Source organism: Patagioenas fasciata, unplaced genomic scaffold, assembly GCF_037038585.1.
Source record: "Patagioenas fasciata isolate bPatFas1 unplaced genomic scaffold, bPatFas1.hap1 Unplaced_260, whole genome shotgun sequence".
Classification (NCBI taxonomy): domain Eukaryota; kingdom Metazoa; phylum Chordata; class Aves; order Columbiformes; family Columbidae; genus Patagioenas; species Patagioenas fasciata.
In genome coordinates this window covers 2,929-71,820 of record NW_027288689.1, presented here as the reverse complement: position 1 = coordinate 71,820, position 68,892 = coordinate 2,929, and the positions used below count along the sequence as shown (strand labels likewise).

The 68,892-nt window shown below is 63.0% G+C and overlaps 5 protein-coding genes across 5 annotated transcripts in view; all 5 read left to right on the top strand.

Annotated features, from left to right (window-relative positions):
- Positions 1-9,509, top strand: part of LOC139826822 (B-cell lymphoma 3 protein-like) — a 12,687-nt gene extending 3,178 nt beyond the window's left edge. The window contains exons 2-10 of the mRNA XM_071803232.1: positions 323-593; positions 1,246-1,402; positions 3,953-4,061; positions 5,066-5,264; positions 6,006-6,094; positions 6,201-6,278; positions 7,211-7,378; positions 8,284-8,349; positions 9,117-9,509. Of these exons, the coding sequence (XP_071659333.1) occupies positions 323-593; positions 1,246-1,402; positions 3,953-4,061; positions 5,066-5,264; positions 6,006-6,094; positions 6,201-6,278; positions 7,211-7,378; positions 8,284-8,349; positions 9,117-9,197 (1,218 nt within the window). The 3' untranslated portion in view covers positions 9,198-9,509. The remainder of the gene's footprint in view (positions 1-322; positions 594-1,245; positions 1,403-3,952; positions 4,062-5,065; positions 5,265-6,005; positions 6,095-6,200; positions 6,279-7,210; positions 7,379-8,283; positions 8,350-9,116) is intronic.
- A 326-nt stretch (positions 9,510-9,835) lies between these two features.
- On the top strand, positions 9,836-12,326 carry LOC139826820 (large ribosomal subunit protein mL52-like). The gene is made up of 5 exons (XM_071803230.1): positions 9,836-9,876; positions 10,095-10,164; positions 10,838-10,905; positions 10,984-11,048; positions 11,771-12,326. Exons 1-5 carry the CDS (start codon positions 9,849-9,851, stop codon positions 11,900-11,902), a joined length of 363 nt encoding a protein of 120 aa, XP_071659331.1. The 5' UTR covers positions 9,836-9,848; the 3' UTR covers positions 11,903-12,326.
- A 9,716-nt stretch (positions 12,327-22,042) lies between these two features.
- Positions 22,043-49,027, top strand: LOC139826821 (POU domain, class 2, transcription factor 2-like). Its single transcript, XM_071803231.1, has 13 exons — positions 22,043-22,096; positions 30,046-30,099; positions 31,193-31,227; positions 35,554-35,650; positions 36,824-36,915; positions 38,387-38,536; positions 40,313-40,454; positions 41,732-41,946; positions 43,027-43,209; positions 46,893-46,938; positions 47,112-47,259; positions 47,838-47,896; positions 48,762-49,027. Exons 2-13 carry the CDS (start codon positions 30,054-30,056, stop codon positions 49,025-49,027), a joined length of 1,479 nt encoding a protein of 492 aa, XP_071659332.1. The 5' UTR covers positions 22,043-22,096; positions 30,046-30,053.
- Positions 49,028-56,528: 7,501 nt separating this feature from the next.
- Positions 56,529-61,926, top strand: LOC139826823 (uncharacterized). Its single transcript, XM_071803233.1, has 2 exons — positions 56,529-56,541; positions 58,336-61,926. Exon 2 carries the CDS (start codon positions 58,340-58,342, stop codon positions 61,526-61,528), a length of 3,189 nt encoding a protein of 1,062 aa, XP_071659334.1. The 5' UTR covers positions 56,529-56,541; positions 58,336-58,339; the 3' UTR covers positions 61,529-61,926.
- Positions 61,927-61,976: 50 nt separating this feature from the next.
- LOC139826819 (glutamate receptor ionotropic, kainate 5-like) overlaps positions 61,977-68,892 on the top strand; it is a gene marked incomplete at its 3' end in the record, with an annotated part of 9,530 nt that continues 2,614 nt past the window's right edge. Inside the window, exons 1-7 of the mRNA XM_071803229.1 lie at positions 61,977-61,984; positions 62,689-62,850; positions 66,095-66,219; positions 66,679-66,738; positions 66,805-67,010; positions 67,486-67,537; positions 67,980-68,077. Coding sequence (XP_071659330.1) covers positions 61,977-61,984; positions 62,689-62,850; positions 66,095-66,219; positions 66,679-66,738; positions 66,805-67,010; positions 67,486-67,537; positions 67,980-68,077 — 711 coding nt within the window. The remainder of the gene's footprint in view (positions 61,985-62,688; positions 62,851-66,094; positions 66,220-66,678; positions 66,739-66,804; positions 67,011-67,485; positions 67,538-67,979; positions 68,078-68,892) is intronic.

The window sequence follows — 68,892 nt, the reverse complement described above, 5'->3', positions numbered from 1 at the left end:
CGGGAGGGGACCCAGGAGTCCGGGAGGGACCCAGGAGTTCGGGGAGGGACCCAGGAGTTCAGGAGGGACCCAGGAGTTCGGGGAGGGGACCCAGGAGTTCGGGAGGGACCCAGGAGTCCGGGAGGGGACCCAGGAGTTCGGGAGGACCCAGGAATCCGGGAGGGACCCAGGAGTCCGGGAGGGGACCCAGGAGTCCCGGAGGGACCCAGGAGTTCGGGGAGGGACCCAGGAGTTCGGGGGGGGACCCAGGAGTTCGGGGGGGGGACCCAGGCGTCCGGGCCCCCCCAATGGCTGAGGAGCTGCCCGTTGATTTGCGGACCCGACGCGGGGCCCCTCCGGGACCCCTCCCCCCCACCACAGGACCCCTCCCCCCCCAGGGTCCCCTCCCCCCCCCCGAGGCGTCGCTGCCGCTCCGGAAGCGCCGCTCGGTGACCCGGGGGGGGGGGGGGATGGGGGGGACCCCCACCCCTCCCCCCACCCCTCCCCCCCCCCCGGGCAAAGCGCCGCGAGCCGCCCCTCCCCCTCCCCCCCCCCCCCGCACCCCCCCGGCCTCGGATTCGCAGCCCAACCCCCACCCGGCGCCTTCTTCACAGGTGAGGACCCCCCCCCAATTATTTGGGACCCCCCCATTATCTGACCCCCCCCACCCCCTTATCTGGGACCCCCCCCATTATATGGGACCCCCCCCCAATGATCTGGGACCCCCCCCACCCCATTATCTGGGACCCCCCCCCAATTATCTGGGACCCCCCCTCAATTATTTGGGACCCCCCCCATTATCTGACCCCCCCCCCACCCCATTATCTGGGACCCCCCCTAATTATATGGGACCCCCCCTAATTATATGGGACCCCCCCAATGATCTGGGACCCCACCCAAAGATCTGGGACCCCCCCCATTATCTCTGGGACCCCCCCCCCATTATATGGGACCCCCCCCAATGATCTCTGACCCCCCCTCATTATGTGGGACCCCCTCCCCCATTATCTGGGACCCCTCCCCCATTATCTTTGGGACCCCCCCCATTATCTGACCCCCCCTCCCCCCATTATATGGGACCCCCCCCAATGATCTGGGACCCCCCCCCGTTATCTCTGGGACCCCCCCATGATCTGAGACCCCCCCCCATTATCTGACACCCCCCCCCATTACCTGGGTCCCCCCGGGTCCCACCCTGGGGGGTTTGATGGGGGGGGTCTGGTTTTGGGGTCCCCCCCCCCCCATTGACCCCCCTGCCCCCCCCAGCCCTGCAGGGGGCGCTGCCGCTGCTGGGGGGGGGAGGGGCGCTGGGGGCCCCCCCGGGGGTCCTGGCGCTGCCGGCCCCGCCCCCCCTGGGCCCCCCAGCCCCCCCATTGGCTGCGGCCATCGCGGCCGCGACCCGGGCGGACGAGGACGGGGACACGTGAGTGGGGACCCCCCCCCCCCCCCAAAATGGGACCCCCCCCCGGGACCCCCCCTGGGACCCCCCCGGGACCCCCAAGTATGGGAGCCCCCCATGGGAACCCCATTGGAACCCCCCAAGGGACCCCCAGGGAATCCCCAAGGGACCCCCAGGGAACCCCCATGGGAATCCCCAAGGGAACCCCCAGGGAATCCCCCATGGGACCCCCACAATGGGACCCCCCCCGGGACCCCCCCTGGGACCCCCAAGTATGGGATCCCCCCATAGGACCCCCACAATGAGACCCCTATGGGACCCCCCTGCACCCCCACAATGGGACCCCCCCACCATGGGACCCCCCCTGGGACCCCCCCATGGGACCCCCCCATGGGACCCCCCCCGGGACCCCAAAGTATGGGATCCCCCCATGGGACCCCCACAATGGGACCCCCCAGGACCCCCAAATATGGGACCCCCCATGGGACCCCCCAGGATCCCCCACAATGGGAACCCCCCCATGGGACCCCCCCGGGACCCCCAAAATGGGACCCCAAGGGAACCCCCCAAGGGAACCCCCCAAGGGAACCCCCAGAATCCCCCCCCATGAGACCCCCAAGTATGGGACCCCCCCATGGGACCCCCCCAAGGGACCCCCAGGGAATCCCCCATGGGACCCCTATGGGACCCCCCCTGGGACCCCCACAATGGGACCCCCAGGACCCCCCCCATGGGACCCCCATAATGGGACCCCCCCCCGGGACCCCCAAGTATGGGAACCCCCCCATGGGACCCCCCCAGGGAACCCCCCAAGGGAACCCCCAGGGAATCCCCCATAGGACCCCCACAATGGAACCCCTATGGGACCCCCCAAGACCCCCAAATATGGGACCCCCCAGGATCCCCCACAATGGGACCCCCAGGACCCCCCCCATGGGACCCCCATAATGGGACCCCCCCCATGGGAACCCCCAGGGACCCCCACAATGGGACCCCCACAATGGGACCCCCCAGGACCCCTAAATATGGGACCCCCCAAGGGACCCCCCAGGATACCCCTCATGGGAACCCCCCAGGTTCCCCCCATGGGACCCCCAAGTATGGGACCCATATGGGACCCCCCGATGGGACCCCCAAGTATGGGAACCCCCCCATGGGACCCCTATGGGACCCCCCCATGGGGCCCCCAAACATAGGACCCCCCAGGGAAACCCCCATAGGACCCCCAAATATGGGACCCCCCATGGGACCCCCAAAATGGGACCCCCAAGGACCCCCCCCAATGGGACCCCCCCCGGGACCCCCCGGGGAATCCCCCCAGCCCCCCCAATGAGCGCAACCCCCCCCGAACCCCCCTTTTGGGGTCCCCTCTCTTCCCCCCCCCCCCGCCCTCCCCGCGCGGGGAATCCCCGGCCCCGCCCCCTCGCTTGACGTCACCGCCAGGCCCCGCCCCTTTCCCGGAAGAGCTGGGGGGAGGGGCGATTCCTGCTCCCCGGGTCCCTCCCCCGAACCCCGGGTCCCCCCCGACCCCTGTGACCTCATGTGACCCCCCCCAAGCCCCCCATGTCCCCCCCTTGTCCCCCATGTCCCCCCATGTCCCCCCATTGTCCTCCTGTGTCCCCAAGCCCCCCATGTCCCCCCATGTCCCCCCACACCCCCCATGTCCCCCCATGTCCCCCCATGTCCCCCCACACCCCCCATGTCCCCCCATGTCCCCCATGTCCCCCCACACCCCCCATGTCCCCCCATGTCCCCCATGTCCCCCCACACCCCCCATGTCCCCATGTCCCCCCATATCCCCCCAAGTCCCCCCATGTCCCCAATGTCCCCCAAGCCCCCCATGTCCCCCCCACATCCCCCATATCCCCCATGTCCCCCCACACCCCCCATGTCCCCAATGTCCCCCAAGCCCCCCATGTCCCCCCCACATCCCCCATATCCCCCATGTCCCCCCACACCCCCCATGTCCCCAATGTCCCCCAAGTCCCCCCATGTCCCCCCACACCCCCCATGTCCCCCCATGTCCCCCCATGTCCCCCCACACCCCCCATGTCCCCCCATGTCCCCCATGTCCCCCCACACCCCCCATGTCCCCATGTCCCCCCATATCCCCCCAAGTCCCCCCATGTCCCCAATGTCCCCCAAGCCCCCCATGTCCCCCCCACACCCCCCATGTCCCCCCAAGTCCCCCCACACCCCCCATGTCCCCCATGTCCCCCCACACCCCCCATGTCCCCCATGTCCCCCCCACACCCCCCATGTCCCCCCAAGTCCCCCCACACCCCCCATGTCCCCCATGTCCCCCCCACACCCCCCATGTCCCCCCAAGTCCCCCATGTCCCCCAAACCCCCCAAGCCCCCATGTCCCCCCATATCCCCCCAAGTCCCCTCATGTCCCCCATGTCCCCCAAGCCCCCATGTCCCCAAGGCCCCCCACGCCCCCCATATCCTCCCACACCCCCCATGTCCCCCCATGTCCCCCCATGTCCCCCCATATCCCCAAGCCCCCCGTGACCCCGTGACCCCGTGTGACCCCGTGTGACCCCCGTGACCCCCGTGTCCCCGTGTCCCCAGGGCCCTGCACATCGCGGTGGCCCAGGGGGCCCTGGGGGTCGCCCGGCGCCTCGTGGGGCTTTTCCTGCAGGGGGGGAGGGACCTGGACGTCTACAACCGCATGCGGCAGGTGGGGACATGGGGACAACGGGGGGACATGGGGACATTGGGGACAATGGGGACATTGGGGACAATGGGGACAGTGGGGGACATGGGGGACATGGGGGGCTTGGGGACATGGGGACAATGGGGAGAGTGGGGGACATGGGGACCATGGGGACAATGGGGGACATGGGGACAATGGGGGACATGGGGGGACATTGGGGACAATGGGGGACATTGGGACAATGGGGACTTTGGGGACAATGGGGACAATGGGGGACAATGGGGACAATGGGGACATGGGGGACATGAGGGGCTTGGGGACATGGGGACAATGGGGGACATGGGGGGTGTGGGGGTTGTGGGGGGCTTGGGGACAATGGGGGACAATGGGGACACGGGGGCTGTGGGGGGAGATAGGGGGCTTGGGGACAATGGGGACAATGGGGACATGGGGAGTAAGGGGGGGACATGGGGGGTGTGGGGGGAATTGGGGGATGTGGGGGGCTTGGGGACATAGGGGACATTGGGGGGACATGGGGGGGGCTTGGGGACATGGGGGGACATAGGGGGACGTGGGGACATGGAGGGTGTGGGGGGGACATGGGGGACATTGGGGACTTGGGGGGATATGGGGGGCTTAGGGACACAGGGGGACATGGGGGGGCTTGGGGGACATGGGGGGTGTGGGGGGACATGGGGGGATGTGGAGGGACATTGGGGGCTTGGGGGACTGGGGACATGGGCGGCTTGGGGACGTGGGGGGTGTGGGGGGACATGGGGGGACATGGGGACACGAATTGGGCTCCCTGGGCGGGTCTTTAGGACCCTGGGGCTCCCTGGGGGGGTCTTTAGGACCCTGGGGCTCCCTGGGCGGGTCTTTAGGACCCTGAGCACCCCGTGTGCTCCGGCGGCGCGAACCACTTGGGGACCCGTGGGGGGGTATGGGGGGGGCGCTTCTATTTGGGTGACCACAGGGGCCACACGGGGGCCACCGCGTACCCATGGGGACCCCCATATATCCCCCCATAGACCCCTTTGCACTTGGCGGTGATCACGTCCCAACCGGCCTTGGTGCGCTTGTTGGTGTCGCACGGAGCCTCCCCCTCCGCCCCGGACCGCTTGGGCCGTTCCGCCGCTCACCTGGCGTGCGAGGCCGCGAGCCCGCGCTGCCTGCGCGAGCTCCTGCGGGGGGGGCGGGGCCTGGACCTGCAGGCGCGGAACTACGAGGGTGAGCCCCAAAAACGGGGGGGGAACACCCCCAAAATGAGGGGGGGCACCCCCAGGAAGGGAGGGGGTACGCCCCCAAGTGGGGCTGGGGGGGGCAGACCCCGAAATGGGGCTGAGGGGGGCGGGGGAACGGCCCAAAGTGGGGGGGGGGGGGCGGAGCCTGGAGGTGAAGGGGCGGGGCTACGAGGGTGAGACCAAAATAATGGGGGGGGGGAACCAATAATGGGGGGACAGCCCCAAAATAAGGGGGGGACACCCCTAATAATGGGGGGGGCAGCCCCAAAATAAGGGGGGGACACCCCTAATAATGAGGGGGGGGACACCCCAAATAATGGGGGGAGACCCCTAATAATGGGGGGGGCACCTTAAATAATGGGGGGACCCTAAATAATGGGGGGGACCCAAAATAATGGGGGGAGCAGCCCCAAAGTAATGGGGGGGACCCCTAAGAATGGGGGGATCCCAAATAATGGGGGGGACACCCCAATAATGGGGGGGATGCCCCAAATATTGGGGGGGGACACCCCATATGGCTCAGGGGGGCACCCCCAATAATGTGGGGACCCCCTCAATAATGGGGGGGACACCCCGAATAATGGGGACCCCCCCAAATAACAGGGGGGACACCCCAAATATTGGGGGGGGACACCCCAAATGGCTCAGGGGGGCACCCCCAATAACATGGGGACCCCCCCAATTACCGGGGACCCCCCCAAATAACGGGGCCCCCCCCGTACCCCAGGTCTCACCCCCCTGCACGTGGCCGTGGGTTCCGGGGCCCCCGAGAGCGTTCGGCTGCTGTTGGACCACGGGGCCGATGTGGACGCTGTGGTGGGTTTGGGGGGGTCCGGGGGGGTTTTGGGGGGTCCTGGGGGGTCTGGGGGGGGTCTTGGGGTGCCCTGAACCCCCCAAATTCATCCCCCCCCCCCCCCCCCAGGATATTAAGAGCGGTCGCTCCCCCCTGTTGCATGCGGTGGAGAGGAACAGCCTGGAGATGGCGGAGCTGCTCATCCAGGTGGGGGTTTGGGGGGGTTTGGGGGGGTTGGGGGGGTTTGGGGGGGTTGGGGGGGTTGGGGGGGGGGTGGGGGGTTATGGGGGGGGTGGGGGTGGGGGGGGGATTGGGGGTGGGGGGGGTTTTGGGGGGCTGTGGGGGGGTTTAGGGGGGGTATGGGGGGGGCTATGGGGGTGTATGGGGGGGCTATGGGGTCTATGGGGGGCTATGGGGGGGCTATGGGGGGGCTATGGGGGTCTATGGGGGACTATGGGGGGTCTATGGGAGGTCTATGGGAGTCTGTGGGGGGGCTATGGGGGGGGTATGGGGTCTATGGGGGGGCTATGGGGATGTATGGGGGGGCTATGGGCGTCTATGGGGGGTCTGTGGGGGGCTATGGGGGGTCCATGGGGGGCTATGGGGTCTATGGGGGGCTATGGGGGTCTATGGGGGGCTATGGGGGGGCTGTGGGGTCTGTTGGGGGGCTATGGGGGGGCTGTGGGGGGTTTGTGGTGGGCTATGGGGTCTATGGGGGGGTCTATGGGGGTCTATGGGGGGTCCGTGGGGGTCTATGGGGGGGCTATGGGGGGCTATGGGGGGTCTATGGGGGGTCTGTGGGGGTCCAGTGGGATCCATGGGGGTCTATGGGGGGTCCGTGGGGGTCTATGGGGGACCCATGGGGGTCTATGGGGGGTCCATGGGGGTCTGTGGGGGTCCATGGGGGTCCATTGGGATCTATGGGGGGTCCATGGGGCTCAGTTTTGCGCGGGCTTTAGGTCCCTGGGCGGGCTTTAGGACCCTGGGCGGGCTTTAGGACCCCGGGGGTCTTTAGGACCCGTGGGGGTGTCCGTGGCTTTGCCTGTTGGCGGGCGCCCGGGGCCCCGCGGGGTTCCACGGGTCTCCGTGGGTCTCCGTGGGTCTCCGTGGGCCTCCGTGGGCTCACCCCGCTCCCCCAGCGCGGCGCCCGTGTGAACGCGCAGTGCTACGCGGGCTGCACCGCGCTCCACGCCGCGGCGGGGCGGGCGCTGCCGGGGCTGCTGCGGCTGCTCCTGCGCAACGGGGCGGACACGGGGGTGCGGAACGGGCACAACGAGACCCCCCTGGCGCTGGCGGGGAGCGCGCAGGTGAACGGGGGGGGGGGGAACCCGAAATTGGGGGGGTCTGGAGGGTGGGGGGGGTCATGGGGGTGGGGGGGACCCCGAAATGGGGGGGACATGGGGGTAATGGGGGGTAAAGGGGGTCATGGGGGATGGGGGGGACCCCATAAATGGGGGGGAATGGGGGGTAAGGGAATGGGGGTAATGGGGGACATGGGGATGGGGGGGACCCCATAAATGGGGGGGAATGGGGGGTAAGGGAATGGAGGGTAATGGGGGGGGGGACATGGGGATGGGGGGGACATGGGGATGGGGGGGACCCCATAAATGGGGGAGACCCCAGGAATAGGGGGGACATGGGGGGTAATGGGGGTCTGTGGGGGTCTATGGGGGGGGTCTGTGGGGGTCTATGGGGGGTCAGGGGGATGGGGGGGATCTCGTAAATGGGGGGGACATGGGGAATGGGGGGGACATGGGGGGTCAGGGGGATGGGGGGGACCCTGTAAATGGGGGGGACATGGGGGTCGGGGGGGGAGTGGGGGTCTGTGGGGGTCTATGGGGGGGTCTGTGGGGGTCATGGGGGGTCAGGGGGATGGGGGGGGTGTGGGGGATGGGGGGACCCCGGGAATGGGGGGGACATGGGGGGTAAGGGAATGGGGGGGACCCCATAAATGGGGGGTAAGGGAATGGGGGGGATGGGGGGACATGGGGGATGGGGGGGGTCAAGGGGGTGGGGGGGACCCCAGAACTGGGGGGACATGGGGGGTGGGGTGGACCCCATGAATGGGGGGGACATGGGGGGTGGGGGAACGTGGGGGTTCGGGGGGTCCTGGGGGGTTCGGGGTGCACCGGAGGTTTTGGGGTGCGGGGGGGAGGGGTTTGGGGACGTTTGGGGACACACGGACCCCCCTGTTTCCCCTCCCCCCCCCCAGGTCATCGACATCTTGAGGGGAAAAGCAGCGCGACCCCCGCCCTCCCCCCCCGGGGACCCCAAAACGGTGAGGGGGGGCGGGGGGTCCCCTCCCGGACGCCTGGGTCCCTTGGGGCACTCCTGGGTCCCTTGGGGCACTCCTGGGTCCCTCCAGAACTCCTGGGTCCCTTGGGGCACTCCTGGGTCCCTCCAGAACTCCTGGGTCCCTTGGGGCACTCCTGGGTTCCTCCCGAACTCCTGGGTCCCTTGGGGCACTCCTGGGTCCCTTGGGGCACTCCTGGGTCCCCCCCGAACTCCTGGGTCCCTTGGGGCACTCCTGGGTTCCTCCCGAACTCCTGGGTCCCTTGGGGCACTCCTGGGTCCCTCCCCGGACTCCTGGGTCCCTCCAGAACTCCTGGGTCCCTTGGGGCACTCCTGGGTTCCTCCCGAACTCCTGGGTCCCTGGGGCACTCCTGGGTCCCTCCCCGAACTCCTGGGTCCCTTGGGGCACTCCTGGGTCCCTCCCCAGACTCCTGGGTCCCTTGGGGCACTCCTGGGTCCCTCCCGGACTTCTGGGTCCCTTGGGGCACTCCTGGGTCCCTCCCGAACTCCTGGGTCCCTTGGGGCACTCCTGGGTCCCTCCCGGACTTCTGGGTCCCTTGGGGCACTCCTGGGTCCCTCCCGGACTCCTGGGTCCCTTGGGGCACTCCTGGGTCCCTCCCCACACTCCTGGGTCCCTCCCGCACTCCTGGGTCCCTCCCGAACTCCTGGGTCCCTCCCCGGGGTCCCTGGGAGCTGATGACGTGGGGGGGTGGGGTTTGGGGTCCCCCCTGAACCCCCCATTGCCCCCCCCAGGCCGCGCCTCCCCCGGGCCCCCCCCGGCAACCAATCAGCGAGCGGCCTCCGCCCAGCCCCCCAATGGCGCTCGGGGTGTGAAGCACGAAGGCCCCGCCCCCGCCCCGCCATTGGCCGAGTCCCCCCCGCTCCACCCAATGGCGTCGCCCGGCCGGGAGGCCTCAGCCAATCAGGAGCCGCCGCGGGCTGCACGGACGGACCAATCCCCTCCCGAGCCCCCTCGGCTCCGCCCCCGGGAGGCGCGGGGCCAAGCGGGAGGGGCCAGGTGACCCCGGGCGGCCACGTGACCACGCGCCTTAAAGGGACCCAGGCGTCCGGGAGGGCCCCGCCCCCATCCACGAGCATTAACAAGTCCTGAAATGAGGCGAATTAAAGCGATTTTGGCTAAAAAAACCCTCGCCTGATGACGTAGAGTCGCGCGCGGCCGATTTTTGTCGCTTATTTCCCTTCTTTCACCAGATTCTCCCCCATTTTTGGCCCCGCGCGGCCGCCGTCAAAATGGCGGCGGCCGTGCCGTACGAGATGGCGGCGCCAGGGGGACAGCGAAAGCGTCGGTGCCGTACAAAATGGCGGCATCCGGTTGGGGGGCGGAAGCGGCCGTTCCGTACAAAATGGCTGCGCCCTGGGGCGGTGGGAACCGGCCCAATAGAGGAAGCGGTTGCGCCGTACAAAATGGCGCCGCCCGCCGCGTAAGTGGCGCCACCACATCTTTCGTCACTTCCGGCGGCGGCCATGGCGGCGCGGAGGGTGCTGCGGCTGGGTGCGCGGTTTTGGGGCTTTTTGGGGCATTTTTGGGGGTTTTGGGTGCGGGATTTTGGCGGAAAGCGCCAAAAAATGCGGTGGGAGGGGGGTAAAGGGGTTTCCGTTCATTAGGGGTGGGCGGGGTTAATAGTTCATTAATTGGGGGCGGGTGGAACGCTGCTTGGGGGGCGTGGTCTGCGTAACCACGCCCCCCGGGCTGATGCCCCGCCCCCCCAGGTGAACGTCACGTCCGGAACCTGCGGCCCCTCCCCCGCCCCCCCCAGCGCATCGGCCAATGGCGAGTGGAGTGAGTGGGGGGGGGCCCCGAACTCCTGGGTCCCTGGGGCACTCCTGGGTCCCTTAGGGCACTCCTGGGTCCCTCCCGAACCCCTGGGTCCTTGGGGCACTCCTGGGTCCCTCCCGCACTCCTGGGTCCCTCCCGCACTCCTGGGTCCTTGGGGCACTCCCGGGTTCCCTCCCGAACTCCTGGGTCCCTCCCGAACTCCTGGGTCCCTCCCGAACTCCTGGGTCCCTCCCTGAACTCCTGGGTCCCTTGGGGCACTCCTGGGTCCCTCCCGAACTCCTGGGTCCCTCCCGCACTCCTGGGTCCTTGGGGCACTCCTGGGTTCCCTCCCGCACTCCTGGGTCCCTCCCGCACTCCTGGGTCCCTCCCGCACTCCTGGGTCCCTTGGGGCACTCCTGGGTCCCTCCCGAACTCCTGGGTCCCCTGGGGCACTCCTGGGTCCCTTGGGGCACTCCTGGGTCCCTCCCCGAACTCCTGGGTCCCTTGGGGCACTCCTGGGTCCCTTGGGGCACTCCTGGGTCCCTCCCGGACTCCTGGGTCCCTTGGGGCACTCCTGGATCCCTCCCCGAACTCCTGGGTCCCTTGGGGTACTCCTGGGTCCCTTGGGGCACTCCTGGGTCCCTTGGGGCACTCCTGGGTCCCTCCGTGACCACGCCCCTTTCCCCTCCCCCCCCAGACACGGCCTCTCCCCGGGCTCCTCGGGTTTCGGGCCCCTCCGTGACCTCCCGGATTGGTCCTTTGTGGGTGAGTCCCCGCCCCCCCGGACGCCTGGGTCCCTTCCCCCGGACGCCTGGGTCCCCTAACCCCTCCCCCCTCCCCCAGACGGTCGCCCCGCCCCCCTCTGGAAGGGGCAGCAGCGGCGGCTGCGGGAGAACGAGGAGCTGGCGGTGAGTTGGGGCCCGGACGCCTGGGTCCCTCCCGAACGCCTGGGTCCCTGGGGCACTCCTGGGTCCCTCCCCGAACTCCTGGGTCCCTCCCGAACGCCTGGGTCCCTGGGGCACTCCTGGGTCCCTCCCGAACGCCTGGGTCCCTTGGGGCACTCCTGGGTCCCTTGGGGCACTCCTGGGTCCCTCCCCGAACTCCTGGGTCCCTTGGGGCACTCCTGGGTCCCTCCCGAACTCCTGGGTCCCTCCTGAACGCCTGGGTCTGTCCCGAACTCCTGGGTCCCTGGGGCACTCCTGGGTCCCTCCCCGAACTCCTGGGTCCCTGGGGCACTCCTGGGTCCCTCCCCGAACTCCTGGGTCCCTGGGGCACTCCTGGGTCCCTCCCCGAACTCCTGGGTCCCTGGGGCACTCCTGGGTCCCTCCCCGAACTCCTGGGTCCCTTGGGGCACTCCTGGGTCCTTCCCGGATGCCTGGGTCCCTGGGGCACTCCTGGGTCCCCCCTGAACTCCTGGGTCCCTCCCCAAATTCCTGGGTCCCTGGGGCACTCCTGGGTCCCTCCCAGACTCCTGGGGCACTCCTGGGTCCCTTGGGGCACTCCTGGGTCCCTCCCGAACGCCTGGGTCCCTCCTGAACTCCTGGATCCCCTTCCCCGAACTCCTGGGTCCCTGGGGCACTCCTGGGTCCCTGGGGCACTCCTGGGTCCCCCCGTGACCCCTTTCCCGCAGCGCCGCGCCGTGGGGCTGATCGGGGCTCTGGACGCCGCCGCCTCCAGGGGGCGCCCCACGGGGGTCCCGGCCCCACAACTGCGCCCCAAGGGCTCCCAGCGCCCCCCGGGACGGAGCGGGACCGACCAGTGAGCGATCTGTGGGGCCCGGACGCCTGGGTCCCTTCCGGGGAGGGATCTGTGGGGCACGGACGCCTGGGTCCCTTCCAGGGTGAAGGGATCTATGGGGCCCGGACGCCTGGGTCCCTTCCAGGGTGGGATGAGTGGGGCCCGGACGCCTGGGTCCCTTCCGGGGAGGGATCTGTGGGGCCCGGACGCCTGGGTCCCTTCCGGGGAGGGATCTGTGGGGCCCGGACGCCTGGGTCCCTTCCAGGGTGGGATGAGTGGGGCCCGGATGCCTGGGTCCCTTCTGGGGAGGAGGGATCTGTGGGGCCCGGACGCCTGGGTCCCCCGGACACCTGGGTCCCTTCCGGGGTGAAGGGATCTGTGGGGCCCGGACGCCTGGGTCCCTTCAGGCCCCGTTGTTTGTGATAAAAACCCGGATGTTTCCACCCAAATCGGTGTTGTTGATTTTGCTTGGGGGGCTGGGGGGGGGTGGGGGGGCACTTGTGGGGCAGAGCTGGGCTCCTCCCCATAGGGGGCGCTGTGCTGGGAGCCGGGGCCGCGGGTTCGAGTCCCGGGCGAGGAAACTGCGACTTTGCCCAAAATCGGGGCTTTTAAGCCCAAAAAAGCGACCGGATGTGTTGGGATTTAATTTGATGGGGTTAATGGAGCGGGGGTTGGGATTCCGGCTGTAAAAAGCGCGATTTGCGGCAATTTTGGGTTGAAATTGGGGGTTTTATTGGGGTTTTAATTGGGGTTTTAATTGGGGTTTTAATTGGGGTTTAATTGGGGTTTAATTGGGGTTTAATTGGGGTTTTATTGGGGTTTTATTGGGGTTTTATTGGGGTTTAATTGAGGTTTTTATTGGGTTCTAATTGAGGGTTTTATTGGGTTATAATTGAGGGTTTTATTGGATTTTGATTGGGGGTTTTGTTGGGTCTTATTGGGTTTTGATTGGGGATTTATTGGGGTTTTAATTGGGGTTTTATTGGGTTTTAATTGGGGTTTATTGGGTTTTAATGGGGGTTTTGATTGGGGATTTATTGGGTTTTAATTGGGGTTTTGATTGGGGATTTATTGGGTTCTAATTGGGGTTTTATTGGGTTTTTATTGAGGTTTTTATTGGGGGTTTTATTGGGGTTTTATTGGGTTTTAATCGGGGTTTATTGGGTTTTAATTGGGGTTTTGATTGGGGTTTTAATTGGGGTTTATTGGGTTTTAATTGGGGTTTTGATTGGGGTTTTAATTGGGGTTTATTGGGTTTTAATTGGGGTTTTGATTGGGGTTTTAATTGGGGTTTTGATTGGGGTTTTAATTGGGGATTTATTGGGTTTTAATTGGGGTTTTATTGGGGTTTAATTGAGGGTTTTATTGGGATTTAATGGGGGTTTTATTGGGGCTTAATTGGGTTTTATTGGGATTTAATTTGGGATTTATTGGGGTTTTAATTGGGATTTTGTTGGGGTTTTATTGGGGTATTATTGAGGTTTTTATTGGGGGTTTTATTGGGGTTTTAATTGGGGTTTTATTGGGGCTTTAATTGGGGTTTTCTTGGGTTTTAATGGGGGTTTTAATTTGGGTTTTATTGGGTTTTAATTGGGGTTTAATTGGGGTTTTATTGGGGGTTTTATTGGGGTTAAATTGAGGGTTTTATTGGGGTTTTTATTGGGGTTTTATTGGGTTTTAATTGGGGTTTTAGTTGGGGTTTTATTGAGGATTTTATTGGGGTTTTAATTGGGTTTGATTGGGGTTAAATTGGGTTTTAATGGGGGTTTTATTGGGGATTTAATTGGGATTTTAATTTGGGTTTTATATGGTTTTAATTGGGGTTTAATTGGATTTTAATTGGGGTTTAATTGAGGGTTTTAATTGGGGTTTTATTGGGGTTTGATTGGGTTTTATTGGGGAGAAATTGGGTTTTAATTGGGGTTTTTATTGGGTTTTAATTGGGGGTTTTATTGGGGTTTTATTGGGGTTTTAATTGGGGTTTAATTGGGGTTTTAATGGGGGTTTTATTGGGGTTTTAATGGGGTTTTTATTGGGGTTTTATTGGGTTTTAATTGAGGGTTTTATTGGGTTTTAATTGGGGTTTTAGTTGGGTTTTAATTGGGGTTTTAATTGGGGTTTTAATTGGGGTTTTATTGGGGTTTTAATGGGGGTTTTATTGGGGATTTAATTGGGATTTTAATTTGGGTTTTATATGGTTTTAATTGGGGTTTAATTGGATTTTAATTGGGTTTTAATTGAGGGTTTTATTGGGGTTTTATTAGGGTATAATTGGGGTTTAATTGGAGTTTAATTGGGGTTTAATTGGGGTTTTTTGGGGGGGTTTTATTGGGTTTTAATTGGGGTTTTGATTGGGGTTTTAATTGGGTTTTAATTGAGGGTTTTATTGGGTTTTGATTGGGGTTTTATTGGGGTTTTATTGGGTTTTATTGGGTTTTAATTGAGGGTTTAATTGGGGTTTGATTGGGGTTTAATTGAGGGTTTAATTGGGGGTTTTAATTGGGGGTTTTAATTGGGGTTTTATTGGGGTCTTATTGGGTTTTAATTGGGGGTTTTATTGGGATTTATTGTGTTTTAATTGGGGTTTAATTGGGGGGCTTTGGGGGTTATTATTGGGCTTAATTGAGGTTTTGATTGGGTTTTGATTGGGGATTTATTGGGCTTTTAATTGGGTTTTAATTGGGTTTTATTGGGGATTTTATTGGGGGCTTGATTGAATTTTTATTGGGGGTTTATTGGGGTTTATTTGCCCTTTTTTGGGGCCTTTTTTGGGCCTTTTTTGGGCCTTTTTGGGGCCTTTTAGGGCCTCTTTTTGGGCCTCTTTTTGGGCCTTTTTTTGGCCTTTTTTGGGGCCTTTTTCGGGGCCTTTTTTGGGCCCTTTTAGGGCCTTTTGGGGGCCTTTTTTGAGGCCTTTTTTGGGCCTTTTTGGGCCTTTTTTGGGGCCTTTTTTGAGGCCTTTTTTGGGGCCTTTTTTGGGCCTTTTTGGCCCTTTTTTGGGCCCTCTTTTTGGGGCCTTTTTGGGGCCTTTTTGGGGCCTTTTTGGGGCCCTTTTTTGGGGCCCTTTTTTGGGCCCTTTTTTGGGCCCTTTTTTGGGCCTTTTTTGGGGCCTTTTTTGGGGCCTTTTTTGGGGCCTTTTTTGGGGCCTTTTTTGGGGCCTTTTTTTGGGCCTTTTGGGCCCTCTTTTTGGGGCTTTTTTGGGGCCCTTTTTTGGCCCTTTTTTGGGCCTTATAGGGCCTTTTTTGGGGCGTTTTTGGGGCCTTTTTTGGGCCTTCTTGGCCCTTTTTTGGGCCCTTTTTTGGGGCCTTTTTTTGGGCCCTTTTTTTGGGCCCTTTTTGGGGGCCTTTTTGGGGCCTTTTAGGGCCTTTTTTGGACCCTTTTTTGGGGCCTTTTTTTGGCCTTTTTTGGGGCCTTTTAGGGCCTTTTTTGGGGGCCTGTTTTGAGGCCTTTTTGGGGCCTTTCTGGGCCTTTTGGGGGCCTTTTTTGGAGCCTTATTGGGGCCTTTTTGGGCTCTTTTTTGGGGCCTTTTGGGCCCTTTTTTGCGGCCTTTTTTGCGGCCTTTTTTGGGCCTTTTTTGGGCCTTTTTGGGGCCTTTTAGGGGCCTTTTTGGGACCTTTTTGGGCCCTTTTTGGGGGCCTTTTAGGGCCTTTTTTTGGGACCTTTTTTTGGGCCTTTTTGGGCCCTTTTTGGGCCCTTTTTTGGGCCCTTTTTTGGGCCCTTTTTGGGGCCTTGTTGGGGCCTTTTTTGAGGCCTTTTTTTGGGCCTTTTTTGGGCCTTTTTTGGGCCTTTTTTGGGCCTTTTTGGGGCCTTTTTGGGGCTTTTTGGGGCCTTGTTGGGCTTTACTGGGCCCATTGGGCCCCCAAATTACCCAGCCCCCCCCCAAAATCACCCTCTAAAAATCACCAAACCCTCTAAAATCACCAAAACCCCTCGAAATGGCCCAAACTGCCCAAAACCCCTGGTAGATCGGCCCCCAAATCACCCCCCAAATCACTCAAAACTCCAAAATAGCCCCAGAGTTACCCAAAATGACCCAAAATCGCCCTAAAAAAATCACCCCAAATAACCACAGAGCACCCAAAATCACCCAAAACCACCAAAACAGCCCCAAATTACCCAAAATAACCCCCAAAAATCACCCCAATCCCCCCCAAAATGTCCCAAAATGTCCCAAAATGTCCCAAAATGTCCCAAAATGTCCCAAAATGTCCCAAAATAACACAAAATACCCCAAAATCGCCCCCAAAATCGCCCCCAAAATGTCCCAATATCACCCAAAATCTCCCCAAACCCCCCCAAAATGTCCCAAAATAAAATACCCCAAAATCACCCCCAAACCCCCAAAATGTCCCAAAACCACCCCAAACCCCCCAAAACCACCCCAACCCCCCCCAAAAATCCCCAAATCCCCCCCAAACCCCCTCTCCCCCCTCCCCCCTCCCCCCCCCCCATCCCCCGTTTCCCAGCAACGCCGCGCGGGGGGCGTGGCCTTGGCCCTGTGGGAGTGGCCTTGAGGAACCTGTGGGCGTGGCCTCCTCCCCCTCCCCTCCCCCCCTCCCCTTTATTTTCTTTATTTCCCTTTTTCCCATTTTTTCCGCTTTTTTTTCCCAATATCGATTTTTTTCTTCCCCTCCCCCCCCCCCTCCCCCCCTCCCCCCCCTTCCCCTCCCCCCCCCACCCCACGACCCCCCCCCCACCCCCCCTCCCCCCCGCCCCTCCCCCCACCCGCAGTCTCCCTGCGCCCACCGATGGATCCGGAGGTGGGTGCAGCGGCCTCTCCGACCCCTCCCCCACCCCCCCTCCCCCCCCCGCCCCTCCCCCACCCCCCACCCCCCACCCCCTCCTCCCCCCCCCCCCCCCCCCCCAAAAAACCCCGCGCTTTTACAACTTTGCATAAATTTCCGCCTCGTTTTGCATCTTGATTGGCGGGGGGGGGGGGGGGAGGGGACGAGCAGCCCCCACCCCTCCCCCTCCCCCCCCCCCTTTTTTCTGGCCACACCCCATTTCCCACCCCTCCCCCCCTTTATTTCCCACCCCCCCCTTTGTTCACCCCCCGATTTAACGCCCCAAAATTACCCCCCCCCCCCCAATTAATCGCCCTCCCCCCATTGTATTAATGGGGGTGGGGGAGGGGCAGCCCCCCCCCCCCCCAATTAAGGGGGGAAAATGGGGGAGGGGGGACCCCGTTTTCCTCCCCCCCCCCCCCCGGCTCTTTGTGCCGCGAGAAAGACGCGGGGGGGGGAGGGGGGGAGGGGCGGATTTGGGGGGGGGGAGACCCCAGATATTGGGGGGGGGGGGGGGCACAAAGCGCTTTTGGGGTTCGCGGTGGTTTTGGGGCATTTTGGGGGGATTTTGGGGCATTTGGGGGGGGGGGTGAAATTGGGGGGGGGGGCGCCTCCCGTTTTACGCCCCCCCCCCCCTTTTTTTGACCAAATCCGGAGGTTCCGGCACCAAATGGTATTGGGGGGGGGGGAGGGGGGGTCCCCGTTGTATCTTGGGGTGAATTGGGGTGAATTTGGGGTCCTTTGGGGGGGGATTTTGGGGTGAATCCGCGTTATTTGGGGGCTGAACCCGCGTTGTATTTTTGGGGTGAATCCGCGCTATTTCGGGGCTGAACCCCCGTTGTATTTTTGGGGTGAATCCGCGCTATTTTGGCTCTGACCCCCCCATTATATTTTTGGGCTCAATCGCGGCGTTTCCAACCGCATTTGGGGGGGGGGTTCGCCCTATTTTGGGGTCCCCCCCCCCATTCTATTGCGCTCCCTGGGCCATATTTGGGATCCCCCCCCCCTTATTCCCCCCCCCCATAATTTGGGGTCCCCCCCAAACTCGGGGTCCCCCCCCCCGTTGTCCCCAGGGCGGGGATTCCCCCCCATCCCCCCCGCCCCCCCCGCCAATGGATCGATCCGCGGGGTGGAGGTCACGGGCGGGCCCATTAGCGCGGGAAGGGGGGGGAGGGGGGGAACCATCGATCGTTTTGGGGGATTCGCATTGATTTTTGGGGGGGGGGGGGGGAAGGGGGAGGGGGTGGGGAATTCTCATCGATTTTTGGGGGGGGATTCTCATCGATTTTTAGGGGGGATCCATCGATCCGTGCGGGGGGGTTCCCCGCGCCATCGATCCCGAGCTGCCGAGCGGCTCCCGGCGCTTGGGGGGGAGGGGGACACCCCCCGGCACCCCCAGGGCGACCAGGGACCCCCCCAAACCCCCCTGACCCCCCCATAGCGACCAGGGACCCCCCCAAACCCCCCTGACCCCCCCATAGCGACCAGGGACCCCCCCAAACCCCCCTGACCCCCCCATAGCAACCAGGACCCCCCCAAACCCCATTGACCCCCCCATATGAACCAGGGACCCCCCCAAACCCCATTGACCCCCCCATAGCGACCAGGGACCCCCCCAAACCCCCCTGACCCCCCCATAGCAACCAGGACCCCCCCCAAACCCCATTGATCCCCCATAGCAACCAGGACCCCCCATGTGAACCAGGGACCCCCCCCAAATCCCATTGACCCCCCCATAGCAACCAGGACCCCCCCAAATCCCATTGACCCCCCATAGCAACCAGGACCCCCATAGCAACCAGGGACCCCCCCATAGCAACCGGGACCCCCCCATAGTAACCAAAGACCCCCATATGAACCAGGGAACCCCCCCAAATCCCATTGATCCCCCATAGCAACCAGGACCCCCCATATGAACCAGGGACCCCCCCAAATCCCATTGACCCCCCCATAGCAACCAGGGACCCCCCCATAGCAACCAAAGACCCCCATATGAACCAGGGAACCCCCCCCAAATCCCATTGGCCCCCCCCATGGCAACCGGGGACCCCCAATCCCATTGACCCCCCCATATGAACCAGGGACCCCTGCCATGTCTCCCCACCCCCACCTCCCCCCACTTCCCACCCCTCCCCCCATATCCCCCCACCTCCCCCATCTCCCTCCCCTCCCCCATTTCCCCCCATCTTCCCCCATTTCCCACCCCCCCATCCCCCCCATATCCCCATCTCCCCCCCATCCCCCGCCCCTCCCCCATCCCCCGCCCCTCCCCCCTCCCCCATCCCCCTCCCCCCGCCCCTCCCCCGCTAATTGCGCCATCGACGGCCCCATTACCGCATCGATTTCCCCATTTCCCATCGATTTCCCCATCATTTCCCATCGATTTCCCCATCATTTCCCATCGATTTCCCCATTTCCCATCGATTTCCCCATTTCCCATCGATTTCCCCATCATTTCCCATCGATTTCCCCATTTCCCATCGATTTCCCCATCATTTCCCATCGATTTCCCCATTTCCCATCGATTTCCCCATTTCCCATCGATTTCCCCATCATTTCCCATCGATTTCCCCATTTCCCATCGATTTCCCCATCATTTCCCATCGATTTCCCCATTTCCCATCGATTTCCCCATCATTTCCCATCGATTTCCCCATTTCCCATCGATTTCCCCATCATTTCCCATCGGTTCCGCCCTAAATCTGGTGGTGCGGGGGAGGGGTGGGGGGGGACACCCAGCACGCGGGGACCCCCCACGTGGGGGGGGGGGTTTGACCTCATTTCCCCTCCCCCTCCCATTAAAATGTGGGGATCCCCCCCCCCCCCACCCGGACGCCTGGGTTCTTGTTTAGGGGGGGAGGGGCACTGGGAGATCACAGGGTTGACCCCTCCCCCCCCATTGTCCCCACAGGTTGTGGGGTGGACGGAGGTGACGGCCCCCGAGAGGTATTGGGGACAATGGGGGCAATGGGGGCAATGGGGACATTGGGGACAATGGGGGCAATGGGGACATTGGGGACATTGGGGACAATGGGGGCATTTGGGGACATTGGGGGCATTGGGGACACTGGGGACATTGGGGGCAATGGGGACATTGGGGGTGATGGGGACAATGGGGACATTGGGGACAATGGGGGCATTGGGGGCAATGGGGGCAATGGGGACATTGGGGGCATTGGGGACATTGGGGGCATTGGGGACAATGGGGACATTGGGGGCATTGGGGACAATGGGGACATTGGGGACATTGAGGGCAATGGGGACATTGGGGGCAATGGGGACATTGGGGACAATGGGGGCATTGGGGGCAATGGGGGCAATGGGGACATTGGGGGCAATGGGGGCAATGGGGACAATGGGGACATTGGGGGCATTGGGGGCAATGGGGACATTGGGGACATTGAGGGCAATGGGGACATTGGGGGCAATGGGGGCAATGGGGACATTGGGGACACATTGGGGACATTGGGGGCAATCGGGGCATTGGGGACTCATTGAGGACATTGGGGCAATGGGGACATTGGGGACATTGGGGCAATGGGGACATTGGGGGCAATGGGGGCAATGGGGACATTGGGGGCATTGGGGCAATGGGGGCCTTGGGGACTCATTGGGGATAACGGGGGCAATGGGGGCATTGGGGACAATGGGACATTGGGACAATGGGGCTCAGGGTGACATTGCAGGTGACAATGGTGGTGTCACCGTGTCCAGGTATTGGGGACAATGGTGGTGTCACCGTGTCCATGTGTTGGGCTCAATTGTGGTCACCTCGTGTCCATGTGTTGGGGACAATGGTGGTGTCACCATGTCCAGGTATTGGGGACAATGGTGGGGTCCCCAAGTCCACATATTGGGGACAATGGTGGTGTCACCGTATCCGTGTGTTGGGGACAATGGTGGTGTCACCGTGTCCAGGTATTGGGGACAATGGTGGTGTCACCATGTCCAGGTATTGGGGACAATGGTGGGGTCCCCAAGTCCACATATTGGGGACAATGGTGGTGTCACCGTATCCGTGTGTTGGGGACAATGGTGGGGTCCCCAAGTCCACATATTGGGGACAATGGTGGTGTCACCGTGTCCAGGTATTGGGGACAATGTTGGGGTCCCCAAGTCCGTGTATTGGGGACAATGGTGGTGTCACCGTGTCCATGTGTTGGGGACAATGGTGGTGTCACCGTGTCGAGGTATTGGGGACAATCGTGGTGTCACCGTATCCGTGTGTTGGGGACAATGGTGGTGTCACTTTGTCCCCACATTGGGGACAATCCTGGGGTCCCCGTGTCCCTGTGTTGGGGACAATCCTGGGGTCCCCATGTCCCCACATTGGGGACAATGGTGGGGTCCCCATGTCCCTGTGTTGGGGACAATGGTGGGGTCCCCGTGTCCCCACACTGGGGACAATGGCGGTGTCCCCACCCCAGTGACCACCGCTCCGTCCCCCCCTCCCCCCCCATTGCCGCAGTGTCCCCTCCCCCCCCATGTCCCCTCCCCCCCCCCCCGGCGACAATGACCCCCGGGCCCATTTATGGGGGGGGAGGGGCACTTTGGGGGGGGGGAGGGGCAGCTTGGGGAGGGGGGGAGGGGCACTTGGGGGGGGGGGGGAGGGGCACTTGGGGGGGGTCGCCCCTCCCCCTCCCCACCCAGCACTAACGGCTTTTGTCTGTTTGGCTGGGCTGGGCTGGGGGGGGAGGGGCCGGGGGGGTGGGGGAGGGGCCGGGGGGGTGGGGGAGGGGCCGGGGGGTGGGGGAGGGGAAATGGTGGGGGGGGGATGGGGGGAAATGATGGGGGTCTGGGGATGGTTTGGGGTGCGAAGGGGGGGGTGTAAAGTGGGGGAGGGGTCAACAGTGTGGGGGAGGGGTCAGCAATGGGGGGGGGGGTCCCAGTGTGGGGGAGGGGTCAGCAATGGGGGAGGGGGGGTCCCAGTGTGGGGGAGGGGTCAGCAATGGGGGGGTTGCAATGTGGGGGAGGGGTCTGTGCAATGGGGTGGGGGGGTGGGGGGGTCAGAATGTGGGGGAGGGGTCAGCAATGGGGGGAGGGGTCTGTGTAATGGGGGGGGGGGTCAGCAATGGGGGGAGGGGTCTGTGTAATGGGGGGGGGGGGGGTCAGCAATGGGGGGGGGGAGGGGGCGCTGTCTGCGCGTTGGGGGAGGGGTCAGTGCCTCCAACACTGTGAGAAGCGGGGGGGGGGGTGGGGGGACCCAGGCGTCCGAGCCGGGGGGGGGGTGATGTTGATGTGGGGGGAGGGGCGCGGCTCGGCCGCCTGGGTCCCGACCCCCCCCCCGCGCACGTGCGCGACCCCCGTGTCCGGCCCCCCCCCCCCGCCCCCCCTCGCCCCCCCCGCCCCCCCCCCCCCGCTCTGGTGCCCGCGGCGGAGCCGCAACCGGACCCGGAGCCGATGGAGGCGGCGGCGGCGCCCGCAGGTGGAGGCGCCCGGTAAGGGGGGGGCGCCCCGGCTTCCTCCGGGCCCCTGCATCCTCATCCTCATCACCCTCATCATCCTCATCATCCTCATCACCCTCATCATCCTCATCATCCTCATCACCCTCATCCTCAGCCCCTTCATCGGCTTCTTCCTCCTCCTCCTCCTCCTCCTCCTCCCCCCGCGGTTTCCTCCTCCTGCCCCCCCCGCCCCAAGGGGTCAGTTGGTGCCTCCCGGTGCTGCCGGCGTCTGCAGCTTCACCCCCATCATCTTCATCTTCACCCCCTTCATCTTCATCTTCATCCCCTTCATCTTCATCTTCACCCCCATCATCTTCATCTTCACCCCCTTCATCTTCATCTTCATCCCCTTCATCTTCATCTTCATCCCCATCATCTTCATCTTCATCCCCTTCATCTTCATCTTCATCACCATCATCTTCATCTTCACCCCCATCATCTTCATCTTCACCCTCTTCATCTTCACCCCCATCATCTTCATCTTCATCCCCTTCATCTTCATCTTCATCACCATCATCTTCATCTTCACCCCCTTCATCTTCATCTTCACCCCCATCATCTTCATCTTCACCCTCTTCATCTTCACCCCCATCATCTTCATCTTCATCCCCTTCATCTTCATCTTCATCACCATCATCTTCATCTTCACCCCCATCATCTTCATCTTCATCACCATCATCTTCATCTTCATCCCCATCATCTTCATCATCATCTTCATCCCCATCTGCATCTTCATCCCCATCCTCATCTTCATCACCATCCCCATCATCTTCATCATCATCTTCATCCTCATCTGCATCTTCATCCCCATCCTCATCCTCATCCCCATCTTAATCCCCATCCCCATCTTCATCCCCATCCCCATCCTCATCCCCATCTTCCTCTTCATCTCTGTCCCCATCCTCGTCTTCACCCCCATCCTTGTGTTCATCGCCCCATCCCCATCCCCATCCTCATCTTCACCCCCATCCCCATCCTCATCTTCATCCCCCCCTTGTGTTCATCCCCCATCTTCATCCTCATCCTCAGCCCCTTCATCGGCTTCTTCGGCTTCTTCCTCCTCCTCCTCCTCCTCCTCCTCCCCCCCGCGGTTTCCTCCTCCTGCCCCCCCCGCCCCAAGGGGTCAGTTGGTGCCTCCCGGTGCTGCCGGCGTCTGCAGCTTCACCCCCATCATCTTCATCTTCACCCCCATCATCTTCATCTTCATCCCCATCTGCATCTTCACCCCCATCATCTTCATCTTCATCCCCATCATCTTCATCTTCATCCCCATCATCTTCATCTTCATCCCCTTCATCTTCATCTTCATCCCCTTCATCTTCATCTTCACCCCCATCATCTTCATCTTCACCCCCATCATCTTCATCTTCATCCCCTTCATCTTCATCTTCACCCCCTTCATCTTCATCTTCATCCCCATCATCTTCATCTTCACCCCCATCATCTTCATCTTCACCCCCATCATCTTCATCCCCATCATCTTCATCACCATCCCCATCATCTTCATCATCATCTTCATCCCTATCCCCATCCTCATCTTCATCCCCATCCTCATCTGCATCTTCATCCCCATCCTCATCTTCATCTTCATCACCATCCCCATCATCTTCATCATCATCTTCATCCCTATCCCCATCCTCATCTTCATCCCCATCCCCATCTTCATCCCCATCCCCATCTTCATCCCTATCCCCATCCTCATCTTCATCCCTATCCCCATCCTCATCTTCATCCCCATCCCCATCTTCATCTTCATCACCATCCTCATCATCTTCATCCTCATCTTCATCTGCATCCTCATCTTCATCCCCATCCCCATCCTCATCTGCATCTCCATCCCCATCCCCATCCCCATCCTCATCTTCATCTGCATCCTCATCTTCATCTTCATCCTCATCCCCATCCCCATCCTCATCTTCATCCCCATCCCCATCTTCCTCTTCATCCCCATCCTCATCTTCATCTCTGTCCCCGTCCTCACCTTCATCCCCATCCTTGTGTTCATCGCCCCATCCTCATCTTCATCCTCATCCTCATCTTCGTCTTCATCCTCCTCCTCATCTTCATCCTCGGTGCTGGTTGGTCCCTCCTGCTGTTTCCATCCTCATCTTCATCCCCATCCTCATCATCATCTTCATCCTCTTCATCCTCATCTTCCTCCCCTTCCCATCCTCATCTTCCTCCCCTTCCCATCCTCATCCTCACCCTGGGCCCGATCCTGGGGGGTCTGTGCTGGTCCCATCCTCATCTTCATCCCCCTCGTCATCCTCATCCTCATCTTCATCCCCCTCCTCATCCTCATCTTCATCATCCTCCTCTTCATCCCCATCCTCGTCCCCATCTTCATCCTCATCTTCATCCCCATGTCCCTTCCCATCCTCATCCTCACCCCGGGCCCGATCCTGGGGGGTCCCCCCCTACCGCATCTTCATCTTCATCTTCATCTTCATCCCCCTCCCCATCCTCCCCATCCTCCTCATCTTCATCTTCATCCCCATCCTCATCTTCCTCCCCCTTCCCATCCTCATCCTCACCCTGGGCCCGATCCTGGGGGGTCCCCCCCTGCCCCATCTTCATCTCCATCTTCATCTCCATCTTCATCCCCCTCCCCATCCTCCCCATCCCCATCCTCCTCATCCTCCCCCCCCCCATTTTTACCCCATTTCCCCCCATTTTTACCCCGTTTTCCCCCCATTTCCCCCCCGGGATCTTCCCCTCCCTTCCCCCTCCCCTCCCCTCCCCTCCCCCTCCCCTCCCCCCGCCCCTCCCCCCCCGTCACAACAAAACCCAAACAGGAAACCCCAAAAATCGATCAATGCCCCCAATCGTTCGATCGATCGGAGGCGGCGGGGGGGGGGGGAGGGGGGAGGGGGGATGGGGGGGGTGACGCTGTCGCCATGGTGACGGGGGGGGAGGGGCCGGTGGCGGCTGTCCCCGTGTCCCTGTGTCTGTCCCCGTGTCCCCATGGCCGTCCCCATGTCTGTCCGTGTCCCTGTGTCTGTCCCCACGTCCCTGTGTCCGTCCGTCTGTCCCTGTGTCCCCATGTCCCTGTGTCTGTCCCCACGTCCCTGTGTCTGTCCCCACGTCCCTGTGTCCGTCCGTCTGTCCCTGTGTCCCAATGTCCCTGTGTCCGTCCCCATGTCCCCATGTCCATCCCTGTGTCCCCATGTCTGTCCCTGTGTCCCTGTGTCCGTCCGTCCGTCCCCATGTCCCCATGTCCATCCCCACGTCCCTGTGTCTGTCCCCATGTCCCCCTGTCTGTCCCTCTCTCCGTCCCCATGTCCCTGTGTCTGTCTGTCTGTCCCCTTGTCCCCGTGTCTGTCCCCGTGTCCCCATGTCCGTCCCCATGTCTGTCCCTGTGTCCCCACGTCTGTCCTCGTGTCCCCACATCCGTCCCCATGTCCCTCTGTCCATCTGTCTGTCCCCATGTCCGTCCCTGTGTCCCTGTGTCCTTCTGTCTGTCCCCATGTCTGTCCCTGTGTCCCCATGTCCCCACGTCCCTCTGTCCCCCTGTCTGTCCCCATGTCTGTCCCTGTGTCCCCACGTCCCCACGTCCCTCTGTCCCCCTGTCTGTCCCCGTGTCCATCCCCGTGTCCGTCCGTCTGTCCCCGTGTCCCTGTGTCCCTCTGTCTGTCCCCACGTCCGTCCCCATGTCCCCATGTCCGTCCCTCTGCCCATCCCCCCGTCCCTCTGTCCGTCCCTCTCTGTCCACAGGGTCTGCAGGGTGATGTGTGTGTCCCCCCCCCATGTCCCCGTGTCCCCCCCCATAGTGACACCATGGGGACGGTGACACTGGGATGGTGACACCGGGATGGTGACACCAGGAGGACGGTGGCACTGGGATGATGTCACCATGGGGATGGTGACACTGGGATGGTGACACTGGGACGGTGACACCAGAATAGTGACACCAGGGGGATGGTGACAGTGGGACGGTGACACTGGGATGGTGACACCATGGGGATGGTGACACTGGGATGGTGACACCGGGATGGTGACACCAGGGGGATGGTGACACTGGGATGGTGACACCAGGGGGACAGTGACACCAGGGGGACGGTGACACCATGGGGATGATGACACTGGGATGGTGACACCATGGGGACGGTGACACTGGGATGGTGACACCGGGATGGTGACACCGGGATGGTGACACCAGGGGGATGGTGACACTGAGATGGTGACACCAGAATAGTGACACCATGAGGATGGTGACACTGGGATAGTGACACCATGGGGACGGTGACACTGGGATGGTGACACCAGGGGGATGGTGACACCAGAATAGTGACACCAGGGGGACGGTGACACTGGGATGGTGACACCAGGGGAATGGTGACACCAGGATAGTGACACCATGGGGGTGGTGACACTGGGATGGTGACACCAGGGGGACGGTGACACTGGGACGGTGACACTGGGATGGTGACACCATGGGGATGGTGACACTGGGATGGTGACACCGGGATGGTGACACCAGGGGGATGGTGACACCAGGGGAACGGTGACACCAGGATAGTGACACCATGGGGGTGGTGACACTGGGATAGTGACACCATGGGGGTGGTGACACCAGGGGACGGTGACAGTGGGACGGTGACACTGGGATGGTGACACCATGGGGATGGTGACACTTGGATGGTGACACCAGGGGGATGGTGACACCGGGATGGTGACACCAGGGGGATGGTGACACTGGGACAGTGACACCACAGGGACGGTGACACCGGGATGGTGACACCATGAGGATGGTGACACTGGGATAGTGACACCACAGGGACGGTGACACTGGGATAGTGACACCATGGGGACGGTGACATCGGGATGGTGACACCATGGGGACAGTGACACCAGGGGGATGGTGACACCATGGGGGTGGTGACACCATGGGGGTGGTGACACTGGGACAGTGACACGGGGACAGGACCCTGGCCATGGCGCACATTTGTGTCACATTCGTGTCACATTCGTGTCACGCTCGTGTCCCCATTTCGCGCGCTCCGGTGGCACCGCAGGTGTCTCTGTGTGTCCGTCTGTCTGCTGGGGTTTCATGGCGTGTCCGTCCGTCCGTCCGGGCGCTGGTGCGAGGTCGTGGTGACACCAGGGGGTTGTGCAAGGGGACGGTGACACCGGGGGGTCGTGGGAGGTCATGGTGACACCAGGGGGTCGTGCAAAGGGGCGGTGACACCAGGGGGTCGTGCGAGGTCATAGTGACACCGGGGTGTTGTGCAAGGGGACGGTGACACCAGGGGGTCGTGCAAGGCTGGGGGGGTTGTGTAAGGCTTGTGCAAGGTCATGGTGACACCAGGGGGTTGTGCAAGGTCATGGTGACACCAGGGGGTTGTGCAAGGTCATGGTGACACCAGGGGGACGTGCAAGGCTGGGGGGGACGTGCAAGGCTTGTGCAAGGCTGTGGTGACACCAGGGGGTTGTGCAAGGCTGTGGTGACACCAGGGGGTTGTGCAAGGTCATGGTGACACCAGGGGGTTGTGCAAGGCTGTGGTGACACCAGGGGGTTGTGCAAGGCTGTGGTGACACCAGGGGGTTGTGCAAGGTCATGGTGACACCAGGGGGTTGTGCAAGGCTGTGGTGACACCAGGGGGTTGTGCAAGGCTGTGGTGACACCAGGGGGTTGTGCAAGGTCATGGTGACACCAGGGGGTCGTGCGAGGTCGTGGTGACACCAGGGGGTCGTGCAAGGGGACGGTGACACCAGGGGGTTGTGCAAGGTCATGGTGACACCAGGGGGTTGTGCAAGGCCGTGGTGACACCGGGGTGTTGTGCAAGGGGACGGTGACACCAGGGGGTCGTGCAAGGTCGTGGTGACACTGTGGGGTCATGAGAGGTCATGGTGACACTTTGGGGTCATGTGAGGCCACCCCTGTGTCCCCCTGTGTCACCCCCGTGTGCTACCCCCTATAGAGGGCCCTATAGGCCTGGGGGGGGAGGGGCTATAGGGCACTGTAGGGTGCTCTAAGACGCTATGGGGGGCTATAGGGTTCTATAGGGGGCCATAGGGTTCTATAGGGGCCATAGGGTTCTATAGGGGGCTGTAGGAGCTATAGGGGGTTCTAGGGTTCTATAGGGGCCATAGGGTTCTATAGGGGGCTGTAGGAGCTATAGGGGGTTCTAGGGTTCTATAGGGGCCATAGGGTTCTATAGGGGGCTGTAGGAGCTATAGGGGGTTCTAGGGTTCTATAGGGGCCATAGGGTTCTATAGGGAGCTATGGGGCACTGTAGGGTGCTCTGAAACACTATTGGGGGCTATTGAGTTCTATAGGGTTCTATAGGGGGCTGTAGGGGGCCATAGAATTCTATAGGGGCCATAGGGTTCTATAGGGAGCTATGGGGCACCATAGGGTGCTCTAAGATGCTATGGGGGGCTATAGAGTTCTATAGGGGGCTGTAGGGGCTCTAGGGTTCTATGGGGGCCATAGGGTTCTATAGGGGGCTGTAGAGGCTATAGGGGGTTCTAGGGTTCTATAGGGGCCATAGGGTTCTATAGGGAGCTATGGGGCACCGTAGGGTGCTCTAAGATGCTATGGGGGGCTATAGGGTTCTATAGGGGGCTGTAGGGGATATAGGGGGTTCTAGGGTTCTATAGGGGCCATAGGGTTCTATAGGGAGCTATGGGGCACCGTAGGGTGCTCTAAGATGCTATGGGGGGCTATAGGGTTCTATAGGGGGCTGTAGGGGATATAGGGGGTTCTAGGGTTCTATAGGGGCCATAGGGTTCTATAGGGGGCTATGGGGCACTGTAGGGTGCTCTAAGATGCTATGGGGAGACTATAGAGTTCTATAGGGTTCTATAGGGGCCATAGGGGTCCCTGGGGGGGGAGGGGGGAATTTGGGGGGGGTGTCCCCCGGTGGGGGGAGGGGCGGGTTCCGCCGTTTTGTCCCCAAATCGGGGCCGTTTGGGGGGGGGAGGGGGGAGGGGGTGAAAGGGAAACGGGAGGAGAAGTGAAAGTGCCGGGGGGGGCGGGGCCGGCGGGGGGGCGGAGCCAATGAGGGGCCACGCCCCTTCCCTCCCCCCCCACCCCCGCGTGTCGGCGCCTTCGTTAATGAGTCATTGGGCTTTATGCAAATGGGGGGGGGGGAACACACGCGGGGGGGGCCCGGGGGGGGCACCCCCAAAATCCAACCGCGCCGCTCCCAGCGATCGGCAGCACCGAGACCCCCCCGGAACCCCAAAACCCCCCCGAACCCCCCAAAAAAACCCCCCCGGACCCCCAGGAACAGGTAAAGGGGCGGGGGGGGAGGGGCAGCACCCCCATCGATTCATTTCGGGGGGGTCACGGTGGGTTTGGGGGGGTCTGCCCATCCCCCCCCCCCCCAAGAGCATCGTTTTGGGCATTGGGGGGGAGCCGGACGCCTGGGTCCCCCCCCGGACGCCTGGGTCCCTCCCGGACGCCTGGGTCCCCCCCGGACGCCTGGGTCCCCTCCCCCCCCAATGTATGGGTGTCCCCCCCTCTATTTGTGTCCCCCCCCCCCCCCCCAATTTGTGACCCCCCAATGTGTCCCCTCCCGAACGCCTGGGTCCCCCCCGGACGCCTGGGTCCCCTCCCCCCTAATTTGTGTCCCCCCCAATGTGTCCCCCCCCGGACGCCTGGGTCCCCCGGACGCCTGGGTCCCCCCCGGACGCCTGGGTCCCCTCCCCCGCTAATGTATGAGTGTGTCCCCCCCCTAATTTGTGTCCCCCCCCGGACACCTGGGTCCCCCCCGGACGCCTGGGTCCCCTCCCCCCTAATTTGTGTCCCCCCCAATGTGTCCCCCCCCCGGACGCCTGGGTCCCCCCAGACACCTGTGCCCCCTCCCGGATGCCTGGGTCCCCCGGACACCTGGGTCCCCCGGACGCCTGGGTCCCCTCCCCCCCTAATGTGTGGGTCCCCCCACCCTAATTTGGGTCCCCCCCCCCCCCAATTTGTGTCCCCCCTGTGTCCCCAGCACTAAGGATGTCTAAGCCCTTGGAGGTGGAGAAGGCGCCAACGGAGCACACGGGTACGGGGGGACATTGGGGACATCGGGGGGACATGGGGACATTGGGGGACGTGGGGACATTGGGGGACATGGGGACATTGGGGACATTGGGGGGACATGGGGACAGTGGGCGGTTGGGGGACAGTGGGGGGTTGGGGACATGGGGACAGTGGGGGGGATGTGGGGACACTGAGGGACATGGGGGGACATGGGGACATCGGGGGGTTGGGGACATGGGGGGACATGGGGACAGTGGGGGGTTGGGGACACTGGGGGGATGTTGGGGACATGGGGGGGGATTTGGGGGACATGGGGGCATTGGGGGGTTGGGGACATGGGGGGACATGGGGACATTGGGGGGGATGTGGGGGACATGGGGACATTGGGGGGTTGGGGACATGGGGGGACATGGGGACAGTGGGGGGTTGGGGACACTGGGGGGATGTTGGGGACATTGGGGGGGACGTGGGGACAGTGGGGGTTTGGGGACATTGGGGGGATGTGGGGGACATGGGGACATAGGGGGACATGGGGACATTGGGGGGGACGTGGGGGACATGGGGACATTGGGGGACATGGGGACATTGGGGGGATGTGGGGACATCGGGGGGTTGGGGACATTGGGGGACATGGGGACATGGGGGGTTTGGGGACACTGGGGATGTTGAGGGGTTGGGGACATAGGGGGACATGGGGACATTGGGGGACATGGGGACAGTGGGGGGACATCGGGGGGTTGGGGACATGGGGGGACATGGGGACAGTGGGGGGTTGGGGACACTGGGGGGATGTTGGGGACATTGGGGGGGACGTGGGGACAGTGGGGGGTTGGGGACATGGGGGGACATGGGGACATTGGAGGGGATGTGGGGGACATGGGGACATGGGGGGATCATGGGGACATTGGGGACATTGAGGGGGGGACATGGGGACATTGGGGGACATGGGGACATTGGGGGACTTGGGGACATTGAGGGGGGGACATGGAGGGACATGGGGACACGAGGGGACATCGGGGGTGACACGGTGACATCGTGGGGGACACTGGGGACATGGGGGGGGGGGGTGACACCCCCCAGGTGACACCCCCCCCCTCCCCCCTCCATTGTCACAGAGCCGGACACGAATGGACCCGACACGAACCTCCAGGTGCGGGGGGGAGGGGCCCCCAAAGACCCCGCCCCCAAAGACCCCGCCCCCAAAGACCCCGCCCCCAAACCCCCCGCCCCCCAAACCCCCCATGACCCCCTGGGCCGCCCCTCCCCCCCCCCCGGTTCCTGTTTTGCCGCTCGGTGCCTCGGGGGGGGGGAGGGGCGGGGGGGGGAGGGGAAATCCCGGGGCCTCAAAAACAGGAAACGCCTCCGGGTGGGGGGGGGACCCCAAAATCCCCCCGATTCCCCCCAAAATAACCCCTCCCCCCCCCAGGTGAAGGCCGAGGAGCCCCCGGAGCCGCCCCCCCCCCGCGCAGCCCCTCCCCCCCCCGCCCCCCCCCCTGCTGCTGGGGGGGGCGCAGCTGGCCGGGGTGAGTGGGGGAGGGGCCGGGGGGGGAGGGGGGGACATTGGGGACATCGTTGGGGACATTGGGGACATTGGGGACACGGGGGGTGCTTCGCTGCTGCGGGGGGGGCGCTTGGGGCTGCTGCTAACCTGCTGCTCCCCCCCCGTGTCCCCATGTGTCCCCATGTGTCCCCATGTGTCCCCAATGTGTCCCCAATGTGTCCCCAATGTGTCCCCATGTGTCCCCATGTGTCCCCATGTGTCCCCAATGTGTCCCCAATGTGTCCCCATGTGTCCCCAACGTGTCCCCATGTGTCCCCGTGTGTCCCCCATGTGTCCCCATGTGTCCCCGTGTGTCCCCATGTGTCCCCAATGTGTCCCCGTGTGTCCCCAACGTGTCCCCAACGTGTCCCCATGTGTCCCCGTGTGTCCCCCATGTGTCCCCATGTGTCCCCGTGTGTCCCCATGTGTCCCCAATGTGTCCCCGTGTGTCCCCAACGTGTCCCCCATGTGTCCCCAATGTGTCCCCGTGTGTCCCCAATGTGTCCCCAATGTGTCCCCAATGTGTCCCCAATGTGTCCCCATGTGTCCCCATGTGTCCCCAATGTGTCCCCAATGTGTCCCCATGTGTCCCCAACGTGTCCCCATGTGTCCCCGTGTGTCCCCCATGTGTCCCCATGTGTCCCCGTGTGTCCCCATGTGTCCCCAATGTGTCCCCGTGTGTCCCCAACGTGTCCCCCATGTGTCCCCAATGTGTCCCCGTGTGTCCCCAATGTGTCCCCATGTGTCCCCATGTGTCCCCGTGTGTCCCCGTGTGTCCCCATGATGTCCCCATGATGTCCCCATGTCCCCATGTCCCCCCATGTCCCCCTGTCCCCAATGTCCCGTGTCCCCATATCCCCCATGTCCCCCTGTCCCCCCCATGTCCCCCAATGTCCCCCCGTCCACCCTGTCCCCACATGTCCCCAATGTCCCCATTGCCCCCAATGTCCCCAATGTCCCCCATATCCCCCCATTGCCCCCAATGCCCCCAATGTCCCCATTGCCCCCAATGTCCCCAATGTCCCCCATATCCCCCCATTGCCCCCAATGCCCCCAATGTCCCCATTGCCCCCATTACCCCCATTGACCCCATTGCCCCCAATGTCCTGATGTCCCCCATTGCCACCAATGTCCCCCATCGCCCCCCATTGCCCCCATTGCCCCCATCGCCCCCATTGCCCCATTGCCCCCATTGCCCCCATCACCCCCATTGCCCCCATTGCCCCCCATTGCCCCCATTGCCCCCATTGTCCCCATCACCCCCATCGCCCCCATTGCCCCAATGTCCCCATCGCCCCCATCACCCCCATCGCCCCCATCGCCCCCATCGCCCCCATCGCCCCCATCGCCCCCAATGCCCCCAATGTCCCCATCACCCCCATCGCCCCCATCGCCCCCATCGCCCCCATTGCCCCCATCGCCCCCATCGCCCCCATTGCCCCCAATGCCCCCAATGTCCCCATCACCCCCATCACCCCCATCACCCCCATTGCCCCCCATTGCCCCCATCGCCCCCAATGTCCCCATCACCCCCATTGCCCCCATCACCCCCATCACCCCCATTGCCCCCATTGTCCCCATCGCCCCCATTGCCCCCATCGCCCCCATCGCCCCCATCACCCCCATTGCCCCAATGTCCCCATTGTCCCCATCGCCCCCATGGCCCCGCTGTCCCCGCTGTCCCCGTGTCCCCGTGTCCCCCAGCTGGCCGCGCTGCTCCCCCCGCAGCAGCTGCTGCTCCAGCAGGCGCTGGCGGCCGCGCTCCAGCAGCACCAGGTCAATGTCAACGTCACCGTCACCGCCGCCACCGCCCCCCCCGCCGGGACCCCCCCGGGCCCGCCCGCCCCCGCCCCTCCCCCCTCCTGTCCCAGCCCCTCCAGCTCAGCGCTCAGGTAACACCCCCCCCCCCCCCCACCCGGGGCACCCCAATGTCACCCGGGGCACCCCCAGTGTCACCCCAGTGTCACCCATGTCACCCTTGTGTTCCCCTGTGTCACCCCAATGTCACCCCAGTGTCACCCCAGTGTCACCCCAATGTCACCCATGTCACCCTTGTGTCACCCCAGTGTCACCCCCAGTGTCACCCCAATGTCACCCATGTCACCCTCGTGTTCCCCAGTGTCACCCCAATGTCACCCCAATGTCACCCCAATGTCACCCGGGTCACCCCCAGTGTCACCCCAATGTCACCCATGTCACCCCAATGTCACCCCAGTGTCACCCCAATGTCACCTGGGTCACCCCCAGTGTCACCCCAGTGTCACCCATGTCACCCTCGTGTTCCCCGTGTCACCCCAGTGTCACCCCAATGTCACCCATGTCACCCTCGTGTTCCCCAGTGTCACCCCAATGTCACCCCAGTGTCACCCCAATGTCACCCGGGTCACCTCCAGTGTCACCCCAATGTCACCCATGTCACCCTCTGTTCCCCGTGTCACCCCAATGTCACCCCAGTGTCACCCCAGTGTCACCCCAATGTCACCCATGTCACCCTCGTGTTCCCCGTGTCACCCCAATGTCACCCCAGTGTCACCCCAGTGTCACCCCAATGTCACCCCCAATGTCACCCCAGTGTCACCCCAATGTCACCCATGTCACCCTCGTGTTCCCCGTGTCACCCCAATGTCACCCCAATGTCACCCCAGTGTCACCCCAATGTCACCCATGTCACCCTCGTGTTCCCCGTGTCACCCCAATGTCACCCCCAGTGTCACCCCAGTGTCACCCCAGTGTCACCCCAATGTCACCCCAATGTCACCCATGTCACCCTCGTGTTCCCCAGTGTCACCCCAATGTCACCCCAATGTCACCCCAATGTCACCCGGGTCACCCCCAGTGTCACCCCAATGTCACCCATGTCACCCTCGTGTTCCCCGTGTCACCCCAATGTCACCCCAGTGTCACCCCAATGTCACCCCAATGTCACCCATGTCACCCTCGTGTTCCCCTGAGTCACCCCAATGTCACCCAGGTCACCTCCAGTGTCACCCCAATGTCACCCATGTCACCCTCATGTTCCCCAGTGTCACCCCAATGTCACCCCACTGTCACCCCAGTGTCACCCCAGTATCACCCCAATGTCTCCCAGGTCACCCCAATGGTGTCCCCACTGTGTCCCCTGTGTTACCCCAATGTCCCCACTGCCAACCCCAGTGTCCCCAATGTCACCCCAGTGTCCCCCTGTGTGACACCAGTGTCCCCATTGTCCCCCCCATTGTCCCCCCCATTGCTCCCATTGTCCCCCTTGTCCCCCATGCCCCCATTGCCCCCCATGTCCCCCATGTCCCCCATGTCCCCCATGTCCCCATTGCCCCCATTGTCCCCCATGTCCCCATTGTCCCCCATGCCCCCATTGCCCCCCATGTCCCCATGTCCCCATTGCCCCCATTGCCCCCATTGCCCCCATTGCCCCCATTGCCCCCCATGTCCCCATTGCCCCCCATGTCCCCATGTCCCCCATGTCCCCCATTGCCCCCATTGCCCCCATTGTCCCCATCACCCCCACTGTCCCCATGCCCCCCATTGTCCCCATTGTCCCCATGCCCCCATTGCCCCCATTGCCCCCATTGTCCCCATGTCCCTATTGCGCTCATTGCCCCCATTATCCCCAATGTCCCCATTGCCCGTATCGCCCCCATTGTCCCCATCGCCCCCATCGTCCCCATCGCCCCCATCGTCCCCATCGCCCCCGCTGTCCCCATCGCCCCCATCGTCCCCATCGCCCCCACTGTCCCCATGCCCCCCATTGTCCCCATTGTCCCCATGTCCCTATTGCGCTCATTGCCCCCATTGTCCCCAATGTCCCCATTGCCCGTATCGCCCCCACTGTCCCCATCGCCCCCATTGTCCCCATCGCCCCCACTGTCCCCATCGCCCCCATCGTCCCCATCGCCCCCGCTGTCCCCATGTCCCCCCATTGTCCCCGTGTCCCCCCAGGACATCCAGCAGCTGCTCCAGCTGCAGCAGTTGGTGCTGGTACCTGGACACCCCCTGCAGGGCCCCCAGTTCCTGCTGCCCCAGCACGGACAGGCAGGTGCGGCGGGACGGGGGGACAATGGGGGATATTGGGGACAATGGGGGGACATGGGGACGTGGGGGGATATGGGGACATATGGGGATATGGGGGTGCATGGGGGACAGGGGGACAATGGGGGGATATGGGGGGTATGGGGGATATGGGGACATGGGGGACATGGGGACATGGGGGGATATGGGGACGTGGGGGGATGTGGGGACATGGGGGGATATGGGGACGTGGGGGGATATGGGGACATATGGGGATATGGGGGTGCATGGGAGATAAGGGGACAATGGGGGGATATGGGGGACATGGGGGGACATGGGGACATGGGGGGACATGGGGGGATATGGGGACATATGGGGATATGGGGGTGCATGGGGGACAGGGGGACAATGGGGGGATATGGGGGACATGGGGGATATGGGGACATGGGGGACATGGGGACATGGGGGGATATGGGGACGTGGGGGGATGTGGGGACATGGGGATATGGGGACATATGGGGATATGGGGGTGCGTGGGAGATAAGGGGACAATGGGGGGATATGGGGGACATGGGGGGACATGGGGGGATATGGGGACATATGGGGATATGGGGGTGCATGGGGGACAGGGGGACAATGGGGGGACATGGGGACATGGGGGGATATGGGGACATGGGGGGACATGGGGACAATGGGGGGACATGGGCACAATGGGTGGACATGGGGACGTGGGGGGATATGGGGACATGGGGGGACATGGGGACAATGGGGGGACATGGGGACATGGGGGGATATGGGGACATATGGGGATACGGGGGTGCATGGGGGACAGGGGGACAATGGGGGGATATGGGGGACATGGGGTCAATGGGGGACATGGGGGATATGGGGACATGGGGACAATGGGGGGCATGGGGGACAATGGGGACAATGGGGACATGGGGACAATGAGGGTCATGGGGGACAGGGGGACATGGGAGAATATGGGGGGACATGGGGGGATATGGGGACAATGGGGGGACATGGGGTGCATGGGGACATGGAGGGACAGGGGGACAATGGGGGACATGGGGGCAATGGGGGGACAGGGGGACAATGGGGGACAATGGGGGACATGGGGGCAATGGGGGGACATGGGGGGATATGGGACCATGGGGCTGGGGACCTGTGTCACCTGACCCCCCCCCCATTGTCCCCCCAGGGCTCCTGTCCCCCCAGAACCTGTTCCAGCCACCCCAGCCCAACCCGGGGGGGCTGCTGCCCCCCAACCCCCGCGGGACGCTGCCCCCCCAGGTACTGACCCCCCAGAGCACCCCAAAACTGACCCCCAACCCCCCAAAGCACCCCAAAACCGACCCCCAACCCCCCAAATCACCCCAAAACTGACCCCCAACCCCCCCCAAATCACCCCAAAACTGACCCCCAACCCCCCCCAAATCACCCCAAAACTGACCCCCAACCCCCCAAATCACCCCAAAACTGACCCCCAACCCCCCAGAGCACCCCAAAACCGACCCCCAACCCCCCAAATCACCCCAAAACTGACCCCCAACCCCCCAGAGCACCCCAAAACTGACCCCCCAGGTACTGACCCCCAGAGCACCCCAAAACCGACCCCCAACCCCCCCAAATCACCCCAAATCACCCCAAAACTGACCCCCAACCCCCCCAAATCACCCCAAAACTGACCCCCAGGTACTGACCCCCCAGAGCACCCCAAAACTGACCCCCAACCCCCCAAATCACCCCAAAACTGACCCCCAACCCCCCAAATCACCCCAAAACTGACCCCCAACCCCCCCAATCACCCCAAAACTGACCCCCCAACCCCCCAGAGCACCCCAAAACTGACCCCCCAAATCACCCCAAATCACCCCAAAACTGACCCCCAACCCCCCAAATCACCCCAAAACTGACCCCCAACCCCCCAGAGCACCCCAAAACTGACCCCCAACCCCCCAGAGCACCCCAAAACCGACCCCCAACCCCCCAAATCACCCCAAAACTGACCCCCAGGTACTGACCCCCAAAGCACCCCCAGTCACCCCAAAACTGACCCCCAACCCCCCATCACCCCCAAACTGCCCCCCCAAACCCCCCAAATCACCCCAAATGACCCCAAATCCCCCCCACCCCCCAGGGATGGGGGGACCCCAAAAACCCCAGAAATCCGCCCAAAATCCTGCCCCCCCCCCCAACCCCCCCTGTGTCCCCAGCCCAGGCGGTGACACAATTGGGTCCCCCTGAGTGTCCCCAACCCCCCCCCGAGCCGCTGACCCCCTCATTGTGACCCCATTGTGTCCCATTGTCCCCATTGTCCCCATTGCCCCCATTGTCCCCATGTCCCCATTGACCCCCTTGCCCCCATTGTCCCCAATGTCCCCATTGCCCCCAATGTCCCCACTGTTCCCATTGCCCCACTGTCCCCACTGTCCCCATGTCTCATTGCCCCCATTGTTCCATTGCCCCCATTGTCCCCATGTCCCCAATGTCCCCATTGTCCCCAATGTCCCCATCACCCCCATGTGTCCCACTGCCCCCATCACCCCCATCGCCCCCATGTCCCCAATGTCCCCATTGCCCCCATTGCCTCCAATGTCCCCATTGTCCCCAATGTCCCCATCGCCCCCATGTCCCCAATGTCCCCATTACCCCCATTACCCCCATTGCCCCATCACCCCCACTGCCCCCATGTCCCCATCACCCCCACTGCCCCCACCGCCCCCATTGCCCCCATGTCCCCAATGTCCCCATTGCCCCGCAGGCCGTGCCGCGCTCGGGCCCCCCCGAGTGTCCCCTGCCCCCCGGGGACCCCCCCGTCGTGTCCCCCCCCGAGGAGCCGAGTGACCTGGAGGAGCTGGAGCAGTTCGCCCGCACCTTCAAGCAGCGCCGCATCAAGCTGGGCTTCACGCAGGTCTGTCCCCAATGTCCCCAATGTCCCCAGCGTCCCCAGCGTCCCCAGGTGGCCCCCACCCCGCCCCCACGGCCCCCGCCGGCCCCTGTCCCCATGGCCCCAGTCTGGCCCCATCCCGGTGTCCCCAAACTGTCCCCATTGCCCCCATTGACCCCCATTGACTGCCAATGTCCCCAATGTCCCCATTGACCCCCATTGACCCCCATTGACTCCCAATGTCCCCAATGTCCCCATTGACCCCCATTGACTCCCAATGTCCCCAATGTTCCCATTGCCCTCATTGACCTCCGTTGACTCCCAATGTCCCCATTGCCCCCATTGCCCCCCGATGTCCCCATTGTCCCCATCGCCCCCATTGTCCCCAATGTCCCCATCACCCCCATTGACCCCCACTGACTCCCAATGTCCCCAATGTCCCCATTGCCCCCATTGACCCCTCATTGACCCCCGATGTCCCCAATGTCCCCATTGTCCCCATTGCCACCATTGCCCCCATTGCCCCCAATGTCCCCATTGTCCCCATCGCCCCCATTGACTCCCAATGTCCCCAAGTGTCCCCATTGCCCCCATTGACCCCCAATGTCCCCAATGTCCCCATTGCCCCCATTGACCCCCATTGACTGCCAATGTCCCCGATGTCCCCATTGCCCCCATTGACCCCCATTGACTCCCAATGTCCCCATTGCCCCCATTGCCCCCCGATGTCCCCAATGTCCCCATTGCCCCCATTGACCCCCATTGACCCCCGATGTCCCCAATGTCCCCATTGCCCCCATTGCCACCATTGCCCCCATTGCCCCCAATGTCCCCAATGTCCCCATCACCCCCATTGTCCCCAATGTCCCCAATGTCCCCATTTCCCCCATTGACCCCCATTGACTCCCAATGTCCCCAATGTCCCCATTGCCCCCATTGACCCCCATTGACTCCCAATGTCCCCAATGTCCCCATTGCCCCCATTGACCCCCATTGACTCCCAATGTCCCCAATGTCCCCATTGCCCCCATTGACCCCCGCTGACTCCCAATGTCCCCAATGTCCCCATTGCCCCCATTGACCCCCGTTGACTCCCAATGTCCCCAATGTCCCCATTGCCCCCATTGACCCCCGTTGACTCCCAATGTCCCCAGTGTCCCCATTGCCCCTATTGACCCCCGATGTCCCCAATGTCCCCATTGCCCCCATTGACCCCCATTGACTCCCAATGTCCCCAATCTCCCCATTGCCCCTGTTGACTCCCAATGTCCCCATTGCCCCCATTGACCCCCGATGTCCCCAATGTCCCCATTGCCCCCATTGCCACCATTGCCCCCACTGCCCCCAATGTCCCCAATGTCCCCATCACCCCCATTGACTCCCAATGTCCCCAATGTCCCCATTTCCCCCATTGACCCCCATTGACCCCCGATGTCCCCAATATCCCTGCTGCCCCCATTGCCACCATTGCCCCCATTGCCCCCAATGTCCCCATTGTCCCCATTGCCCCCATTGTCCCCAATGTCCCCATTTCCCCCATCGCCCCCATTGTCCCCGATGTCCCCAATGTCCCCATTTCCCCCAATGTCCCCATCACCCCCCTTGACCCCATTGCTCCCATTGCCCCCATTACCCCCAATGTCCCCAATGTCCCCATCATCCCCATTGACCCCATTACCCCCAATGTCCCCATCACCCCCATTACCCCCATTGCCCCCAATGTCCCCATCACCCCCATCACCCCCGATGTCCCCACCGCCCCCATCGCCCCCGATGTCCCCAACGTGCCGCTGTCCCCAGGGTGACGTGGGGCTGGCCATGGGGAAGCTCTACGGGAACGACTTCAGCCAGACCACGATCTCGCGCTTCGAGGCGCTGAACCTGAGCTTCAAGAACATGTGCAAACTGCGGCCCCTGCTCGAGAAGTGGCTGAGCGACGCGGGTAGGGACACGGGGACAGCGGGGACATTGGGGACATTGGGGACATTGGGGGCGATGGGGACATTGGGGACATTGGGGGTGATGGGGTCATTGGGGACATTGGGGGTGATGGGGTCAATGAAGCAATGGGGGCAAGGGCGATGATGGGGACATAGGGGGGTAATGGGGTCAATGGAGGTGATGGGGACATTGGGGGTGATGGGGTCATTGGGGACATTGGGGGCAATGGGGTCAATGGGTCAATGGGGGCAAGGGCGATGATGGGGACATCGGGGGGCAATGGGGACATTGGGGGTAATGGGGGCAATGAGGGCAATGGGGGTGATGGGGACAATGGGGGGCAATGGGGGCGATGGGGGCAATGGAGGCAAGGGGGGTGATGGGGACATTGTGGGTAATGGGGACATTGGGGGTAATGGGGGCAATGGGGGTCAATGGGGGTGATGGGGACATAGGGGGGCAATGGAGGCAATGGGGACATTGGGGGCAATGGGGGCGATGGGGGCAATGGGGGTGATGGGGACATTGGGGGTAATGGGGACAATGGGGACGATGGGGACATTGAGGGTAATGGGGGCGATGGGGGCAATGGGGGTGATGGGGACATTGGGGGCGATGGGGACATTGAGGGTAATGGGGGCAATGGGGGCATTTGGGACATTGGGGGCAATGGGGGCAAGGGGGGTGATGGGGACATTGGGGCAATGGGGACATTGGGGGCAATGGGGGCGATGGGGGAGATGGGGGTGATGGGGGCAATGGGGGTGATGGGGACATTGGGGGTAATGGGGGTGATGTGGGTGATGGGGGCAATGGGACAATAGGGACATTGGGGACAATGAGGGTAATGGGGGTAATGGGGACAATGGGGGCATTGGGGGCATTGGGGACACTGGGGGCATTGGGGACGTGGGGATATGGGGGACGTGTGTCCCCATGGTCCCCCCATGTGTCCCCATATTCCCCCCATATCCCCCCATGTCCCCATACCCCCCATACCCCAAATATCCCCCCATGTCTCCATACCCCCCATACCCCCCATGTCCCCATACCCCCCATGTCCCCATATCCCCCCATGTCCCCATACGCCCCATACCCCAAATATTCCCCCATGTCCCCATGTCCCCCCATATCCCCCCATGTCCCCATATCTCCCATACCCCCCATATCCCCCCATATCCCCCATACCCCCATATCCCCCATACCCCCCATGTCCCCATACCCCCCCTGTCCCCATACCCCCCATGCCCCCCTGACCCCGTGCCCCCTCCCCCGCAGAGACCATGTCCCTGGACTCCTCCCTCCCCCACGCGCACCCCCTGGGCCCCTCCCCCGCGCTGGGGGGGGGCGGGGGGGGCGGGGCGGCGCTGGAGGGCGGCGGGGGGGGCCCGGGGGGGGGAGGGGCGCTGGGGCTCCCCCCCGGGCGGCGCCGCAAGAAGCGAACGAGCATCGAGACCAACGTGCGCTTCGCCCTGGAGAGGAGCTTCCTGGCGGTGAGGGGCGGGGGACACGGGGGGACACGGGGGGACACGGGGGGGATGGGGGGGATGGGGGGGATGGGGGGGATGGGGGGGGTGGGGGGATTGGGGGGATATGGGGACATGGGGGGTATGGGGGATATGGGGATATGGGGACATGGGGACATGGGGGGGATGGGGGGGATGGGGGGGATGGGGGGATTGGGGGGATATGGGGACATGGGGGGTATGGGGGATATGGGGATATGGGGACATGGGGACATGGGGGGATATGGGGGATATGGGGACATGGGGGACATGGGGGGATATGGGGACATGGGGGGGATGGGGGGACATGGGGGATATGGGGATATTGGGATATTGGGGGATATGGGGACATGGGGGGGATGGGGACATGGGGGGGATGGGGACATGGGGGATATGGGGACATGGGGGGATGGGGGTGATATGGGGGGATAAGGGGATATAGGGGGATATGGGGGATATGGGGATATGGGGGGGGATGGGGGGATATGGGGGTATGGGGGATATGGGGATATTGGGGGATATGGGGACATGGGGGGGATGGGGGGATATGGGGGATATGGGGGATATGGGGATATGGGGGATATGGGGGGATATGGGGGACATAGGGGGTATATGAGGGATATGGGGGATATGGGGATATGGGGACATGGGGGACATGGGGGGATATGGGGAATATGGGGGTATGGGGGATATGGGGGGACATGGGGATATGGGGATATGTCCCCATATCCCCCCATACCCCATGTCCCCATATCCCCCCATGTCCCCATGTCCCCATGTCACCCCCTATCCCCCATATCCCCCATGTCCCATGTCCCCCCATGTCCCCCATATCCCCATTGTCCCCCCATGTCCCCCATAACCCCCATATCCCCCCATATCCCCCCATGTCCCCATATCCCCCATATCCCCATATCCCCACATCCCCCTGTCCCAATGTCCCCATATCCCCCATGTCCCCCATGTCCCCCCACATCCCTCTGTCCCAATGTCCCAATGTCCCCCTGTCCCTGTGTCCCCGGGCCCCCCCGTTCACCCCCGGGATGTGGGGTCCCCCCGCGCCCCCAGAACCAGAAGCCGACGTCGGAGGAGATCCTGGTGCTGGCGGAGCAGCTGCAGATGGAGAAGGAGGTGATCAGGGTCTGGTTCTGCAACCGGCGCCAGAAGGAGAAGCGAATCAACCCCTGCGGGGGGGCGGGGGGGGCGCCCACCCCCCCCCTCGGCAAGGCCCCCCCGTACCCCCCCCCGACCGTGAGTCACGGGGGGAAACCCCCGAAAACCGTGGGGAACCCCTTGGGAATCCCCACTGCCCCATTGGAAACCCCCTTGGGAAACCCCCTGGGAAACACCCTGGGAATCCCCTGGGAATCCCCTGGGAAACCCCCTGGGAAACCCCCTGGGAAACCCCCTGGGAATCCCCTGGGAAACCCCTTGGGAAACCCCCTGGGAAACCCCCTGGGAAACCCCTGGGAAACCCCTGGGAATCCCCTGGGAAACCCCCTGGGAAACCCCTTGGGAATCCCCTGGGAAACCCCCTGGGAAACCCCCTGGGAAAGCCCCTTGGGAATCCCCTGGGAAACCCCTTGGGAAACCCCTTGGGAATCCCCTGGGAAACCCCCTGGGAAACCCCTTGGGAATCCCCTGGGAAACCCCCTGGGAAACCCCCTGGGAAACCCCTTGGGAATCCCCTGGGAAACCCCCTGGGAAACCCCCTGGGAAACCCCTTGGGAATCCCCTGGGAAACCCCCTGGGAAAGCCCCTTGGGAATCCCCTGGGAAACCCCTTGGGAATCCCCTGGGAAACCCCCTGGGAAACCCCCTGGGAAACCCCTTGGGAATCCCCTGGGAAACCCCCTGGGAAACCCCCGGGAAAGCCCCTGGGAAAGCCCCTTGGGAATCCCCTGGGAAACCCCCTGGGAAACCCCCTGGGAATCCCCACCCCCAATGGGAAGCACCACCCATACCCCGCCCCCCCGACCATGAGTTATGGGGAGAAACCCCCCCAAAAACCGTGGGAAACCCCCTTGGGAATCCCCACTGCCCCATTAGAAACCCCCTTGGGAAACCCCTGGGAAACCCCCTGGGAATCCCCACCCCCAATGGGAAGCACCCCCTGTACCCCCCCTCCCCCCCCCCGACCATGAGTCACAGGGGGAAACCCCCCCAAAACCCATGGGAAACCCCTTGGAAATCCCCACCCCCCATGGGAAACCCCCTTGGGAAACCCCTGGGAAACCCCCTGGGAAACCCCCTGGGAAAGCCCCTTGGGAATCCCCACCCCCCAATGGGAAACTCCCTTGGGAATCCCCTGGGAAACCCCCCCAGGGATTCCCCCCCAGGACCCCCCCCCTCCCAAAAACCGCCCCCTGCAACCCCCCCTGCATCCCCAGCACCCGCCCCGTATCATCCCCCATATTGTCCCCTATGTCCCCATATGACCCCTGTGTCCCCCCCCCATGTTGTCCCCTATGTCCCCATATGACCCCTGTGTCCCCCCCGTGTTGTCCCCTATGTCCCCATATGACCCCTGTGTCCCCCCCGTGTTGTCCCCTATGTCCCCATATGACCCCTGTGTCCCCCCGTGTTGTCCCCTATGTCCCCATATGACCCCTGTGTCCCCCCCGTGTTGTCCCCTATGTCCCCATATGACCCCTGTGTCCCCCCCGTGTTGTCCCCTATGTCCCCATATGACCCCTGTGTCCCCCCGTGTTGTCCCCTATGTCCCCATATGACCCCTGTGTCCCCCCCGTGTTGTCCCCTATGTCCCCATATGACCCCTGTGTCCCCCCGTGTTGTCCCCTATGTCCCCATATGACCCCTGTGTCCCCCCGTGTTGTCCCCTATGTCCCCATATGACCCCTGTGTCCCCCCCGTGTTGTCCCCTATGTCCCCATATGACCCCTGTGTCCCCCCGTGTTGTCCCCTATGTCCCCATATGACCCCTGTGTCCCCCCGTGTTGTCCCCTATGTCCCCATATGACCCCTGTGTCCCCCCCCGTGTTGTCCCCTATGTCCCCATATGACCCCTGTGTCCCCCCCCATGTTGTCCCCTATGTCCCCATATGACCCCTGTGTCCCCCCCCGTGTTGTCCCCTATGTCCCCATATGACCCCTGTGTCCCCCCATGTTGTCCCCTATGTCCCCATATGACCCCTGTGTCCCCCCCGTGTTGTCCCCTATGTCCCCATATGACCCCTGTGTCCCCCCATGTTGTCCCCTATGTCCCCATATGACCCCTGTGTCCCCCCGTGTTGTCCCCTATGTCCCCATATGACCCCTGTGTCCCCCCCGTGTTGTCCCCTATGTCCCCATATGACCCCTGTGTCCCCCCATGTTGTCCCCTATGTCCCCATATGACCCCTGTGTCCCCCCCCATGTTGTCCCCTATGTCCCCATATGACCCCTGTGTCCCCCCCCATATTGTCCCCTATGTCCCCATATGACCCCTGTGTCCCCCCCGTGTTGTCCCCTATGTCCCCATATGACCCCTGTGTCCCCCCATGTTGTCCCCTATGTCCCCATATGACCCCTGTGTCCCCCCCCATGTTGTCCCCTATGTCCCCATATGACCCCTGTGTCCCCCCCCGTGTTGTCCCCTATGTCCCCATATGACCCCTGTGTCCCCCCATGTTGTCCCCTATGTCCCCATATGACCCCTGTGTCCCCCCATGTTGTCCCCTATGTCCCCATATGACCCCTGTGTCCCCCCCCGTGTTGTCCCCTATGTCCCCATATGACCCCTGTGTCCCCCCCGTGTTGTCCCCTATGTCCCCATATGACCCCTGTGTCCCCCCCCCGTGTTGTCCCCTATGTCCCCATATGACCCCTGTGTCCCCCCCCATATTGTCCCCTATGTCCCCATATGACCCCTGTGTCCCCCCCCGTGTTGTCCCCTATGTCCCCATATGACCCCTGTGTCCCCCCGTGTTGTCCCCTATGTCCCCATATGACCCCTGTGTCCCCCCCGTGTTGTCCCCTATGTCCCCATATGACCCCTGTGTCCCCCCCGTGTTGTCCCCTATGTCCCCATATGACCCCTGTGTCCCCCCCGTGTTGTCCCCTATGTCCCATATGACCCCTGTGTCCCCCCCGTGTTGTCCCCTATGTCCCCATATGACCCCTGTGTCCCCCCCGTGTTGTCCCCTATGTCCCCATATGACCCCTGTGTCCCCCCCGTGTTGTCCCCTATGTCCCCATATGACCCCTGTGTCCCCCCCGTGTTGTCCCCTATGTCCCCATATGACCCCTGTGTCCCCCCCCATATTGTCCCCTATGTCCCATATGACCCCTGTGTCCCCGCCGTGTTGTCCCCTATGTCCCCATATGACCCCTGTGTCCCCCCCGTGTTGTCCCCTATGTCCCCATATGACCCCTGTGTCCCCCCCGTGTTGTCCCCTATGTCCCCATATGACCCCTGTGTCCCCCCCGTGTTGTCCCCTATGTCCCCATATGACCCCTGTGTCCCCCCCGTGTTGTCCCCTATGTCCCCATATGACCCCTGTGTCCCCCCCCGTGTTGTCCCCTATGTCCCCATATGACCCCTGTGTCCCCCCCGTGTTGTCCCCTATGTCCCCATATGACCCCTGTGTCCCCCCCCGTGTTGTCCCCTATGTCCCCATATGACCCCTGTGTCCCCCCCGTGTTGTCCCCTATGTCCCCATATGACCCCTGTGTCCCCCCCGTGTTGTCCCCTATGTCCCCATATGACCCCTGTGTCCCCCCCGTGTTGTCCCCTATGTCCCCATATGACCCCTGTGTCCCCCCCGTGTTGTCCCCTATGTCCCCATATGACCCCTGTCCCCCCCGTGTTGTCCCCTATGTCCCCATATGACCCCTGTGTCCCCCCCGTGTTGTCCCCTATGTCCCCATATGACCCCTGTGTCCCCCCCCGTGTTGTCCCCTATGTCCCCATATGACCCCTGTGTCCCCCCCCAGGTGCCCCCCCCCGGCCTCGCGCCCCCCGTGGCCTCCAGCACAACAGGTACCGCCCTACACAAACCTATGGGCTCACCCTATGGGGTGGGGGGGGGATTTCTATAGGTCCTATGTACTTTAAAATGGGGGGGGGCATTGGGGGGGGCTTTAAGGGGGGTCCCCAGTGTTTTGGTAGGACCTACACAAACCCCCCTTGTGCCCCCCCCCATCCCCCCCCAGTGTCCCCGTTGTCGTCGCCCGGCGCCTCCCTGCCCCCCCCCACCCGCTGCGGGGGGGGGCCCGGGGGGGTCCCCCCTCCCCCGCCGCCCCCCCCCGCCAACAGCACAACCGCCCCCTTGAGCCTGGGGGGGCTCAACGCCGGCAGCGGGTGAGGGGGGGCAGGGGGGCAGGGGGGTCACGTTGGGGGGGTCATGGGGGTCGTTGGTTGGGGGGGTTGGGGGGTTATGGGGGTCACTTGGGGCGGTTGGGGGGGTCATGGGGGTCACTTGGGGGGGTTGGGGGGGTTCATGGGGGGGTAATGGGGGGGTAGGGGGTCATGGGGGGTTTGGGGGTCAAGGGGGTCATGGGGGGTTATGGAGGTCATGGGGTGGGGGTCACGTTGGGGGGTGGGGGGGTCAAGGGGGGTCAAGGGGGTCATGGGGGGTCATGATTTGGGGGGTTATATTGGGGGGGTTGGGGGGTCACATGGGGGTGGGGGGGTCCCAGTGGGTCATGGGGTGGGGGGTGACATTGGGGGGGGTCATGGGGGGTCACTTGGGGGGTAAAGGGGGTCACAAGGGGGGTCACGAGAGGTCATGGGGGGTCGAGTGGGTCATGGGGGGTCATGGGGGTCCCTTGTGGGGAATCAGGGGGTTTGGGGGGGGTCATGGGGGTCACATGGGGTGTTGGCGGGGGGGAGGGGTCACGTGGGGGGGCGTGACCCCTGACGCCCCCCATTGGCCGCAGGGGGGCGGTGCTGGGCGTGCCCGGACTCGTTGCCACCGCCCCATTGGCCACGATCCAAGGTGGGTGTGGCCAGCGCGACGGCTCCGCCCCCTCCGCGGGGGCGGGGTCATTGTGGGATGGGGGGCGTCCCTATAGAAGGAGGTTCCCTATAAAATGGGGTCCCTATAGAAGGGGGTTCCCTATGGGTTTGGGATGCCTATAGGAGGGGGTTCCCTATAGAATGGGGTCCCTATAGGAACAGGGTCCCTATAGCAGGGGGTCTCCTACAGAATGGGGTTCCTATAGAATGTGGTCCCTATGGGAGGGGGGTCCCTATAGAGCCAGGGTCCCTATGGGATGGGGGTCCCTATGGATTTAGGTTCCCTATAGAACTGGGGTCCCTATAGGACTGGGTTCCCTATAGAAGGGGGTTTCCTATAGAATGGGGTCCCTATAGAATGTGGTCCCTATGGGAGGGGGGGTCCCTATGGATTTAGGTTCCCTATAGAATCTGGCCCCTATAGAATGTGGTCCCTATAGGAGGGGATTCCCTATTAGAAAGGGGTCCCTATGGGAAGGGGGCCCTATGGATTTAGGTTCCCTATAGAAGGGGGGGTCCCTATAGAATGTGGTCCCTGTAGGAGGGGTTCCCTATAGATGGGGGGGCCCTGTAGAATGTGGTTCCCTATAGAAGGGGGTCCCTATAGATGGGGGGTTCCTATAGAATGTGGTTCCCTATAGAAGGGGGTCCCTATAGAAGGGGGGTCCCTATAGAATGTGGTTCCCTATAGATGGGGGGTCCCTATATAGGGGGGGGTCCCTATATAGGGGGGTCCCTATGGATTTGGGTTCCCTATGTAAGGGGGTCCCTATATAAGGGGTCCCTATGGGGGGGTGGGGGTGTCCCCGTGTCCCCCCCTGACCGCCCCTCCCCCTCCCCCGCAGCTCTGGCGGCCGGCGGGACCCGCCCCTCCCCCCACCGGGACGCGGGGGCTTCGCTGCTGCTGGGGGGGGGGGGGAGGGGAGGGGGCGGCGCCCCCAAACCCCCCCCCCGCCCCTCCCCCCCTCCCCCCCCCCCTCGCTGTTCCTGCCCCTGTTCGGGGGGGGAGGGGCCGGCTCCCCCCCCTCCCCCTCCTGCTCCTCGTGCAGCTCCGGCTGCCCCTCCCCCCCCCCACCCCCCCCACCCCCCCCGCGCGGGGAGCGACGGCTGAGGGGGGAGGGGAGACCCCCCCCGCCCCTCCCCCACCCTACACCCCCCCCCGTGGGGGCAGCGATGGGGGGAGGGGGGGGGAGGGAAAGACCCCCCCCCCCTCGCCCCTCCCCCCCTCCAGCGCTACAGCCCAAAAACCGCCCCTCCCCCCACATTGATGGCAATGATGGGGGAGGGGGGAGGGGCCTGACCCCCCCCCCAATAAATCCGGGGGGGGTGGGAAGGAACAAAAAGAGCGTTGGGGGGGGGGAGGGGAATGGAGGAAAAGACCCAAAAAGTGGGAATTTCACACCAAAAAAAAGGGGGGGGGGAGGGGAAACGGCCCCTCCCCCCCCCCCCAGCTGATCCCAAAGGAAAAACACAAATTGTGACCTCGGGCCGCGGATTTGGGGGAAAAGGGCGGGAAATCGGGAAAATTGGGGCGAGGAACGGGGAGAACGGGGAAGAGGAAAAGGGAAAAAGGGGGGAAATGGGAAAAGGGGGGAAATGGGGGAAGGGAAGGGGAGGGGAAAGGGAAAGAAAGAGGAAAATGGACCCAAAAATGAGAGGAAAGGGGGAAAAGGGAAAAAAAGGGAAATGGAACAAATGTGGAAGGGGAAAAAAGGAAAAAGGGGGAAAAAAGGAGGAAAAGGGGAAAAAAAGGAGGAAAAGGGGAAAAAGAGAAAATTCTAAATAAAAAAAGTGGGAAAAAAGGGGAAAAAAGGGGAAAAAGGGAAAAGAAGGAGAAAGAGGAAAAAAGGGAAAAGGAAAAAGGGAAAAAAAGGGGAAAAAGGGAAAAGAAGGGAAAAGAGGAAAAAAGGGAAAAGGAAAAAGGGAAAAAAGGGGGAAAAAGGGAAAAAATGGGGGAAAAGGAGAAAAAGGAGGAAAAAAGGGGAAAAAGAAAAAGGGAAAAACAGGGAAAAAAGGGGGGGAAGAGGAAAATAAAGGGGAAAAAGTGGAATGAAAAGGGGAAAAAAGGAAAAAGGGGAAAAAGGAGTAAAAAGGGAAAAAAATAGGGGGAAAAGGAGGAAAAAAGGGGAAAAAGAAAAAGGGGAAAACAGGAAAAAAGGGGGGAAAAGAGGAAAAAAAGGGGAAAAAGTGGAATGAAAAGGGGAAAAAAGGAAAAAGGGGAAAAAGGGGGAAGGGAAAAAGGGGGGAAAGCAGAAAAAAGAGGAAAAAACAGGAAAAAATGAAAAAGGGGAAGAAAAGGAAAAAATGGGAAAGGGAAAATAGAGGAAAAAAGGGAAAAAAAGAAGGAAAAAAAGGGGGGAAGGGAAAAAAAGAAAAATGGGGAAAAGGGAAAGAAAAGGGGAAAAGGGGGAAAAAGGGGGAAAAAAGGAAAAAAAAGGGGAAAAAAAGGCAAAAAAAGGGGAAAAAAGGGGGGAAAAGGCAAAAAAAAAAGGGGGGAAAGGGGGGAAAAGGCAAATGGGAAAAAGGGAAAGAAAAGGGGGGAAAAAGGGGGAAAAAAGAGGGAAAAGGGAAAAAGGGAAAAAAGGGAAAAAAAGGGGAAAAGGGGGAAAAAGGAAAATGGGAAAAAAGGAGAAAAAAGGAAAAAGGGGGAAGAGGGGGGAAAAAGGGGAAAAAAGGGGGAAAAGGAGAAAAAAGGGAATAAAGAGGAGGAAGAAAAGGGGAAAAAGGGGAAAAGGGAAAAAAGGGGGAAAACAGGGGAAAATAGAGGAAAAAATAAGGAAAAAAGGGGAAAAAGGGGAAAAATAGAAAAGAGGGAAAAAGGAAAAAGGGAAACAGAAGGGGCAAAATGGGGAAAAAAGGGGGAAATAGAGGAAAATAGAGGAAAAAACAAGGAAAAAAGGGAAAAAAGGGAGGAAAAAAGGGAAAAAAAAAAGGGGGAAAGGGGGAAAAAAAGGGGGAAAAAAAAAAGGGGGGAAAGGGGGAAAAAAGGGGAAAACCCCCCAAAAAGCCAAAAAAAGGAGGAAAGAGCCCCAAGGCCCCTCCCCCCCTGAGTGCCTGAGCCGGAAAAGCCCCAAAGTCGCCGCTTTGGCCCCAAAATGGGGGGGGGGGAGGGGCCCCCTCCCCCACCACAAATACCTCATGGAGCCCCAAAATCCCCCCGTTTCACCCCAAAACTGTGAGGCCAAAAACCAAGGGAACAAATGAGAAAACCCCCCCCCCAAAATGGTGGTTTGGGGGGGGGGGGGGGGAAGCCCCAAATCCCCCCAAATTTAAGCTGGGGGGGGGAGGGGCTTGGTAGTGAATGTAGCCCCGCCCCCCCACCCCGTTTTGGGGCGGTTTGGGGGGTTTTTTGGGTTAAAAAACAACGGGGAATAAAAGGGGGGGGGGGTGGGGGAGGGGAACCCCCCATTTTGGGGGGGTTTGGGGTTTTTTTTGTTGCGTTTTTGGTGTTTTTTATACAGAAAACGGCGTCGGCGCTTCCGGAAAATGGGGGGAAAACGCCAAAAAATGGGGGTGGGGTTAAAAATGAGAAAGATGGGGGTGCCCCCCCCCCCCCCCCAAAATGGACCCGGCCGGGAAAACGGCGCCAAACGAGACCAAAAAAACCGCCCCGAAAATGGGGGAAAAAGCGACAAAATGAAGCGAAACGGAGCCAAAAAGCCACAAAAATCGCAAAAAAGGAGGAAAATGCCAAAAAAAAAGCGGAAAAACGGAGGAAAATGGACAAAAAATGGGTGAAAAACGGAGGAAAATGGACAAAAAATGGGACGCGAGGAGGATGGGGAGAGGAGGAGAAAAAGGCGGGAAAGGAGGAAAAAAGGCGGGAAAGGCGAAAAATGGCCAAAAAAGGACAAAATTGGCCAAAAAAAGGACAAAAATGGACCAAAAAAAAAGGAAAAAAAGGCAAAAAAAAAGCCAAAAAAGGACAAAAAAAGCCAAAAAAACCCAAAAGCACCGCACCCAAACCTCAGAAAAACCACCAAAAAGTGTCGGGAAAGCAAAGGAAGTGACAGAAATGTTGATTTTTTAGACCAAAAAACGGCCCCGTCGCGGGGGCCCCTCCCCCCAGGGCCTCCCCTCCCCCCCCTTCCCGGGCCGGTTCGTTAGCGAAGCTTTAATTAATGAATCGTAAACCAAAAATGGCCCGGGGAGGGGGGGAGGGGCGGGGGGGCACTTTGCCAAATACCTCAGAATTCACCTCAAACCAAATAAAGGGGGGGAGGGGAGGGGGGGGGAGGGGAGAGGCCCCTCCCCCACCCTGTGGGGTGGGGGATGGGGGGTGTTGGTTAATGAGCGTTAATTGGGGGGAGGGGCCGGCGATGGTGACGATGATGATGGTGACCATGGTGATGATGGTGATGGGACAATGGGGACAATGATGGTGACGATGATGATGATGATGATGATGGTGACCATGGTGATGATGGTGATGGGACAATGGGGACAACAATGGTGACGATGATGATGATGATGATGATGATGATGATGATGATGATGATGATGATGATGATGAGATGGTGACCATGATGATGATGATGGTGACAATGGGGACAACGATGGTGACGATGATGGTGATGATGATGATGATGATGATGATGATGATGATGATGATGATGATGAGATGGTGACCATGATGATGATGATGGTGACCATGGGGACAACGATGGTGACGATGATGGTGATGATGATGATGATGATGATGATGATGATGATGATGATGATGATGAGATGGTGACCATGATGATGATGATGGTGACCATGGGGACAACGATGGTGACGATGATGGTGATGATGATGATGATGAGATGGTGACCATGATGATGATGATGGTGACCATGGGGACAACGATGGTGACGATGATGATGGTGATGATGATGAGATGGTGACCATGTTGACCATGATGATGATGATGGTGACAATGGGGACAACGATGGTGACGATGATGATGATGATGATGAGATGGTGACCATGATGATGATGATGGTGACCATGCGGACAACGATGGTGACGATGATGGTGACGATGATGATGATGAGATGGTGACCAGGATGATGATGATGGTGACCATGATGATGATGATGGTGACCATGATGATGATGATGGTGACCATGGGGACAACAATGGTGACGATGATGATGGTGATGATGATGATGATGATGATGATGATGATGATGATGAGATGGTGACCATGATGATGATGATGGTGACAATGGGGACAATGATGGTGACAATGATGATGATGATGATGATGGTGACCATGGGGACAATGATGATGATGATGATGGTGAACATGGTGACCATGATGATGATAATGGTGACAATGGGGACAACGATGGTGATGACGATGATGATGATGATGGTGACCATGGGGACAATGATGATGATGATGGTGACAATGGGGACAACGATGGTGACGATGATGATGATGATGAGATGGTGACCATGGTGATGATGATGATGGTGACAATGGGGACGATGATGATGATGAGATGATGAGATGGTGACCATGGTGATGATGATGATGGTGACAATGGGGACGATGATGATGATGAGATGATGACCATGGTGACCATGAAGGTGATGATGATGATGGTGACAATGATGATGGTGACCACGGTGACAATGGGGACAATGATGCTGACGATGATGATGATGGTGGTGACCATGAGGACAATGATGATGATCATGGTGGCCACGGTGGCCATGAACATGATGAAGATGATAATGGGGACAACGATGGTGATGATGATGATGATGAGATGGTGACCATGGTGATGATGATGGTGACAATGGGGACAATGATGGTGATGATGATGATGAGATGATGATCATGGTGACCATGGTGATGATGATGGTGACAATGGGGACAATGGTGGTGGCGATGATGATGATCATGGTGACTATGAAGGTGATGATGATGATGATGGTGGTGACCATGGGGACAATGGTGATGATGAGATGATGATCACGGTGACCATGGTGATAACGATGATGATGATGATGATGATGGTGACAATGGGGACAACAATGGTGATGATGATGATGTTGAGGTGACAATGACCATGGTGACCATGAAGGTGATGATGATGGTGGTGACCATGGTGACGATGATGATGATGATGATGATGAGATGATGATCGTGGTGACCATGAAGGTGATGATGATGATGATGGTGACCGTGGGGACAATGATGATGATGATGGTGACCACGATGGGGACAATGATGATCATGGTGACCGTGGTGATGGTGACAAGGGTGACAACATCATGATGATGATGGGGGTGACCATGGTGACCATGATGATGATGAGGATCATCTTCATCATGGTGACCATGGTGACGATGACAATGGTGACAATGGTGATGATGACGACAACGGTGGTGACCGTGGTGACAATGGTGATGATGATGATGGTGACAATGATGATGATGATGGTGACAATGGTGACAATGATGGTGATGATGATGATGGTGACAATGATGGTGACAATGGTGGTGACCATGGTGACGATGGTGATGATGATGATGGTGACAATGGTGGTGACCATGGTGACAATGGTGGTGACAATGGTGGTGACCATGGTGACGATGACGATGGTGACGAAGCTCCAGGTACTGATGGCCCCTCCATGACCTCCATGTCCCCCCATGACCTTGGGGACACCCTCGGGGTCATGACCTTGGGGACCCCCCCATGACCTTGGGGACACCCCCGGGGTCATGACCTTGGGGACCCCCCCGGTCCCCCCCTCCCCCCGCCCCCCCCCAAAGCCAAAGAGGGTGGGGGAGGGGCCGGCCCCGCCCCTCCCCCCCCGGCCAGATACCTCATTGACCTCGCGCAACCAAAGAACCCCGGGGGGGGCCCCCACTTTTTTGGGGGGGGTCCCTATTCATTGGGGGGGTTCCCCCCTTTATTGGGGGGTTCCCCATTTTATGGGGGGTTCCCCATTTATCCGGGGGGGGGCATCCCTATTGATGGGGGGGGGTTCCCCCATTTATTGGGGGGTCCCCCATTTATCGGGGGGGGCGTCCCTATTGATCAGGGGGTTCCCCCCTTTATTGGGGGGTTCCCCCATTTATTGGGGGGTCCCTATTTTAGTGGGGGGACCCCCATTTATTGGGGGGGGGTCCCTATTTATTGAGGGGGCCCCCAATTCCCAGTGGGACCCCACTCCCAGTTCTTGGTGCATCCCCTTGATTTTGGGGGGGGTCCCTTATTTTTGGGGGGGGGGGGTGACCTCGTGCTGTGACCCCTCCCCCCCCCCGTGGCCCCTCCCCCTCCCCCCGGGGGGGGCGGCGAAACGACCGAAAAACCAAAGATTCCACCCAAAAATTCCGCCCCCCCCCATCCCCATCCCCCCCGTTTTGTAAGAGACCTCAGAAAAACGTTAAAAAAAGAGAAAAAAAAGACAAAAATAATAAGAATTAAACAAAAAGAAACTCGGGAAAAAGGCAAAAAAACCAAAAAAACGGGAAAAGTTTAAAAAAAAAGACAAAAAAAGGAGAAAATTTGTACAAAAAGCCCCTTCCCCCCCCCATGTCTGTTTGTGACCTCCCTGGCCACGCCCCCTCCCCCTGGCCACGCCCCTTCCCTCTTGCCCACGCCCCCTGTCCGCGCCCCCTCTCCCAGCCCCGCCCACCGCCCTGGCCACGCCCCCTCAGTCCCGTCCCTTTCCCCGCGCTCCCGCCCTTCTTGGCCCCGCCCCCTCACCTCAACCACGCCCCTTCCCCCCTCCCACCACAGTGGCCCCGCCCCTTTCCCTTTAGCCCCGCCCCCCTCAGTGTGTGTTCCCCCCCCCCCCCGGGGCGGCCGCGCGCGTGACGTCACCTCCCGCCTCGTTCATTGTTTTTCGTGGGGGGGGTGGGGTTGGGTCGTTTCGGGGTTTCTTAATTAATTCTTGTTAATTATGCTAATTATTATTGATTTTTAAATTATTGACCTGGTTTTTTTTTCGGGGTTGTTTTTGGGGTTGTTTGTTGGTTTTGTTTTGTAACCGCGTGTGTCGGCCCCACGGGAACAATAAAGAAGCTGAACAGGAGCCTCCCCCTCTGTCCCCTGTCTTGGTACGACCCAAACCCCCCCAAACCTCCCCCCAACCCCCCTTGGTACAACCCAGACCCCCCCAAGTCCCCCCATTTCACCCCCTCCTTGGTACAACCCAGACCCCCAAATCCCCCCATTTCACCCCCTCCTTGGTACAACCCAGACCCCCAAATCCCCCCATTTCACCCCCTCCTTGGTACAACCCAGACCCCCAAATCCCCCCATTTCACCCCCTCCTTGGTACAACCCAGACCCCCAAATCCCCCCATTTCACCCGTTCCTTGGCACAACCCAACCCCCCCACTCCAATCCCCCCAACCCCCCCCCCGCTTGGTCCCTCCCACCCCCTCATTCCCTCCCCCCACTTTGGTCCGATCCCCCCCCCCCCCCACCGCATTGGTTCCTCCCGCTCCCACCGCGCCGGGCCGCCCGCCCGTGACGTCACCACGCGCCGCGCTCCACCATTGGTCCCCGCCTTGACCGGGCGGGCGGCGCCGGCCAATAGGGAGGCGGCATGTTGGGAGGTGCCCGCGGAGGGAAGCGGGGACGGAGAGCGAACGAAAGCGGGAGAGAAACGGGAGGTGAGGGGGTGCCGGGGGGGTTTGGGGGGCCCGGGGGGGTTGGGGGGGGACCGGGGGCCGGGGGGGCTCGGGGGGCCCGGGGGGGGGCGGGATTTGGGGGGGGCTGAGGGGAAACGGGGCCTGGGGGGGGGGGGAAAGGGGTTTGAGGGGGTCCTGAGGAGCTAAAGTGGGGTTGGGGGGGGTAAAATGGGTTTGGGGGGGTCCTGGGGGGGTCAAAGGGCATTTGGTCCTGAGGGGGTCAAAGGGCACTTGGGGGGGTCCTGGGGGGGTAAAATGGGTTTGGGGGGGTCCTGAAGGGGGGGGTCAAAGGGCATTTGAGGGGGTAAAATGGGTTTGGGGGGGTCCTGAGGGGGTCAAAGGGCATTTGGGGGGGTCCTGGGGGGGTAAAATGGGTTTGGGGGGCTCCTGGGGGGGGTCAAAGCTCATTTGGGGGGGTCCTGATGGGCTTAGCCCCCCCCCCATTTCTTTATTTCCCCTCCCAAATTTTAACCCTCCCCCCCCATTTTTTGAACCCCCCCCATTTTAAACCCCTTCCTCATTTTTTACTCCCCCCAATATATTTGCCCCCCCCTTTTTATCCCTTATTTTTTGACCCCCTCTTGTTTTTAATCCCCCCCATTATTATTTAATCCCCCCCCATTATTTTTAATCCCCCCCCCATACTTTTAACCCCCCCATTTTTAAACACCCCCCTACTATTTTATTGCCCCTCCTATCTTCCCCCCCCCATTTACCCCCTCCCATTTATTCCCCCATCCCCATTTATTTCTGACCCCCTCTTTCCCCCCCACATTCTCTCAACCCCCCCCCATTATTTTCCCCCTTTATTTCTTGACCCCCCCCCGTTTATTTTTACCCCCCCGTTTATTTTTAACCCCCCTGTTCTTTGCCCCCTTCACTCTCCCACTCCCCCATTATTTCCCCTTACCCCCCCATTCCCCCCCTCTAACCCCCCCATTTCCCCCCCAACTTCTCTACCCCCCCTTTTAACCCCCCCTTTAAACTCCCCCCCCCTTTAAACTCCCCCCCCCTTTAAACTCCCCCCCCCTTTAAACTCCCCCCCTTTAAACTCCGCCCCCTTTAAACTCCGCCCCCTTTAAACTCCGCCCCCTTTAAACTCCCCCCCTTTAAACTCCCCCCCTTTAAACTCCCACCCCCTTTAAACTCCCACCCCCCTTTAAACTCCCCCCCCTTTAAACTCCCCCCCCTTTAAACTCCCCCCCTTAACTCCCCCCCCCTTTCTCCCACCCCCCCTTTCTCCCACCCCCCCCATTTCTTCACCCCCCCATTTCTCCCCACCCATTTCTTCCCCTCTCCCCCCCCACTCCCCCCCTCACCCCCCCACCCCCATTTCCCCCCCCATTTCTTCCCCCCTCCCCCTCTCCCCCCCCACTCCTCTCACCCCCCCACCCCCTCCTCTCACGCTCCTCCCCCCTCCTCTCACCCCCCCCTCCCCCGCCCCCCTCACCCACCCCTCCCCTCACCTCCTCTCACCCCCCCTCCCCCCTCCTCTCAACCCCCCCCATCCCCCTCTCCCCCCCCCACCGCCTCTCTCACCCCCCTCACTCCCCCCCCACCCCCTCCTTCTCTCCCCCCCTCACCCCACCCCCCCATCACCTCACCCTGCCCCCCCCAATTTCTTCCCCCTCCCCCCTCCTCTCACCCCCCCTCTCCCCCCCTCCTCTCCCCCACACCCCCTCCTCTCTCCCTCCCACCCCCTCCTCTCCCCGCTCCCCCCCACCCCCCCCCCATTTCCCCCCCACCCCTCTAACCCCGCTGTGTTCTCCCCCCCAGGGCCATGGCGACCCCCCCAGCGGGCGAGGAGACGCTGGTGCTGCTGGAGCACCGCTACGTCTGCTCCGAGTGCGGGCACCTGGCGGCGGCGCTGGGGGAGGCGCTGGCGCACCAGCAGCACCAGCACCCCCCCCCGCAGCACCCGCAGCACCCGCACCAGCTCGAGCTGCTGGGCGCCCCCCCGGACCCCCCCCAGTACCAATGCCTGGAGTGCGGGCAGCTCCTGGTGACGCCGGGACAGCTGCTGGAGCACCAGGAGCTGCACATCAAGCTGCTGGCGCAGGACCCGGAGCCGCTCGGCTCCGTCACCGCCAAACCCAGCGCCGCCATCCACTTCGAGTGCCCCGAGTGCCGCGCGCTCTTCGCCACCCAGGAGCTGTGGTTGAGCCACCGGCAAAGCCACCGTGCCCCCAACCCGGCTCCGGCGCCCACGGCCCGCGTGGACCTGGAGCACTCGTACCGCAAACCCGGCGAGGACGACGCCGACGCCGCCGACGCCGAAACGGTGCAGCTGCTGCTCTACGAGTGCGGCGAGTGCCGGCAGCTCTTCCAGAGCCCCAAGGACTTCCTGGAGCACCAGGCCGCGCACCTCACCCCCCCGCTCGTTAACGGCGGCGCTAACGAGCCCAACGCCGCCGCCGCGCCGCCGCCGCCCCCCGTCGAGCACCGCTGCCCCGAGTGCCAGCGCCTCCTGGGCGGCCCCCGCCAGCTCCGGCGCCACCTCCGCTGTCACCGCTTGGGCGCTTTCCAGTGTCCCCTGTGCAGCAAAGTCCTCCCGACGCCGCCGGCGCTGGAGCAGCACCTGGGCGGCCACAGCGCCGAGTCGCGCTTCCTGTGCCTGGATTGCGGCTCCGCCTTCGACACCGAATCCCTGCTGCTGGCGCACCGGCGCACGCACTCCCCGAACCCCCTGCACCGCTGCCCCTGCGGCAAAGCCTTCGCCAACATGACCAAATTCCTCTACCACCGCCGCACCCACGGCGCCGCCAAACCCAGCGCCGAACCCCCGCCGCCGCCACCCCCGGAGCCCAAAGCGGCCGCGCCGCGCCCGCCGGAGCCCAACCACCGCTGCGGCGCCTGCGGCAAAGCCTTCGGCAAAGCGGCGCAGCTGGCGCGGCACCAGCGCTTCGTGCACCGCCTGGAGCGGCGCCACGAGTGCGCCGAGTGCGGCAAGATGTTCAAGAAGAAGTCGCACCTGCGCAACCACGCGCTCACGCACACGGGCGAGCGCCCCTTCGCCTGCCCGGACTGCGCCAAAACCTTCAACTCGCAGGCCAACCTCCTGCGGCACCGCCTGACGCACACGGGCGAGCGGCCCTACGAGTGCCAGCTGTGCCACAAGCGCTTCACCCAATCCTCCACGCTGCGCCAACACTTCTTCGTGCACTCGCGCCGCTACCCCTACAAGTGCCAGGAGTGCGGCGTCCGCTTCCACCGGCCCTACCGCCTGCTCATGCACCGCTACCACCACACCGGCGAGTACCCCTACAAGTGCGCCGATTGCGGGCGCTCCTTCCTGCTCCGGCGCCTGCTGGATGTGCACCGCCTGGCCCACGCCGGCCGGGAGCCGCAGGTCTGCGCCGGCTGCGGCGCCGCCTTCGCCAGCGCGGCGCAGCTGCGGGAGCACCGCTGTCCCCGTGGTGGCGGCGGCGCCCGGCGCTTCGAGTGCCCGGTTTGCGGCAAGAAAGCGGGGTCAGCCGCGCGGCTGCGGGCGCACGAGCGGCTCCACGCAGCGCCCGGCGCGGCGCCGGAGCCGCCGCGCTCTCCGGCGCCGGCGCCGCCGCGGCGCCCGCCTTGCGCCAAGAGCTTTGAGTGCGGGGAGTGCAAGAAGCTGTTCAGCACCGAGACGTCGCTGTCGGTTCACCGGCGCATCCACACCGGCGAGCGGCCCTACCCCTGCCCCGAGTGCGGCAAAGCCTTCCGGCAATCCACGCACCTCAAGGACCACCGGCGCCTGCACACGGGCGAGCGCCCCTTCCGCTGCGGCGACTGCGGCAAAGCCTTCGCCATCGCCGTGCGCCTGGCCGAGCACCGGCGCATCCACACGGGCGAGCGGCCCTACCGCTGCGAGGGCTGCGGCAAAGCCTACCGCTCCTTCTCCAACCTCTGGAAGCACCGCAAGCTGCACCAGCAGCAGCCGCCGCGGGGACCCGCGGGCGCCGGAGCCGCCGCCGGGGCCGTTATCACCACCGGAGCCGCCGCCGGGGCCGTTATCAGCACCAGAGCCGCCGCCGGGGCCGTTATCAGCACCGGAGCCTCCGCCGGGGCCGTTATCAGCACCGGGGCCGTTAGCGGCACCGGAACCGCCGCCGGCTCCATCGTTGGTACCAGAAGCAGCTCTGACTCCGTTAGCGGCACCGAGGCCGTTATTGAGACCGTAAGCGGCGCCGGCGCCGTTATCAGCACCGCGACTGGCGCCGGCTCTGTTATCGACACCATAACCAGCGCCGGGACCATTATCGAGACCGTAACCGGCGCCGGCTCCATTATTGAGACCGTAACTGGCACCGGGGCTGTTATTGAGACCGTAACCAGCACCGGCTCCGTTATCAGCACCGGAACCAGCGCCGGCTCCGTTATCGGCACCATAACTGACGCCGGCTCCGTTATCGACACCGCAACCACCACTGGGTCCATTATCGAGACCATAACCGCCACCGGCTCCGTCATCGGCACCGGAACCGGCTCTGGCTCCGTTATCGGCGCCATAACTGGTAGCGGCTCCATTATCGGCGCTGTGACTGGTACCGGTTCCATTACTGACACCATAACTGGTGCTGGAACCGGCGCCGGCTCCATCATCAGCACCACAACCGGCTCCGGATGCGTTATTGGCGCTGGAACAGGCACCGGATCCGTTGTTGGCACCGGAACCGGATCCGTCGTTGACACTGGAACCGGAACCGGATCCATCATCGACACCGGAACCGGATCCATCATCGACACTGAAACCGGAACCGGATCCGTTATTGACACTGGAACCGGAACCGGATCTGTTATCGACACCGGAACCGGATCCGTCATCGAGACCGGAACCGGAGCCGGTGGCACCGTCACTGTCACCGTCACCGTCCCCGTGCCCGCCCCCCCCAGCCCCGGCGGGGACGTCGGCGCCGCTCTGGCCGTGGTGGAAACCATCGAGATTTACCCAGCGCCCCCCCCGGACCCCCAACAACCTGGGGGGCTGCAGTGACCCCCCGGGACACCCCCAAAGTGGGGACCCCCCCATCCCCCCCAGGACACCCCCGCTTTGGGGACCCCCCAATATCCCCCCCAGGACACCCCCAAAGTGGGGACCCCCCACCCCCCCCCCAGGACACCCCCAGTTTGGGGACCCCCTTGTGCCCCCCCCAGGTTTCCCACCCTCATTTTGGGGACACCCCCTACCCCCCCCATTTTGGGGGGGACAAAACCCAATGTCCCCCCCATCCCCACCCCCCCCGAGTCTCCCCGCACCCCCTGATTTTTGGGGGGGGGAGCAGCCGCATTTGGGGGGTTGTTGCCCCCGCCCCCCCCCCCATCCCATTCTCCCCCCCCCATTGTGGGGGGGCTGTTAATGAATTCCTGATGCAATTAAAAGAGAGAAAACGACCCAAAGTGTCTTTATTGGGGGGGAGGGGAATGGGTGGGGAGGGCACTTAATGGGGGGGTAAGAGGGTGGTTAATTGGGGTGGGGGTAATTACCCTATTAGGGTGTTAATTACCTTATGAAGGTGTTAATTGCCTTGGGGGGGGCGGTGTCTGAGTTTTGCTGTGGGTGGGGCTGAGCCCTGCACCCTCTGCAAGCCCCGCCCCATTCAATAAACCCCGCCCATTTGTCCCACCCCACCCGTTAACCCCGCCCCCTCCCAAGCCCCGCCCTCCAATGGACCCAATGGCCACGTCCCCTCCTGCTAAGCCCGCCCCTTTTCCAGCCCCCGCTCCTTCACTCAACCCTGGCCACGCCCCCTCCCGCTAGCCCCGCCCACACCCTCCACCATCCGATCAGCCCCTAGCCCCGCCCCTTTCCCAAGCCCCGCCTACACATCCTATCCCCTATTACCCATTTGGCCACGCCCCCATTGACCCCGCCCACCTCCACCCCATTCCCTTGCGGCCCCGCCCTCCAATTACCCCGGCCACGCCCCTCCTATTAACCCCACCCCTTCCGCCCCCCCCTCCCGCGCACCCCCCCCGGACGATCCCACGCGGGGGGGGGGGAGGTGCGCCCCCCCCCACCTTCAGCCCACCCGGGGGGGTCACGCATTGGGGGGGGGGGGTCCCACTGGGTGGGGGGGGCACACACCACCCCCCCCCCCCCATACCATCCCGGGGGGGCCCCCCCCCCCGTCCTTCCCGTCGCCGCCGTTGGAGCCGCGAGCAGCGCGAACCGGGGGGGCCCGGGCCCTGCCCCCCCCGCCCCCCCCGCTGCCGCCGCCGCCGCCGCCTTCACCGGGCGGAGGAGCCGCGGCCCGGCCCCCCCCATCCCCCCCATCCCCCCCCCCGGCCGGGGGGGCTGCGGCGGCCGCGCAGCGAGTGAGTGACGGGGGGGGGGACGGGAACGGGAGCGGGGGGGGAACGGGAACGGGGGGGGAACGGGAACGGGAGCGGGGGGGGAACGGGAACGGGAGCGGGGGGGGAACGGGAACGGGAACGGGGGGGGAACGGGAACGGGAGCGGGGGGGGAACGGGAACGGGAGCGGGGGGGGGAACGGGAACGGGAGCGGGGGGGGAACGGGAACGGGAGCGGGGGGGGAACGGGAACGGGAACGGGGGGGGAACGGGAACGGGGGGGGAACGGGAACGGGAGCGGTGGGGGGAACGGGAGCGGGGGGGGAACGGCAACGGGAACGGGGGGGGAACGGGAACGGGAGCGGGGGGGGAACGGGAACGGGGGGGGAACGGGAACGGGAACGGGGGGGAACGGGAACGGGGGGGGAACGGGAACGGGGGGGGAACGGGAACGGGGGGGAACGGGGAACGGGGAATGGGGTCCGGGGGATGAAGCGGGGGGGCCCAGCCCGGCCCCGCCGCAGCCCCCCCGGGGTGGGATCCGGGATCCGGGATCCGGCCCCATCCCCCGCACCCCATCCACCCCCGGGACCGGGATCCGGGATCCGGCCCCGGCCTCATCACCCGATTACCGGGATCCGGATCCATCCCCGGTTACCGGGATCCAGCCCCCGGTACCCCCATCCATCCCCGTTACCGGCCCCGGGATCCGCCCCCGGTTACCGGGATCCAGCCCCGGGATCCGGCCCCATCCCCGTTACCGGGATCCATCCCCGGCCCCATCCCCGGTTACTGGGATCCAGCACCGGGATCCAGCCCCATCCCCGTTACCGGGATCCATTCCTGGGTACCGGGATCCATCCCCGGTTACCGGATTGGGCCCCATCCCCGTTACCGGGATCCATTCCTGGGTACCGGGATCCATCCCCGGTTCCCGGGCTCCATTCCCGGCCCCATCCCCCGTTCCCGGTACCCGGATCCACCCCCGGTTCCCGGTATCGATCCCCGGTTCCCGATCCCGGTACCCGGATCCACCCCCGGTCCCGGTTCCCGATCCCCACCCCCGGTTCCCGTTCCCGATCCCGGTACCCGGATCCACCCCCGGTTCCCGGTATCGATCCCCGGTTCCCGGTACCCGGATCCACCCCCGGTCCCGGTTCCCGATCCCGAATCCCGGTTCCATCCCCACCCCCACCCCCCGGTACCGGCCCCGTTTCCCCTCCCCCACCCCCGGTACCGCTCCCCCCTCCCCCCCTCCCCCGGTTCCGGTGGCTCCGTCCGTCCCTCCCCCCCCCCAGCTTTGGGGGTCCCAGCTTTGGGGGGGAGGGGTTTTGGGGGTCCCTGGCGGGGGGAGGGGAAGGGTGGGTGGGGGAGGGGCCCCCCGTGGCCCCCCCGTGTTCCCCCCCCCCCGTTGCCCGGCAACAGCGGCCGCAGGAGCCCAATCCCGTTACCCGGCAACGGTTACCGGGGCAACCGCAGCCGTGGGGATGGGGGGGGGGGGGGCCCGAAACCCCCCCTGGGACCCCCTGGACCCCGAAACCCCCCCCAGGACCCCCGGGAACCCCCCCTGGGACCCCCCCGGGACCCCGAGACCCCTCCTGGGACCCCCGAGGACCTCGGGACCCCCCCATCGGGACCCCCCCATCAGGACCCTCGAACCCCCCCAGGACCCCCGGGACCCTCCATGGGACCCCCCGGGACCCCGAAACCCCCCCAGGACCCTCGGGACCCCCCCTGGGACCCCCCTGGACCCCGAGACCCCCATCAGGACCCCTGGGACCCCCCCTGGGACCCCCGGGATCCCGAAACCCCCCCCAGGACCCCTGGGACCCCCGGGGACATCGGGACCCCCCCATCAGGACCCTGGACCCCGAACCCCCCCCCAGGACCCCCGGGGACCCCGAAACCCCACCCGGGACCCTGGGGATTCCGAGACCCCCATCAGGACCCCTGGGACCACCCGGGGACCCCCCCGGGAAACCCTGAGACCCCGAAACCCCCCCCCAGGACCCCCGGGGACCCTGAAACCCCCCCCATGACCCCAAGACCCCCCCCAGGACCCCTGGGACCCCGAACCCCCACCCGGGACCCCCAGGGACCCCGAGACCCCCCGGGACCCCACAACCCCACCCAGAAGCCCCCACCCAGGACCCCTGGGACCCCCCCTGGGTCCCACCCTGGGACCCCCGGGGACCTCGGGACCCCCCCATCAGGACCCCTGGACCCCAAACCCCCATTGGGACCCCCGGGGACCCCAAAACCTCCCCGGGACCCCAAGACCCCACCCCAGGACCCCTGGGACCCCGAAACCCCACCCAGGACCCCCCGGGACCCCAAGACCCCCCCGGGACCCCTCCCACCCCGGGGACCCCAAAAAACCCCAGGACACCCCTGGGACCCCAGGGAAGGTCGGGGGGTCCCGGGGGGATTTGGGGAGTCCTGGGGAGCTTTGGGGGGTCCCGGAGGGGTTTGGGGGGTCCCAGGGGGGCTCGGGGGGGGGTTTGGGGGTCCGGGGGGGTTGGGGGGTACAGGGGGGGTTTGGGGGTCCCGGGAGGGGTTTGGGGGTCCTGGGGGAGGTTGTGGGGTACAGGGGGGGTTTGGGGGGCTCAGGGGGGTTTGGGGGTCCCGGGGGGGGTTTGGGGGACTCAGGGGAGTTTGGGGGTCCCGGGGGGGGGTTTGGGGGGCTCAGGGGGGCTTGGGGGTCCCGGGGGGGGTTTGGGGGGCTCAGAGGGGTCTGGGGGTCCCGGGGGGGGTTTGGGGGGCTCAGGGGGGTTTGGGGGTCCCGGGAGGGGTTTGGGGGTCCTGGGGGAGGTTGTGGGGTACAGGGGGGGTTGGGGGTCCCGGGGGGGGTTTGACGGGCTCAGGGGGGTTTGGGGGTCCCGGGGGGGGCTTGGGGGACTCAGGGGAGTTTGGGGGTCCCGGGGGGGGGTTTGGGGGTCCCGGGGGGGGTTTGGGGGTCTCAGGGGGGTTTGGGGGTCCCGGGAGGGGTTTGAGGGTCCTGGGGGAGGTTGTGGGGTACAGGGGGGGTTGGGGGACTCAGGGGGGTCTGGGGGTCCCGGGGGGGCTCAGGGGGTCCCGGGGGGGTCCCGGGGGGCTCAGGGTCCCTGTCGCTGTCCCCAGGCCGCCGTGTCCCCATGCGGAGGGGGGGACGATGCCGGGGGGTCAGGGGGGGTTTGGGGGGCTCAGGGGGGTTTGGGTGTCCCGGGGGGGTCCCGGGGGGGTCCCGGGGGGGTCCCGGGGGGCTCAGGGTCCCTGTCGCTGTCCCCAGGCCGCCGTGTCCCCATGCGGAGGGGGGGACGATGCCGCCGGCCCCCGCGCTGCTGCTGCTGTTGGTGCTGCTGGGGGGGGGGGTCGCCCCCCGGGAGCGGCCGGGACCCTCCCCACTGCGCATGGGTGAGGGGACATGGGGACATGGGGACATGGGGACATGGGGGGGGATGGGGGACATGGGGGGACATGGGGGGACATGGGGGGACATGGGGACATGGGGGGACATGGGGACATGGGGGGGTATGGGGGGACATGGGGACATGGGGGGGTCATGGGGGTGTCTGGGGGACATGGGGGGACATGGGGGGACATGGGGACATGGGGGGACATGGGGACATGGGGGGGTATGGGGGGACATGGGGACATGGGGGGGTCATGGGGGTGTCTGGGGGACATGGGGGGACATGGGGGGGTCGGGGGGGGTCAGTGACGTCATTGCCCCCCCAGCCACCATCCTGGACGAGGGGGGCCCGTGCGGGGGGGGGCAGCGGCTGGGGGGTCTGGGGGTCACAGGGGGACATGGGGGGGTCTGGGGGACATGGGGGGGTTATGGGGGGGTCGGTGACGTCATTGCCCCCCCAGCCGCCATCCTGGACGAGGGGGGCCCGTGCGGGGGGGGGCAGCGGCTGGGGGGGTCTGGGGGTCACAGGGGGACATGGGGGACATAGGGGGGTTATGGGGGGGTCAGTGACGTCATTGCCCCCCCAGCCGCCATCCTGGACGAGGGGGGCCCGTGCGGGGGGGGGCAGCGCCTGGCGCTGGCGCTGGCGCGGGAGCAGCTCAACGGGGTCCTGGGGGCGCTGGGGACCCCCCCCCGGCCCCGCCTGGAGGTGGAGGTGTTCGAGCTGGGGGGGGACAGCCAGTACGAGACCACCGACATCAGTGAGTTACACTGGTTAGACTGGTTAGACTGGGTTATACTGGTTATACTGGGTTATACTGGTTATACTGGTTATACTGGTTATACTGGTTATACTGGGATATACTGGTTATACTGGTTATACTGGGATATACTGGGATATACTGGTTATACTGGGGTGGGGGAGGTGGAGGTGTTCGAGCTGGGGGGGGACAGCCAGTACGAGACCACCGACATCAGTGAGTCAGACTGGTTATACTGGTTATACTGGTTATACTGGTTATACTGGGATATACTGGGATATACTGGTTATACTGGTTATACTGGTTATACTGGTTATACTGGGGTGGGGAGGTGGAGGTGTTCGAGCTGGGGGGGGACAGCCAGTACGAGACCACCGACATCAGTGAGTGTGCTGGGGATACTGGTTAGACTGGGATATACTGGTTATACTGGTTATACTGGTTATACTGGGATATACTGGTTATACTGGTTATACTGGTTATACTGGTTATACTGGGGTGGGGGAGGTGGAGGTGTTCGAGCTGGGGGGGGACAGCCAGTACGAGACCACCGACATCAGTGAGTGTACTGGGTTATACTGGTTATACTGGTTAGACTGGGTTATACTGGGTGTACTGGTTATAGTGGGGGTACTGGTTTATACTGGGGATACTGGTGATACTGGGGGTCACTGTGATGAACTGGGATGGACTGGGATGGATTGGGAGACACTGGGGGGCACTGGGGGGGTCAGTGGGGGGGTTACTGGTCCATACTGGTCTGTACTGGTCCATACTGGTCTGTACTGGTCCATACTGGTCTGTACTGGTCCATACTGGTCTGTACTGGTCCCAGTGTGCCAGATCCTGCCCAAGGGGGTGCTCTCCGTCCTGGGCCACTGGGATGGACTGGGATGGATTGGGGGGCACTGGGGGGTCAGTGGGGGGGTTACTGGTGCATACTGGTCTGTACTGGTGCATACTGGTCTGTACTGGTCCATACTGGTCTGTACTGGTCCCAGTGTGCCAGATCCTGCCCAAGGGGGTGCTCTCCGTCCTGGGCCCGGCCGCCAGCCCGGCCGCTGCCGCCACCGTCAGCCACATCTGCGGGGACAAGGAGGTGAGGGACCCCAAAACCCCCCCCCGGGGACCCCAAAACCCCCCCCGGGGACCCCAAAACCCCCCCTGGGGACCCCAAAACCCCCCAGACCCCCCCAAACCCCCTGAACCCCCTGGGACCCCCCCAAACCCCCTCAATTCCCTGGGAACCCCCCAGACCCCCTGGGAACCCCTGAACCCCCCGGGGACCCCAAAACCCCCCAGACCCCCCCAAACCCCCTGAACCCCCTGGGAACCCCTGAACCCCCCCTGGGACCCCCGAACAGGGACCCCGGGGACCCCTGAACCCCCTGGGACCCCCTTAAACACCCCAGGACCCCCAGACTGAGACCGGGGACCCCTGAACCCCCTGGGACCCCAAACCCCCTGAATCCCCCAGGACCCCCTGAACCCCCTGGGAACCCCAAATCCCTACCCAGGAACCCCCTGGACACCCCCAGACCCTCCTGGGACCCCCCCTGACTCCCCCTGACCCCTCTGACCCCCATGACCCCGTGACCCCCATGACCCCCCCTGACCCCCCATACCCCCCATGTCCCCCCATGACCCCCGTGACCTCCATGCCCCCCATGCCCCCCCTGACCTCCCGTGCCCCCCAGACCCCACACATCAAGGTGGGCCCTGAGGACCCCCCTGACCCCCATGCCCCCCATGCACCCCATGCCCCCCTGACCCCCCGTGACCCCCGTGCCCCCCAGATCCTGCACATCAAGGTGGGCCCCGAGGACCCCCCATAACCCCCCATGACCCCCCATGACCCCCCATGCCCCCCCTGACCCCCCATGACCCCCCATAGCCCCCCATAACCCCCTGACC

Bases quoted from the DNA above. Each gene is read 5' to 3' on its own strand.
- LOC139826820 (XM_071803230.1), top strand. From the start codon at position 9,849: ATGGCGGCGCGGAGGGTGCTGCGGCTGG. The intron at 10,165-10,837 runs GTGAGTGGGGGG...CTCCCCCCCCAG, and splicing joins ATCGGCCAATGGCGAGTGGA to ACACGGCCTCTCCCCGGGCT. The intron at 10,906-10,983 runs GTGAGTCCCCGC...CCCCTCCCCCAG, and splicing joins CCCGGATTGGTCCTTTGTGG to ACGGTCGCCCCGCCCCCCTC.
- LOC139826821 (XM_071803231.1), top strand. From the start codon at position 30,054: ATGTCTAAGCCCTTGGAGGTGGAGAAGGCGCCAACGGAGCACACGG. The intron at 36,916-38,386 runs GTACTGACCCCC...ATTGCCCCGCAG, and splicing joins GCGGGACGCTGCCCCCCCAG to GCCGTGCCGCGCTCGGGCCC. The intron at 38,537-40,312 runs GTCTGTCCCCAA...CGCTGTCCCCAG, and splicing joins TCAAGCTGGGCTTCACGCAG to GGTGACGTGGGGCTGGCCAT.
- LOC139826823 (XM_071803233.1), top strand. From the start codon at position 58,340: ATGGCGACCCCCCCAGCGGGCGAGGAGACGCTGGTGCTGCTGGAGCAC.